This window comes from Mytilus trossulus, chromosome 6 (genome assembly GCF_036588685.1).
Source record: "Mytilus trossulus isolate FHL-02 chromosome 6, PNRI_Mtr1.1.1.hap1, whole genome shotgun sequence".
Classification (NCBI taxonomy): Eukaryota; Metazoa; Mollusca; class Bivalvia; order Mytilida; family Mytilidae; genus Mytilus; species Mytilus trossulus.
In genome coordinates this window covers 50,980,603-51,052,691 of record NC_086378.1, presented here as the reverse complement: position 1 = coordinate 51,052,691, position 72,089 = coordinate 50,980,603, and the positions used below count along the sequence as shown (strand labels likewise).

General features: G+C 32.6%; 5 protein-coding genes across 11 annotated transcripts; 3 read left to right on the top strand and 2 right to left on the bottom strand.

Annotated features, from left to right (window-relative positions):
• Positions 1–13,541: 13,541 nt before the first annotated feature.
• On the bottom strand, positions 13,542–15,227 carry LOC134722781 (uncharacterized). The gene has a single exon (XM_063586408.1). It carries the CDS (start codon positions 15,225–15,227, stop codon positions 13,542–13,544), a length of 1,686 nt encoding a protein of 561 aa, XP_063442478.1.
• A 4,748-nt stretch (positions 15,228–19,975) lies between these two features.
• On the top strand, positions 19,976–26,687 carry LOC134721487 (uncharacterized). The gene is made up of 2 exons (XM_063584540.1): positions 19,976–20,052; positions 24,437–26,687. Exon 2 carries the CDS (start codon positions 24,459–24,461, stop codon positions 26,148–26,150), a length of 1,692 nt encoding a protein of 563 aa, XP_063440610.1. The 5' UTR covers positions 19,976–20,052; positions 24,437–24,458; the 3' UTR covers positions 26,151–26,687.
• Positions 26,688–38,842: 12,155 nt separating this feature from the next.
• On the top strand, positions 38,843–45,741 carry LOC134721488 (histone deacetylase 6-like). 6 transcript variants are annotated; one of them, XM_063584545.1, is made up of 5 exons: positions 38,843–38,918; positions 40,171–40,297; positions 41,841–41,999; positions 42,415–42,543; positions 43,532–45,741. In XM_063584545.1, exons 2-5 carry the CDS (start codon positions 40,199–40,201, stop codon positions 43,589–43,591), a joined length of 447 nt encoding a protein of 148 aa, XP_063440615.1. In that variant the 5' UTR covers positions 38,843–38,918; positions 40,171–40,198; the 3' UTR covers positions 43,592–45,741. The 6 variants fall into 6 exon arrangements, with proteins under 6 accessions (XP_063440615.1, XP_063440613.1, XP_063440616.1 ...); XM_063584543.1 differs by having other exon boundaries at positions 38,893–38,918; positions 40,165–40,297; XM_063584546.1 differs by having other exon boundaries at positions 38,908–39,053.
• A 2,973-nt stretch (positions 45,742–48,714) lies between these two features.
• On the top strand, positions 48,715–61,122 carry LOC134721486 (uncharacterized). Its single transcript, XM_063584539.1, has 4 exons — positions 48,715–48,820; positions 54,551–54,625; positions 58,134–58,277; positions 60,582–61,122. The coding sequence occupies exons 2-4, from the start codon at positions 54,565–54,567 to the stop codon at positions 60,698–60,700; spliced, it is 324 nt and encodes a 107-aa protein (XP_063440609.1). The 5' UTR covers positions 48,715–48,820; positions 54,551–54,564; the 3' UTR covers positions 60,701–61,122.
• A 645-nt stretch (positions 61,123–61,767) lies between these two features.
• On the bottom strand, positions 61,768–66,243 carry LOC134723521 (uncharacterized). Of its 2 annotated transcripts, none has more exons than XM_063587110.1 (4): positions 65,843–66,243; positions 64,340–64,406; positions 63,495–63,686; positions 61,768–62,237 (listed from the first exon to the last, which is right to left on the bottom strand). In XM_063587110.1, exons 1-4 carry the CDS (start codon positions 65,843–65,845, stop codon positions 62,125–62,127), a joined length of 375 nt encoding a protein of 124 aa, XP_063443180.1. In that variant the 5' UTR covers positions 65,846–66,243; the 3' UTR covers positions 61,768–62,124. The 2 variants fall into 2 exon arrangements, with proteins under 2 accessions (XP_063443180.1, XP_063443181.1); XM_063587111.1 differs by lacking the exon at positions 65,843–66,243 and adding an exon at positions 65,542–65,780.
• Between the last annotated feature and the right edge of the window lie 5,846 nt (positions 66,244–72,089).

Below are 72,089 nucleotides of genomic sequence, written 5' to 3'. Positions count from 1 at the left end.
AATTCACAATAACAGGTGCACAGTTTCAACATATATATAGATATCTGTAGATGTGGTATAAGTTCCAATGAGACAACCAAGTTATAAAAGTAAACCATTTAACTGTCTTCCATTGCTAATATCATACTAACAAAAACATTTATTTAAACATACAATAACTGTAGTAGTAGGAATAAAGAAAAATCTTGTGTGTAACTTCAACTTGTTGAAAACATATTAAACGTTTCTCGAGCCTCGTTAGTCGTTACCTTTTTATCGTATCATGCGATTTCTTTTCATATTATTTTCATGGGGAAATCGTTTGCCAGGATAAAGTAGCCGAAGGAATCGCATAGAATTGATTCAATAACACTTAACGAGTGTTTAAATGTGAAAAATTATAAAAAGAAACATACGAAAAAGTCGTATTTTACTGTACCGAAAATCGAAAAGTCCTTGGAAATTAAAACTAGAGGCTCTAAGAGCCGATGTCGCTCACCTTGGTCTATGTGAATATTCAACTAAGGACAACACGATGGATTCAAGACAAATTTGTGTTTTTGGTGATGGTGATGTGTTTATAGAGCTTACTTTACTTAACATTCTTGGTGCTTACAATTATCTCTATCTTTAATGATTGGCCCAGTATTTCAGTGGAAAATGTTAGTAAAAATTTATCAATTTTATGAAAAATGTTCAAATTTGAATATAAAGGGCAATGACTCCTTACGGGGTCAATTGACCATTTTGGTCATGTTGATTTATTTTTAGGTCTTACTCTGCTGTAAATTATTGCTGTTTACAGTTTATCTCTATCTATAAAAATATTCAAGATAATAACAAAAACAAAACGGCAAAATTTCCTTAAAATTAACGAATCAGCGACAGCAGCCTAACAACGAGTTGTCCAATTCATCTGCAAATTTTAGAGCAGATAGATGTTGACCTGATAAACAATTTCACCCACTGTCAGATTTGCTCTAAATGTTTTGGTTTTTAATGTTATAAGCCAAAACCTGCATTTTACCCCTATGTTCTATTTTTCGCCGAAGCGGTCATCTTGGTTAGTTTGCTAGGTCACCGGACACAAATTTTAAACTAAATTCACCAATGATGATTAAGGCTAAGTTTGGTTTAATTTGACCCTGTAGTTTCAGAGGAGAAGATTTTTGTAAAAGGTAACTAAGATTTACGAAAAATGGTTAAAAATTTACTATAAAGGGCAATAACTCCTAAATGGGTCAACTGACCATTCTGGACCTGTTGACTTATTTGTAAATCTTACAATGTTGAACATTTTTGCTATTTACAGTTTATCTCTATCTATAATAATATTAAAGATAATAATAAAAAAAAAAGCAAAAATTTCCTTAAAATTACCAATTCAGGGGCAGCAACCTAACAACGGGTTGTTTGATTCATCTTAAAATTACAGGGCAGATAGATCTTGACCAGATAAACAATTTTACCCATTGTCAGATTTGCTCTAAATGCTTTGGTTTTTGAGTAATAACCAAAAACTGCATTTAACCTCCATGTTCTATTCTTAGCCGTGGCGGCCATCTTGGTTGGTTGGCCGGGTCAAAAAACACAATATTCAAACTAGATACATCAATTATGATTGTGGCCATGTTTGGATTAATTTGGCTCAGTAGTTTCAGATGAGAAGATTTTTGTAAAAGATCATGGAGATTTACGAAAAAAGGTTAAAAATTGACTATAAAGGGCAATAACTCCTAAAGGGGTCAACTGACCATTTTGGTCATGTTGACTTATTTGTAAATCTTACTTTGCTGAACATAATGGCTGTTTACAGTTTACATGTATCTCAATCTATAATAATATTCAGGATAATAACCAAAAACAGTAAAATTTCCTTAAAATTACCAATTCAGGGGCAGCAACCCAACAACAGGTTTTCTGATTCATCTAAAAATTTCAGGGCAGATAGATTTTGACCTGATAAACAATTTTACCCATGTCAGATTTGCTCCAAATGCTTTGGTTTTTGAGTTATAAGCCAAAAACTGCATTTTACCCCCATGTTCTCTTTTTTGCCGTGGCGGCCATCTTGGTTGGTTGGCCGGGTCAAAAAACATAATTTTTAAACTAGATACATCAATGATGATTGTGGCCAAGTTTGGATTAATTTGGCCCAGTAGTTTCAGAGGAGAAGATTTTTGTAAAAGTTAACGCCGGACGACGGACGACAGACGACGGACGACGACGGACGACGGACGCCAAGTGATGGGAAAAGCTCACTTGGCCCTTCGGGCCAGGTGAGCTAATAAAAAAGGACGAACTATTCAATTCCCTTTCGAAAAAAATCATCAGTAAGGAAAGGACCATTTGACCTGGAGATTTTTTAAAACATTGATGAAAGCGAATAAAATTATCATTTTCACAGAAGCCAAAACTGTTGGGGAGAAAATTAAACTTCCTGAACAAATGTGTTGGTGAGCATAACCAAAAAAAATATGTTTTCGTTAACCCTACATCAAAAGGGGGGAACGACCATTTGACAGATGTTTTTTCCTAAGATCACGGCAAAATTACTTTATTATATTAAAACTTATTCAAAATCGCCTATTTATGACCTACCTGTATAAATTTTTGGTATTACTAGTACTCCGACAGCTATTGCAAATCTCAAAAGAAATGAACACTTTTGTATGAGTAATCTGTGTATATGTATATATTGAAATACGACTTTTGTTTCTTATTTTTCAGGTCAAAGGTTGTGCTTCCTTCATGAAATAACAAAGACATTTTTGTTCAATTCACATCAATATACTGTGACAGGAAATTCATAATGATAATGATAACGTAGTCAGTTGGTAGAAATTGGATATGTGTTCATTGTATTTGACTAGGTACCCAAAACGATAAAAAGAAAATACTAACAATGCCAGCTCGCCATTTTCACAAACAAACACTGACAGTCTACTTCCTTATCTTGGCAAACTACCATTTTGTTAGAGGTTGATTGAATGAGTATTGTGGTCTTATTCCCAAAACACAGCCGATTTAATCATTACCACTCAAAATTTATATACGATAGGAATGAGCTCTCAAAGTGAGAAGCGCACTTTATTTTTTTAATCATTCATACAATGCACTCGACAACTTCAAGCCATACCATATCAACATATTTTGGTTTATGTACATCTATCTCAGAAAGATGTATATCATGTATCATTTATACCTAATGACATACAAGTTAGATGGTTAGCTAGCTATACAACCAGGTTTAATAAGGAATATGACAGAGGTTGTCCATTCGTTTGATATGTTTGAGCTCAAGATTTTGCCATTTAATTAAGAACTTTCCGTTTTGAATTTTCCTCGGAGTTTAGTATTTTTGTGATTCTGTTTTCTTCTCTTACAATACGATCTTGTATACGATGAAGAGTAAAATAACAAAAAATGCCGAACTCCAAAGAGACTTCAAAACAGAAAGTCTCTTAACAAATGGCAAAATCAAAAGCTCAAATACAGCAAAGGAATGGAAAACAATATGTCTGACCTGATTAAAGGTGTTTCCTGATTTAAAGAGGCGAAAGATATCAAAGAAATTAGTCGAAAATAAAATGGCAATATCATGGCAAAAAATTAAAGCGACGAAGTGACAAACAGTACGGAAGTAATATAGGTCACCGTACGGCCTTCAACAGTGAACAAAATGTGTACAATATTTAAGTTTCCATGACTTGAAAAAGTAGGAAAAATGACGGTCATGCGATTCCATAGTGCCAGGTGCACAATTTCAACATATGTGCAATCTTCCTGTGAAGTTTCAGTGATCTGGCTTGAAAAGTGAAGGAGATGATTACAGAGTTATGTAACAGGCTTTCGTCGCTTATCTGCTCATCATCCAGACATCGACACTTCCAAGTATAGATTTGAGGAGAAGTGGTGCGATTTTCCAATGAGACAATTACACAGTAAAGTTCAAATGAAGTGGATGTAATTATAGGCAACCGTATGACCTACAACAATGCAAAAAAAAGGTACCATTTATACGCAGTCGACTTAAAAATTGTAATAATTCAAACAAAAACAAAAATAACGTTCTTATCTATAACAAAACAAATATGAAAATACTGACTCAATGATTTACCAGTTATACACAAATGCAACGTTCATTGAAATCGAAAAATCAACTAAAAAAACGGACAATGGAACATCCCCATCAAAAATGGAAAATAAAAAATCTGGAACGATAATCGACTCTTTAGTCATAAATTTTTGTAAAGCATTCAGTTGAATACCTGAAATGTTTAAATATGTAAAATGACAATTTTTGCTGTCTTTAAAGCAAGATCCTTCAGGTTAATCTCCGCACTACATGTCTCATGTGCAAATATTCGATTATTCAAAGCAAACATGTCATCAAGGTAACGGTAAATGTCTGTTCTGTGTTCTTTTGGAATTTCAACCAAAGATGAAGTACTGGATCTGCCTGTTATACTGTACTGGATACCTATACTACATTAGTTTCCTTAAATACGTTGTATTGCTACTTCAAATAGCTCCACGAAACGTCTTTCTAAATCATTAATATCAATTTTATCAGCAAAGTCAAAGCCGGGCTTCAAATTTGTTGTAAAATTATTTCAGAATTGGAGTGAATAAGGTCAAGGTTACTAAAACAATTCAAAGATGTGTTAGTGTACACATAATTTTCTAAAGACTCTTTCATCTGGCAATTGTATAAAACAACACTTGACTGTTCTACACTACACAAGTATTCTTCACTTTAAACTCAAAGACAAATTGAACTAGAGGCTTTAGGGAGCCTGTTTCGCTTAGTAAAAGACATTTTTATTTACATTTATGCATGACATAATGCAACCGTTATACTTTTGCTCTAGTTTCAGAGCTGAGATAAAAGTAAAAAACTGCGTTTTCCCACTATGTTATATTTTTAGCCATGTCTGCCATGTTGGTTGGCAGGAAGGGTCATCCGACACATTTTAAAAAACTAAATACCCTAATTCTTATTACTGGCCAGGTTTGGTTAATTATGTTTCTGTAGTTTTAGGAGATGACTTTTGTAAAAGATTACCAAAAAATACGAAAAAAAATGTTAAATTTGACTATAAAGGGCAATAACTCCTTGTTGACTTATTTGTAGATCTAACTTTGCTGACCATTATTGCTGTTTACAAATTATCTACATCTATATTAATATTCAAAACAACCAAAAACAGCAACCTAACAACAGTTTGTCTGATTCGCCTGAAAATTTCAAGACAAATATATCTTAGCCTGATAAACATTTGTATTTTGTCAAATTTGCTCTAAGTGCTTTAGTTTCAGATATATGAGCTGCCTTAGTTTCAGAGATAAAAACTGCATTTTACCCCTATGCTCTATTTTAAGCTATGTCGGCCATGTTAGTTGACAGGTGGGTTCATCGGACACATATTTTAAACTATATACTCTAATTATGATTTTGACCAAGTTTGGTTAAATTGTCTCTGCAGTTTCAGAGGAGAAGATTTTTTGTACAATTACGAAAATTTACAATTTTTTGTTTAAATTTACTATAAAGGACAATAACTCATTTAGGGATCAATTTACCATTATGGTCATGTTGACTTATTTGAAGATCCTACTTTGCTGAACATTATTGCTGTTTACAGTTTATCTCTTTCTATAATAATATTCAAGATAATAACTGCAAAATTTCCTTAAAATGACCACTTCAGTGGCAGCAACCCAACAATGGGTTGTCCGATTCGTCTGAAAATTGCAGGACAGATAGATCTTGACCTTATCCCGTCAGATTCACGACGGACTCCAATTGATGAGAAAACCTTACTTGGCCCTGTGGGACATGTGAGCTAAAAAAAAAATGGTCATGCTTTGTTATCTAAAAATAATGGCTTGCGTACATATAACTTTCTTGTCTTAGGAGGGATAAATCGTACTTTGAAAAACATTACTCCGATTTCAACAAAAAATTCTGATACTGAAATCACCAAAATGTTTGATTGACAACATATGTGTTACGTTTGTAGGATGTGTTTTAAAAAAACCATTGGCATTTTCATGGGAACCACCTGTGCCCCTCTTCTTGTCGACTTGTTTCTTTATTTATATGAGGCTGACTTCATACAGTTACTTCTTAAGAAGAATTAACAGAAGTAAGCAGTATCCTTCTACTTTACTTTCCGCTTAAGAGATGATTTTTTTCTGACAGTTTTTTTCAAATTTTGGTGACTATGTTGCAGGTATCTATCCCTTCAAACTCTTTGGGGTCTCGGTGGCCGAAGTGGTTACTACTGTAATCACTATCCAGTCAACACTGAGGTTGTGATATCGAATCCCGCTCGTACGGGTGCACTCGACTCCAATCTTAACTGACTAGGATTGTCAGTTTTCCTATCGAAGGTCGGTGGTTTTCTCCGTGCACTCCGGCTTCCTTCACCAATAAAAACTGGCCGCCACGAGATAGCCTAAATGCAGTGCTTAAAAGTGTCGTTAAAATACAAAAAAAAATATCAAATCCCTTCAAACTTGAGATACATGTTACAACAGATACAGCTTAGACTAGTCTCGACATTGACAACGAGGGTCAGTTGATAACTAAACTTTATGCCAAAAGAGATGATTTCAACCTCACAATTTTAAACTTTCCATTTCTATCTAGCAACATTCCAGCCGCTCCTGCATATGGAGTATTTACTAGTATATCCATGTTGATACGATATTCCCGAGCTTGTGTTTACTATCATGATTTCCTTGATAGAAGGTTGCTGCTCATAAGTACGCTATTTAACCAAGAGTCCAAGTGGTAACGTTGAAATCTTCCCCTTGAAAATTTTAAAGACGCCATAAAGAGTTGGTTGACCGTTATGGAATATCTGTTTCAAAAGTGACGACGGATGTGATAAAAATTTCGTAACCACAATCCCGTCCCCTATACAACGAATGTGACAACCGAACTAGACATATCACCCAGTGTGTACTGACATGAGCAACACGATGGGTGTCACATGTGGAGCAGGATCTACTCACCCTTATGGATCAGCTGAGATCACCCCGCTTTTGGTGTTGCTGTCTTTAATTTTTGGTGTTGTTTTTCTGTTTGTCTTTTTTTGTCTTTTCCTTGTTTAGCCATGGCAAAGTCAGTTTATTTTCGACATGTGAGTTTGAATATCCCTCTGGTTTCATTTTACTCTCTTTTAGAAGCTATACGTTTGTCGAATATTTACATGTTTCTCATTTGAATATGTTTTTCTACATCTGATGTTTTGAAGAAATGGGATAACCGCTTGTCTGGCTAAACAGGCGTTGGACGTCATAGTAATCTCGGACTACTTTGACGTATGCTATACAGGAAAGATTGGTGGGTGAAAGGTTTTTTATTTCTGGAATCTTTTGTTGTTGCCATTTATTCTATTCTTTATAATTTAGCACCTCATTATTTTCTATTCCTTATTTTATTGCCGACGTTTCTCTATAACTCATAATCTTTTTGCCATTTAGTCTGCAATTTTTGCCTACTATTCTCTAGGTTGGATTTTATTTGTATACTCAAGACAGGTAAAGGAAGTCAACTTTGAAACATTATGAGTTGATGTACGGATGGGTATAATATAAAAAAGTATAATATTTGCCAGTGCCCACTATACGTTCTCAAAGACGTAATTTGTCCATATTATGTATAACAATATTATATATTGCTACTTCTATTCAAAGCAAGGCTATATGGATTGTTTTAATATATGTTAATTCAGATTATCATTATCATAAAATTGATTCGAAAATATTAAGCTAATTATCTTGAAAAAAATGTATAATAAAATCATCATCAACTTGTTATATGGACAATCAGAAATAACATGGGCTGATAATTTGTTTTCATATATCACACTGACAGACTGGCATGACTGGTCGCCTTAAAATAGGTTTCACATCTCCAAGAAGAACATTGACATGAGTGTTAATTGCATACATTTGTAACACAAAAGGCCTCCTTTGATTTATATGAGATGTTGTTGGGAGAATTTATCTCATTACGGGAAAAAGCTCAAGTCAATCCATTTTAAGTCTTTTTTTCTAATTTGAGTTTGACCATAGAAGTTTTACATCAACAGTTGATCAATACATGTATAATACTTCCATCGTTTGACAAACATAAGGCCAAACAAAAAAGTATATGTGTTTACTGTCATGTGCTGAAAAAATAGGATAGGTACATGTAGCTAGGGATTTTTTTTGTTTTTAATATTGCATCTATCATGTCTATGGGAGCAACTTTGCGACTTTAACAGTGATTAGTCAAAAATGGTAAAAAAAACTTTAGGGTAGGGGATAAAAATAAGGGTAGGTAGGTACAGTTAATTCACATACTCTTTTGTTTGGCCTTACGAAGTGGTTTCGTGCATAACGTAAATGAAATATATCTATAACCTATTCATTTTAATTGCTAGCTGGCTCTTTCTAAATTAAAACAAGGATTCTTTTTTCTTTACTCAGTCTTACAAATCTGCATATACGTGTATATATATATATTTATTGATACCCTTAAAGGGCAATTGCAAAACATTGATTATGATACAGATCTAGAGATACAAAATTGTACAATATAATTATCAATAATAAGAAATAAATAAATAGCTTACAACATGCATAATATATATCAGTCAAGGGTCTAACTTAAATAAGTTATTAGAGAAAAATAACATACATGTTGTTATTGTGAGCTGAAATATCAACTAGAGGCTCTTTTATGTGTCGCTCACCTTGGTCTATGTGCATATTAAACAAAGGACACAAATGGATTCATGACAAAATTGTATTTTGGTGATGGTGATGTGTTTGAAGTTCTTACTTTACTGAACGTTCTTGATTCTTACAATTATATCTATAATGAACCTTGCCCATTAGTAACAGAGAAAAATATTTGGTAAAAATTAACATAAATTTACCAAATTAATGAAAATTGTTAAAAATTGACTATAAAGGGCAATAACTCCTTAAGGGGTCAATTGACCATTTAGGTCATGTTGACTTTTTTGTAGATCTTACTTTGCTGAACATTATTGCTGTTTACAGTTTATCTCTATCTATAATAGTATTCAAGATAATAACCAAAAACGGCAAAATTTCTTTAAAAATTACCAATTGGAGGGCAGCAAGCCAACAACCGATTGTCCAATTCATCTGAAAATTTCAGGGCAGATAGATATTGACCTGATAAACATTTTTATCCCATGTCAAATTTCCTCAAAATGCTTTGTTTTTTGAGTTATAAGCCAAAAACTGCATTTTACCCCTATGTTCTATTTTTAGCCGTGGCGGCCATCTTGGTTGGTTGACCGGGTCACGCCACACATTTTTTAAACTAGATACCCCAAAGATGATTGTGGCGAAGTTTGGATTAATTTGGCTCAGTAGTTTCAGAGGAGAAGATTTTTGTAAAAGATTACTTAGATTTATGAAAAATGGTTAAAAATTGACTATAAAGGGCAATAACTCCTAAAGGGGTCAACTGACCATTTCGGTCATGTTGACTTATTTGTAAATCTAACTTTGCTGAACATTATTACAGTTTACAGTTTATCTCTATCTATAATAATATTCAAGATAATAACCAAAAACAGCAAAATTTCCTCAAAATTACCAATTCAGGGGCAGCAACCCAACAACAGGTTAACCGATTCATCTGAAAATTTCAGGGCAGATAGATCTTGACCTGATAAACATTTTTACCCCATGTCAGATTTCCTCTAAATGCTTTGGTTTTTGAGTAATAAGCCAAAAAATGCATTTTACCCCTATGTTCTATTTTTAGCCGTGGCGGCCATCTTGGTTGGTTGACCGGGTCACGCCACATATTTATAAACTAGATACCCCAAAGATGATTGTGGCGAAGTTTGGATTAATTTGGCTCAGTAGTTTCAGAGGAGAAGATTTTTGTAAAAGATTACTTAGATTTATGAAAAATGGTTAAAAATTGACTATAAAGGGCAATAACTCCTAAAGGGGTCAACTGACCATTTCGGTCATGTTGACTTATTTGTAAATCTAACTTTGCTGAACATTATTACTGTTTACAGTTTATCTCTATCTATAATAATATTCAAGATAATAACCAAAAACAGCAAAATTTCCTCAAAATTACCAATTCAGGGGCAGCAACCCAACAACAGGTTAACCGATTCATCTGAAAATTTCAGGGCAGATAGATCTTGACCTGATAAACATTTTTACCCCTGTCAGATTTCCTCTAAATGCTTTGGTTTTTGAGTAATAAGCCAAAAACTGCATTTTACCCCTATGTTCTATTTTTAGCCATGGCGGCCATCTTGGTTGGATGACCGGGTCACGCCACACATTTTTTAAACTAGATACCCCAATGATGATTGTGGCCAAGTTTGGTTTGATTTGGCCCAGTAGTTTCAGAGGAGAAGATTTTTGTAAAAGCTAACGCCGTACGACGACGGACGACGGACGCCAAGTGATGAGAAAAGCTCACTTGGCCCTTTGGGCCAGGTGAGCTAAAAAACTGTAATAACATATGTATGTTACATGTTTCAAAGGGAATATATACAACCTTTATTTTGTTAAATTTTTCTCAAGTTCTATTGATATTATAATTTTCTTTATGTATACTAATCTTTGCAAATATATAACAGCTCATAGCTTACCAATCATGCATAATACACCTATGTTATTACAGAAAATACATTCCTGCAATAACCAATGGGTGTTATTACAGCTTCTCTATATCTCTTTAAAGGCTTTGCTCTGACTTGCAAATTCTATACATAGTATATAAAGAATATTTAAAATTGAGAATGGAAATGGGGAATGTGTCAAAGAGACAACAATCCAACCAAAGAGCAGAAAACAGCCGAAGGCCACCAACAGGTCTTCAAAGTAGCAATAAAAATCCTGCACCTGGAGGATTATTTTCACAAATATTCTGAGCCTCAATTTGATGAAGAATAAAAATAACGTAGTGACCCAGGGCTCGACATTACCGTTTGTCCGATTGTCCGGGACAAGTGGAAATAGGTGTCGGGCAAGTAGATTTATCATACTACTTGTCCGATGGGACAAGTGAAAAAATCGATGTCAGATGTTAATAGATCAAATTCAAGACTTATACATTCTTAAAAATATGAACGATTGTTTTATTGATCATACAAAATGAAATAAATATTCATTGATTGACCCAGAGACATATAAACTTGTATATTATGTCTCTGATTGAACGTTTTTGAACATGCTGGTAGCCATTGCAAAGGGCAAAATAAGTAAGGGGAAGGAAACCAAATGTAAATGTTTCTTCTTAGTAGAAGCCTCTTGAATTAGGAGCACCTCCATATGCATTATATGGAGTTTTACCTTAACTTAAAAAATTTAAATTAAAGTTTGTATCATTTGATTTTGCTTTTAGGCATAACATTAAATTAAAACTAGAGGCTCCCTAGAGGCTCCAAAGAGCCTGTGTCGCTCACCTTGGTCTATGTGAATATCAAACAAAGGAAGCAGATGGATTCATGACAAAATTGTGTTTTGGTGATGGTGATGTGTTTGTAAATCTTACTTTACTAAACAGTCTTGCTGCTTACATTTATCTCTATCTATAATGAAATTGGCCCAGTAATTTCAGTTGAAAATGTTAATAAAAATTTACAAATTTTATGAAAATTGTTAAAAATTGACTATAAAGGACAATAACTCCTTAGGGGGTCAATTGACCATTTCGGTCATGTTGACTTATTTGTAAATCTTACTTTGCTGAACATAATTGCTGTTTACAGTTTATCTCTATCTATAATAATATTCAAGATAATAACCAAAACAGCAAAATTTCCTTAAAATTACCAATTCAGGGGCAGCAACCCAACAATGGGTTGTCAGATTCATCTGAAAATTACAGGGCAGATAGATCTTGATCTCATAAACAATTTTACCACCTGTCAGATTTGCTCTAAATGCTTTGGTTTTTGAGGTATAAGCCAAAAACTGCCTTTTACCCCTATGTTCTATTTTAGCTGTGGCGGCCATCTTGATTTGATGGTCGGGTCACCGGACACATTTTTAAAACTAGATACCCCAAAGATGATTGTGGCCAAGTTTGGATTAATTTGGCCCAGTAAGAAGATTTTTGTAAAAGATAACTAAGATTTACGAAAAATGGTTAAAAATTGACTATAAAGGGCAATAACTCCTAAAGGGGTCAACTGACCATTTCGGTCATGTTGACTTATTTGTAAATCTTACTTTGCTAAACATTATTGCTGTTTACAGTTTATCTCTATCTATAATAATATTCAAGATAATAACCAAAAACAGCAAAATTTCCACAAAATTACCAATTCAGGGGCAGCAACCCAACAACGGGTTGATCGATTCATCTGAAAATTTCAGGGCAGATAGATCTTGACCTGATAAACATTTTTACCCCATGTCAGATTTCCTCTAAATGCTTTGGTTTTTGAGTTATAAGCCAAAAACTGCATTTTACCCCTATGTTCTATTTTTAGCCATGGCGGCCATCTTGGTTGGTTGACCGGGTCACGCCACACATTTTTTAAACTAGATACCCCAATGATTATTGTGGCCAAGTTTGATTCAATTTGGGCCAGTAGTTTCAGAGGAGAAGATTTTTGTAAAAGTTAACAACGACGACGGACGACGGACGACGGACGACGACGGACGCCGGACGCAAAGTGATGGGAAAAGCTCACTTGGCCCTTCGGGCCAGGTGAGCTAAAAAGGTATTATTCAATAAGATCTATATGTTAAAATAATAAGTTAAGATGGAAAAATTAGATAAAATCTAAAAAGGCAGATTGTTTACTAAAATGTTTTCTGTACTTTGTGATCATATATCAATGTATGTAAAAATCAAGACAAATTGTAAAATCTTGTTTGGCACCATCAATAAATTAAAAAGGTTTATTTGCAAACAAGGTGCCAGGTATATTTGAACCATACCACTACTTCAGAATGAATATAGGTCCATGAATAGGAGAACCCAGTGGTATGGGAAGAGATATGCTTTAATGAATGACACATGATAGTGACAATGTGTTAGAGAGCTCAGTCTTGCAAATAAGCCTTCAGTCTGAAATAATAAAATGAATTTTGATGTAGTAATCATATAACATAACAAAATGCTCCCTTTATTGATCTTTATTAGGTACAATCAAAGGGCAAGTGTTATTATTGCATATAACATGTATAATCAATATGGTGAATTTTCAATTACAAATTCGGACAAGTGAGTTATGAGTTCGGACAAGTTGATTTTCTTTCAACTTGTCCGAAGGGACAAGTGAGAAAAAATGATAATGTAGAGGCCTGTAGTCAAGCAGATGCCAAAAAAATATTCTGAATCCAGTTTTTCCTCATAACCTAAAGTCATGAAAGTGTCAAATATTGAAAAAAATAATTTGATTGATAGCATCAAAAAACTTTTTTTTTATCTGACTCAGACAAGAAACTGGCATAACCCGGCCCTCCCTTCAAGTTAATTGTTGCTTGCCTATGGTTTTCCATCATGCTATGTTTTCATGATGTATCATCTACATTCATGACATTGTAACATTGTAAACTTGAATAGGATCATAGGATGTGTAATATACAAATAACTTGTTTCTGAACTTGTCAAAGCAAATACCACTGGGTTTCTGTAGAACATCTCCTTCCCTCAACAAAACCTGTGCAGAACTATCCTTTTGTTTCAAGACATGAATATTGTTTGATTTCTTACCACAAATGTAAACATTTCCTTCTGTGTCAAGAACAATTCCAGAGACATCTTTCAAATCTTGAGTTTGGTATAGAAAAACTTCCTCACCATAATCCTTCATACAATATAAACAATCCGCAATTGCATAATACACTTCATCATCCCTACCAACACTTAAAGCTTGAATCTGACCACCGGACATTTGAAGGGTCTTCAAATACTGGACAGCATGACCATTGATATCCATTACAATAATTTCACTTTTATAAGCCATATATAATTTACTCCATGAGGCAGTTATAAGGTTACAACCTTTTGCCATCTTCATGATATTTTTGCAATGAAGTGTACCGGTACCGTCTTTTTCCAGGAATAGAAGTTTTTTATTGTCCACTAATACAACAGCTTTGTTTCCACCAGGAACTGCAGTGCTATCTGTTGGTGAGCCTGGAATTTTAATATCACTTATATGACCTCTAGCATCATTAAATAAAAACACCTTTGAGGATGAAAAAAGGTTCAACTCAACAACAAGAAGATGACCAGCGTCCATTATTGATACACTGGATACAAATTTTTCAGTCTTAATTGACTCGCCAGGTGTTGCACAAATAGCTGATATTTTCATCCCTTGCACCATGTTCACATTGTATGGTGTTGACTCCATATTTACTTTTCCAAATAGTAATTCCATTTTAGAACACAATTCAACTGGATCAGTGAGTTCCATTTTCAACGAATATGCCTGCATGTTGTAAGACATTTCTTTCACTTGTAGGTCCCTTACGTTCTTGAAAGCTTTCAATCTTTGCAGTAACATAAATGCTTGTTTATCTGATCCAATACTCAGTATGGAAGACATTTCGTCTAAGAACCAAGCAGCTTCTTTTCGTCCATCTTCTGCAACTGTTTTGTCTTTCATCAATTGATCGAGAACTTTTTTTTCTTGACTTTCAACATCCTTCAATAATGTTTTATCAATCATTTCCTCAAGGTATCTAACCAGTTCTAGTCTTATTTCATCAATTTTCTTTTTTGCTGAAGAAACCTCGTTAGAAAATATCTGTTCAACTGTCTGCTTATTTGCAAGAATAGCACTGAAACTTTGTAAAATATTTGTAATTTCTGTTTGAATACTGTGGAAATTTTGTGAGTTTTTTGTCCCATTGGAAGCAAGGTCGATAGGAACTATATCACTATTACATGACGGATGTAAACCAAGGCAAGCATCACATAACATAATATCATGTTTCTTGCAATAAAACTGTATTTCAACTGATGGGTGATTTATGCATGTTTCAGGTGTGTTTAGGATTGTTCCCTTGTTTTCTGTAGCATATGAAGAAGAAGCATCATTTCTTATTTCTGTTAAATAATGATTTCTTGTGAGTTTTAAAGATTGATGATGTTGGACACACCCTGGACACAACTGTTCTTCACAAATAGTACACCATTTCACAGATGGATTCTTATTACCTCCTTCTAAGCAAGGACCACATATAGCTGGCATGGCATGTCCCGCCATAATTTATATAGTTTGTTTTACCTGAAAAATATAACTAATTCTAGTTTATCACACAAAAGGCAAAAAATAAAATATTTTTTAATAAAAGAATAATTGATTGGTTGTAGAGTGTCCATAATTTGGCTAATTAAGTCTAATACTGTAAACCAACTTATTTTCCTAGACACTTTATTTCGCTTTAGTTATTCGTAATCTATTTCATGGCCATTTTACATTTCAATATTGTAAAAGTGTCTCAATGAAGGAAAAAAATCAAAGTTTTACATATTTGCTGTGATTTATATTCGCTTTATATTTTCTGCTTGGAAAGTTACGCTGTAAAAATCGCTCGAAAAATCAGTTGGTTTACAGTACTATATATATACGTATATATATATACCATCATGACCATTATAAACTTTGCTGACATTTAAACCATTAACAAACGAACAATGTCAAAGTCAATGAACCTAGACTATCAGTAATTTAAAGCTTATCGGGGCCTTTTATAGCTGACTATGCGGTATGGGCTTTGCTCATTGTTGAAGGCTGTACAGTGACCTATATTTGTTAATGTTTGTGTCATATTGGTCTTTTGTGGATAGTTGTCTCATTGGCAATCATACCATATCTTCTTTTTTATATAATATATATATATCATCTATATATATGTTCCAGACTGTATGAGTATTAACTACTTTTTGGACCGTACGCCTACGGTCTGGACCGTAGGCGTACTTTTTCAAAATATGCGTATGGTCTGACTAATATTAAAAAAGATGGTCAGGTTAATTAGATAGAAATGCATATAGCAGATCAACATAACTTAACTATCAAATTAATATAAAAAAGTTCAATTGTAATTGAAACAAAAACTTAATATTTTAACTTTTTTTTAAATTCACGCAAATTAAATCTGTTAATCTCTTGTATCTAGCATGTCTATCAGTAATACATTAATTGAATTATAACCACTGAAATTGAAGATATCGGAAGGAAATATCATGTGGTTTTGGAATATTTAGCAACTTTACCACAAAATGCAAATGCAAAGGAACATGCATGAACTGCAAACATGAAAATGTAAAAAAATATTTCGTTACTTGAATTGTATTTAGATGGACCCTACACGTACACAGTCCAGACTGTACGTGTACTGTTTAAATACTCATATGGTCTGGAATATATACAAGCAATTTAATCTGAGCAAATGTAATTAGCAAATCCACTATTAATGACTATGGACATGATGGAAGAAATAGTTCTCAAAATATTTATACAATGAACAATATTGATATCACTAAAGATGAACAAATAAAGGATCTTGGAATTATTTTTCAAAATGACATTAATAACACATTTCAAGTAAAATAAATATAGCCAATAGTATACTTGGACTGATTAAGCAGACTTTAAGCTTTAGTGTTTAAGACTATACATTGCATTGGTAAGACCGCATGTGGAATACATGTATATGAAAACACAATATGATATATTATGAATTCATGATAAATATCTTATGAAAGATATTTTGCTGTCCTCAGGACAAATACCCATGGGCATTATTGGAATTTAGCGAAACCAAGAATAGCCTAGCTACATGCTAGTCCAAATAATTTGGACTAGCTACATGCAAGACTTCTTTTCGTTTAAGACATTTTTCACTTCTTATTTATTAATGATTGTAATAACCTTCCAGTTGAAGGTATTTCTTCAACAACTGTGGAAGCTTTTAAAATTAATATTGACGGTCATTGGGAGTCAGTCATGGTAATGTAACTGATGAGGACACAAATAGTTTTTCTATAACTTTTTAATTGTGTGAAATATTGCACCAAACCATGCATTATTGATGATTGTATCAGTTTTGAAAGTGTACCAAAAAAAGATGGGATAAAAAGGATAGGATTCTTCCATATGAGCCCCACAAAGAGCTTACAGGTACAAAATGTATCTTGATACAGGTATGGCAGTAAGCCAACGGCAACGCCCCTTTTCTTCAAATTCCTTGATCCGCATCTATATTCCAAATGAGCCTCAATATGTTTTGATAAAATAAGTGTGATACTAAGTGATTATTATTTTAGTTTCTCACATTCAAATCATGATAATTTTTCACATAATTCTGTTCCTCTGTCATTGATTACATTATAAAGGGAATGTATGTAAGGGGAAGAAAACAAAGGTAATATGTTGGGAAGATGCTGTTCGAACCTCTCGGTGTTTAACCTTAATTTAGGAGAAAAAAATACATTACGAATATTTATTTACCGACAAGCTCAAACGAGACACTATATCATGTATATATCATGATGTCTCTGCTCAAACGAATATAATAGAGACCCATACACACACACATATTGTGGTTGTAGCGCTTAGACCAGACGCCCGTGAAACAATCTGTTTGAAAAATAATCTGAAAAATGTGTAACAGATCCTCAGTGACACGAGTCGAAACTGTATATATATGAAATGACCGTAATTACGCGGGGAATTTTGAATATCTCAGTGGAATATAATTTTATGAGAATATTGCATATTATTCCATTTTTTTCTCTCTCAAAACTTACAGGGGTGCTCGGCAAACTCCTACTTTTCAGAAGCGCTTCCTTCGCATTAACTTGAAATCCCAAATCTTCACCTGCAAAGCCTGCAATGAAAATGTTTATCAAAATGACGCATATATTATATATATACAATTGCATTTATATACTGAACTAGTATTTCGATATCCGAACTATCAGTTTTATTAACCGATACTCGTCTAATTTTTAGACGAATTGTGTTCAGTTTTCCGACTAGTTGATAAGTGGTTTTTTTTAATTTAACTTTTTTCGATTGGTTCGATTAAGATGTATAAATCCCAGATTTCTACTTTTTTTATCGGGATGCTGGAACTTAATTTGATTATGTCATGACGTCTAAGATCTTAGAAAACTGTATAGTTTTCACTTAAAACCATACCAGGCTTGATTTTGAATAATTTCTTTCAAAAGGAATAAATAAATTGATAATTTAGGCATAACATTGAAATAAATGCTCTTCTGTAGAGTAATGTTTCATCATCTTTTTTGTTTATTGCAAGAGAAAAATATTTGTTTTTCTGTGGAAAACTTTTAATACTTCTTCGGTAGCAAAAGATTACGCGAAGAAGATGGGATCGAATTGTAACCCTTACCTAGCTAAGAGTTTTTGAATTTTGAATCAAGTGGAATGTTCCATTTTTTTAGTTAGATTAACATGTTGCGATGCTATAGGATCAGTTATAAGAAGCTCTTAATTATAGAACGTATACTAAGTTACGCCATTCATTCAGTTTCCAAATCAAAATCCGTCCCTCTTCTGAACACTCTTTGGATGAACATGGCACCGATTATAATCGCAGTAATAACATTGAAGGGGGACCCTTAATACAAGGCGTGTATGCCTATATACCGCTCGAATTATCTTAGTGTTGTCACGAATAAGCAAGTACTATATCGATTGTAACAAGAACATAATAAGGTTCAGGAAAGATTTATATTGACCTGATAAACAATTTGGTCTATTTCAGATTACCGTTAATGCTTTGTGCATTTTAATGTGCGTATGGTTATGCGTTTACTTTTCTACATTGGCTAGAGGTATAGGGGAGGGTTGAGATCTCATAAACATGTTTAACCCCGCCGCAATTTTGTGCCTGTTCCAAGTCAGGAGCCTCTGGCCTTTATAAGCCTTGTATGATTTTAGTTTCTTGTGAAAATTCGGAGTTTAGAATGACGTCCATCCTCACTGTACTGCATGTAGTATATATATACATATTTTTAAAGGGTCAGCCATGCGCGTAACTACGTTTACGTCAAAACGCCCGGGCGTACACTTGAATTTGGCAAAACAATATTTTCATCTAAATAGAATTAAAAGAACAAAATAGCAGTACTGTCAGCTGAAGGAAAAACAGAAGATTTTAAAGAATAAAGTATTGAAATGATAAGCAGGATATAACACGATGAGACTATGTTTTTAAAATATTTTATTAGGTTATGCGTTAGCCTGACATACTGACCCTATCATGTCGTTTATACGATTCAATAAGGTCTGTTCGACTTTTCTTTTTAAAAAAAAATGTCAATAAGATAGTAATAAAATTGAGAAAGTAAAATGGGGACTGTGTCAAAGCGAAAACAACCCGACCATAGAGCATACAACAGCCGAAGACCACCAACAACACAAAAATAAATCTACATGTGGCCTAAAAAGATTGACATTGGCCTCGACTCTGTAGATAAGTTGTGAAGTAATAGTCTCAATAATCCAGACGCTCCATATGCATATGCATATTGTTGAGGGGGTCATAACTTAAGTAAATCTTCACCGATTTGACATCCCTATTTAGTTATTTCATATAACTAAAGTTTCGATGACAGGATCCACATTTTCTCTGTTTATTTTTTCAAACAAATGGTTTGGCGTCTGTGCTTACCACTACAACAGTCAGCAATCTGTGTGTATGTCAAGGATTTCAATTTTGTATAGTGAGATACAAATCCTTGGTGTATTTGCAGGCATGTTTATATCTTTGTAAAACTATTTATTAAATAATTTATATTCGTTTGAGCAGAGGTAATTTTTTATAAATACGTCTCTGGTTTGAGCTTGTCGAATTAAAACTGTAAAAAATCCCAGGCTACCAAAAAACACGAACTTTTTTTCTTTCTATAAATTTGTATAGATACACACCGAGAGGTTCGAATGACATTTTCCTAGCATATTATCTTAGTATTCTTTCCCTTACATACTTTCCCCTTATAATGTTATGAACATGATCAATGACAGAACAGAATTATGTAAAACATATGATTTGAATGTAAGAAACTAAATAATAATTACTAAGTATCACAGTTTTTTTTATTAAAACATAGTCAGGCCATTTGGAATACAGATACGGATCAAGGAATTTGTAGAAAAGGGGCGTTGCCGTTGCCATAACTGTATGATATCTGTGAGATCGTTATGGAGCTCATATGGAAGAATCCTATCCCTTTAGACCTCTTTATTTTAGTACACTTTCAAAACTGATACAATCAACAATCCTGCATGGTTTTGGGCAATATTTCACACAAAGTTATTTATAGAAAAACTATTTGTGAGTGTCCTCATCAATTTAATTGAATTACTTATTACTTAACTTATACATACATGTAACTGACTTCCAATGACAGTCAATACTAATGTTAACAGCTTCTACAATTTTTGAAGAAATAACTTCCAATCATTAATGATACTTAATAACTTTGTGAAAATGTCTTAAATGAAAAGAATTGTTATATATATTACATGTACATGTCCATTGTTCACTAATTTCCAATTATGTCCACATGTTCCTTGATGACTAGCTGTGGAACTGTAGCTCTTAGGTCCTTATGTTATTTTTTTTACTATTTGCAACCATAGAGAGCAACAACATTTTCTGAAGCATGACAGGAGCAGGCCCCCGTTACATAGATATAGGAAGATGTGGTGTGAGTGCCAATGAGACAACTCTCCATCCAAATAACAATTTAAAAAGTAAACCATTATAGGTTAAAGTACGGCCTTCAACACGGAGCCTTGGCTCACACCGAACAACAAGCTATTAAGGGCCCCAAAATTACTAGTTTAAAACCATTCAAACGGGAAAACCAACGGTCTAATCTATATAAACAAAACGAGAAACACGTATATATTACATAAACAAATGACAACTACTGTACATCAGATTCCTGACTTAGGACAGGTGCAAACATTTGCAGCGGGATTAAACGTTTTAATGGATCCAAACCTTCTCCCTTTTTCTAAAACAATAGCATAATATGCCTTATGTCAGTCAGCAGCCTAAACCTGTCCGTCTATGAAACATCACCAGGCGCTGTTAATTATGTGTATTGGTATACTATGTTTTTACACTTCAATATGTTCTTGGATTAATTTGCACTTCTCATAAGTGCAAATTGGAATCACACTTTTTTTATTTGTAGAATCACTAAATTTGGCAATAATGTACCTCTGGGGATAAATTATACATTATTGTTTAGTGACCATAAAGTGGCCCGCCTCCATGTGCCAAAATTTTCTTTCTGCATAGTGGACTCATTATTTTGAACTCATCAGGGTTCCTGTACTCAACCGACTTGTTATTTAACTGAGACATGACTGTGACACATCTCAACAAAAACTGTGAATAAAATCAGAAGCAATTTTAAAACAACACATGGTGTTGGGGCTAAGAATATCACCAGCTCCTCATTGAAAGTAATGACAAGACGGAAACATGTGTCCAACAGATTTATCCAATACACTACAATTACTTTAACAAACTTTGAAAATCGTACATAAGTGTTTTTGATTTTTATTAAGTATAGCTTGCTTTCCGTCAAGATATTTTTATGGTAGAGATACCTGAATAGATTTGACAGTTACCATACTTCTTCGATTGTGTCCTCAATGTGCATGTAGTATTTGCAACTGAACATTTACATTTACTTACAACAATAAATTCTAACAAAATTTGATAAAAACTGAAATTTTATGGAACTAAAAACTAGATGTTCTAAAGACAGTATTGTTAACCTAGGTCTATGTGCATCTCTGACCTGACAACAGACACATCAACACATTAGGCTAGAATATCATTCGTAACTAAAACTTTAAAAAAAATAATCATTATTGCTGATAATTTCAGAGATTTAAAAGTACAAATCATTTTGCTTTTGTTTTATTTCTCTTCCGATAAACTTTTTCGTGTGCATGGCTTGATGGGCGCAAACTCTTAAGTTAGAATATGGTCATGATGGTCAGCTTGTTAAAAAGTTTATGTATTAAAAAGTTTTTATCCAAAAAATGGTATAGAAATGTCGACAATAACAAACTGAGATATTCTATTCTAAAAATAGATATAAATATAATCAGTGGTATGAGTGCTAATATTACAGTTGGTTTGGCATTGGAGGAAACAGTGTTCCTATCCATCGAAAATTTTAAAACTTTACACACTCTGTGTTCTCTTTGATTTTTTTTTTTATATAAACCTATTTTAATTTCCAAATTGTGGTCCCTTACGCAGAATTTAGTTAAAATAAGATTAATAAGTCAAAGAACAGCCTTCAACATGGAGCCTTGGGTATATAAAGCCTCAAAATGACATGTGAACAACCGTTCAAACAAGAAAACAAACGGTATAATCTATAAACGAACCAAGAATCACTTATTAACTATACATTAGCAAACGACAACCACTGGACAACAGATATCTGACAGGACAGGTACAAGCAAATACAGTATAAGTGTATATGTTTAAAAGCCTTTTAAAATATACGAATAATTCAAAAGACTTAAGTTACAATGTTCCTAATGTTACCAGAACCGTATGTGTTAATAAAGAGCCAAATATATGATATTTCTGAAACAACTTTTCATCCTAAATATGCATGAAATACTTGCCACTGGACATTAAGCAAGCAATCAACCCAGAGGTACATTATTGCCAAATTTGATGATTCTACTACAAAAAAAAGTGTGGTTCCAACTTGCACTTATGAGAAGTGCAAATTAATCCAAGAAGATGTTTAGTGAAAAAATCCTTGTACTATGTACATTTGTACATCATATGCATAATGTACATGTTGTATCTGTAGCGATATACATATGATTTTATTTATTTACACCTCAAAATATTATCAATATCTACCATTGTCTATTGTATAAAATGATTGGATGATTCATTGCATGGTAAACTTTTAAATGTTTTATTTATTGTAAACGTGGTAAATTCATGATCAATATATCAAGTATTGTAACTGTAAAAGATCATAGAAATAGGTCTGCACATGTAATGATAGTCCTTCATTAGTGGTCATTTCACCATTCTGTTTGAAAAGGGGTACTTTCCCAATATTTTAAAGGACCTAAATGAGAAGTCTTTATGATCAGGGGAAATATCCATGGAACAGCTACATGTACCAAATAAAAAAGAAACAAAGTAGACATCTTATATCTTACACCATAGGGCCATCTGCTATGCTGTTTAAATTTCTAGGTTCATATACTTTCATTTGGTATTGTTCCTTTGTTAATGTATTGTTTGCATAAGATAAAGGCAAAGTGTATGATGGTAGTATTAGACTTAGCCAAATTATGGACTGCAATAATTTAGCTATACTCTGTAACCAATCAATTTTTAGCTCACCTGGCCTGAAGGGCCAAGTGAGCTTTTCTCATCACTTTGCATCTGTGGTCGTCCGGCGTTGTTAACTTTTACAAAAATCTTCTCCTCTGAAACTACTAATTAAACCAAACTTGACCACAATCATCATTGAGGTATCCAGTTTAAAAAATGTGTGGCTTGACCCAGCCAACCAACCAAGATGGCCGCCATGGCTAAAAATAGAACATAGGGGTTAAATGTAGATTTTGGCTTATAACTCTGAAACCAAAGCATTTAGAGCAAATCTGACATGGGGAAATTGTTTATCAATGAAAAATCTATCTGCTTTAAAATTTTCAAATAAATCGGACAACCGGTTGTGGGTTACTGCCCCTGAATTGGTAATTTTAAGGAAATTTTGCTGTTTTTGGTTATTACCTTGAATATTATTATAGACAGAGATAAACTGTAAACAGCAATAATGTTCAGCAAAGTAAAATCTACAAATAAGTCAACATGACCCAAATGTTCACTTGACCCCTGAAGGAGTTATTGCCCTTTATAGTCATTTTTTACCAAATTTTTGTAATCTTTTACAAAACTCTTCTCCTCTGAAACTTATGGGCCAAACTTAACTAAACTTAGCGACAATCATTATTAGGGTATCTAAGTTAAAAAATGTGTCCGGTGACACAGCCAACCAACCAAGATGGCCACCATTGCTATAAATAGAACATAGGGGGAAAATGTAGATTTTGGCTTATAACTTTGAAACCAAAGCAATTGGAGCAAATCTAACAAGGTGTTGAATTATTTATCAAGTCAATATCTATCTGCCCTGAAATTTTTCAGATGCATTTGACAACTGGTTGTTGTGTTGCACCAAACACATCACCATCACCAAAACACAATTTTTTCATGAATCCATCCGATGATCTGTTTTCTTTGTTTGATGTGCATATAGACCAAGGTGAGCGACACAGGCTCTTAAGAGCGTCTAGTTTTTTAAATTTGCATTTTATTTTTGTGCCTTCTTTGTGATAAACTAGATTTTTTTTATATTTTTCAGGTAAAAACAAACTATATAAATCATGGCGGGACATGCCATGCCAGCAATATGTGGACCTTGCTTAGAAGGAGGTAATAAGAATCCATCTGTGAAATGGTGTACTATTTGTGAAGAACAGTTGTGTCCAGGGTGTGTCCAACATCATCAATCTTTAAAACTCACAAGAAATCATTATTTAACAGAAATAAGAAATGATGCTTCTTCTTCATATGCTACAGAAAACAAAGGAACAACCCTCAACACACCTGAAACATGCATAAGTCACCCATCAGTTGAAATACAGTTTTATTGCAAGAAACATGATATTATGTTATGTGATGCTTGTCTGGGTTCACACCATTCATGTAATACATGTAGTGATATAGTTCCTATCGACCTTGCTTCCAATGGGACAAAAAATTCACAAAATTTCCACAGTATTCAAACAGAAATTACAAATATTTTACAAAGTTTCAGTGCTATTCTTGCAAATAAGCAGACAGTTGAACAGATATTTTCTAACGAGGTTTCTTCAGCAAAAAAGAAAATTGATGAAATAAGACTAGAACTAGTTAGGTATCTTGAGGAAATGATTGATAAAACATTATTGAAGGATGTTGAAAGTCAAGAAAAAGAAGTTCTCAATCAATTGATGAAAGACAAAACAGTTGCAGAAGATGGACGAAAAGAAGCAGCTTGGTTCTTAGACGAAATGTCTTCCATACTGAATACCGGATCAGATAAACAAGCATTTATGTTACTGCAAAGATTGAAAGCTTTCAAGAACGTAAGGGACCTACAAGTGAAAGAAATGTCTTACAACATGCAGGCATATTCGTTGAAAATGGAACTGACTGATCCTGTTGAATTGTGTTCTAAAATGGAATTACTTTTTGGAAAAGTAAATATGGAGTCAACACCATACAATGTGAACATGATGCAAGGTATGAAAATATCAGCTATTTGTGCAACACCTGGAGAGTCAATAAAGACTGAAAAATTTGTATACAGTGTATCAATAACGGACGCTGGTCATCTTCTTGTTGTTGAATTGAACCTTTTTTCATCCTCAAAGGTGTTTTTATTTAATGATGCTGGAGGTCATATAAGTGATATTAAAATTCCAGGCACACCAACAGATAGCACTGCAGTTCCTGGTGGAAGTAAAGCTATTGTATTAGTTGACAATAAAAAACTTCTATTCCTGGAAAAAGATGGTACCAGTACACTTCATTGCAAAAACATCATGAAGATGGCAAAAGGTTGTAATCTTATAACTGCCTCATGGAATAAATTATATATCGCTTATAAAAGTGAAATTATTGTAATGGATATCAATGGTCATGATGTTCAATATTTGAAGACCCTTAAAATGCACGACTTACAGATTCAAGCTTTTAGTGTTGGTAGGGATGATGAAGTGTATTATGCAATTGCAGATCGTTTATATTGTATGAAGGATTATGGTGAGGAGGTTTGTCTATACCAAACACAAGATTTGAAAGAGGTTTCTGGAATTGTTCTTGACACAGAAGGAAATGTTTACATTTGTGGTAAGAAATCAAACAATATTCATGTCTTGAAACAAAAGGATAGTTCTGCACAGGTTTTGTTGAGGGAAGGAGATGGTCTACAAAGACCCAATGGTATTTGCTTTGACAAGTTCAGAAACAAGTTATTTGTATATTATGAATCTTCTTATGATCCTATTCAAGTTTACAATGTTACAATGTAGATGATACATCTGACATGAAAACATAACATGAAGGAAACCCATAAGGGAGCAACAATTTAACTTCAACAGAGGGGTAATGCCAGTTTCTTGTCCGAGTCCAGAAAAAAATGCGCAAAGTACAAACACTTTTTTTTTTTAGTTTTTTCGATGCTATTAATCAAATTATTTTTTTGAAAATTTAAAACTTTTATGGGGAAAAACTGGTTTTAGAATAAAAAAATTTCATCTGCTTGACAACATTTTTTGAATCAGAATATTTGAGATAATAAGCCTCCAGGACAAGGTGCAGGATTTTCTTGCTGTATTGAAGACCCATTGGTGGCATTAGGCTGTTTTCTGCTCTTTGGGTCGGTTGTTGTCTCTTTGAAACATTCTCCATTTCCATTCTCAATTTTAAATATACTTTATATAACATGTATACAATGTATTTGTTTTATTAACCATTGTTAGTTTTATAGGTATTTATATATAGTATGCATGTTATAAGCTATTTATTTATGTATTGTTATTGATAAATAAATTGTATCTCTAGATCTGTATCAATGTTTTGCAATTGCCTTTTGCGAGGTATCAATAAATCAATAAATACATATATACTGTACATGTATATTATATATGCACATTTGTAATACTTGTGAAGACTGAATAAGGGCAAAAAAATTCCTTGTTTCAATTTAGAAAGAATCTAGCAATAAGGGATGACATCAAAAGATCGATGTAGGATGAAAAAAAAAATCAAATAGTTTGGGGGTGGGGGCGGGGGGTTAAAATTCTATAAGTTTTGAATATCAAAAATCGATTTTTACATATATCACTTTCATGACTATTGGTAATCAATTTTTCCCAAATTAAGTTAAGAAGGGGAAGGGGGGAGGGTCAGTGAAAAAACTATTTGAATTAAGTTTTTTATCCTACATTGAACTTTTAATGTCGTCCCTAACAATGAAAAAGTTATAGATATACTTCATTTATATACATGTATTGCACTATTATATACATGATATATTTATATATATGTTATGCACAAAACAGCTTCCTTACGTTTGTCAAACAATGGAAGTATTATACATGTATTAATGGTCAAACAAAAAAAAAGAAGATTAAAATGGATTGATTTTTTTTGTAAAGAGATAAATTCTCCCCTCAACATTTCATATAAATTTTTCAAGATAAATTGCTAGATATCTTCAAATCAATTTTATGATAATGATAATCTGGATTTCTAGTTATCTGGTTATATATTAAACCAATCCATATGCATATACTAGTAGCCTTGTTTGAACCAGAAGTAGCAATATATATAACATTGTATTATAGTATATATCATATTGACTAATTACGTCTTTGCAAACATATAGATGGCACTGGCAAATATCATACTTTTTTTATGTTATACCCATCCATACATCATGTACATCAGCTTATAACGTTTCAAAGTTGGAATTCCTTTACCTGTCTTGAGTATACAAAAATTCCAACCTAGAGAATAGTAGGCAAAAATTGCAGATTATATGGCAAAAAGATTACGAATTATAGAGAAACATCTATAGGCAATAAAATATTATAAGGAATAGAAAATAATGAGATGCTAAATTATGCAGAATAGAATGACTGGCAAAAACATAAAAGATTCCAGAATTAAAAAAACTTTCACCCACCAACCCTAACTGTACAGCATATGTCAAGGAAACATCAACATAACCATGATAACAATACAAAGAACCCTGCCTTCTGTTGTTTTAATAATCAAACTATTACATTTCGTATGTCAACACGTTGTATGGTTATCACATTCACGTTTGTCCTAATTTTTGCCTCCAGTTTATTTCTTCAAAACATCAGATGAAAAAAAACATTTCAAGGAAGATAAAGAGAAATTTGTAAATATTCGACACTAGTATAGCTGCTTATTAGTTATCAAAGGTACCAGGATTATAAAAGAGGGGCAAAATATACCAATGGGATATTCAAACTCGCATTTCGATACTAAACTGACATTGCCATGGCTAAAAGAGATGAAGACAAACAGAAAAACAACATTGAAAACAAAAGACAGCAACACGAACACCGTCAAAAGTGGGGTGATCTCAGGTGGTCAGGAAGGGTAGGCAGATCCTGATCCACATGTGGCACCCATCGCGTTGCTCATATAAGTGCAAACCTAGTGATATGTCTAATTCGACAGTCACATTCGGGGTAAAGGTGACGAGATTGTAGTTACATGTACGACAATTTGTACACATCCGTCGGCACCTGTGACACAGGTATTTCAATAACGGACAGCCGACTCGTTATGGATTACTTTTGAGCAGCAGCCTTCTATCAAGGGGTGGGGGCCGCTATCAAGGAAATCATGATAGTGCCCTTATCAAAATAGAAGTAATCATGTCCTAGGCCTTATTAGATCAAAATGTCCACACAATGAGCTTTAATTATTATGCCGCTTAATGCTTATAAAAAGTCCAAAAGACTAAAAAACAAATAGACAAACAAACAAACAAACAAACAATAGTACACAAAACAATACATATAAACTAAAGGCTAAAAACACGAACCCCACCAAAAACTGTGGAAGCATAGGGTGTTTTATCTGGTTTCCAGTATATACTGTTTGTTTATGAGGGATTTTTTCAAAATTATAAAATAACTTGGAGCAGGATCTGCTTACCACCTGAGATCAGCCTTAGTTTTTGGTGGGGTTTGTGTTGTTTATTCTTTAGTTTTCTATGTTGTGTCATGTGTACTATTGTTTTTCTGTTTGTCTTTTTTATTTTTTAGCCATGGCGTTGTCAGTTTGTTTTAGATTTATGAGTTTGACTGTACTGGCTTTGGTATTTTTCGTCCCTCTTTTGATAATATTTAATGTGTCCTAATCGAGGGTTTTGTCGCAATCATTGTTGACAGCACATAGTTGCAACTGCGATATTTACGAATAGCATTGATTGTATTATAAAAATTTAGCCGGTTACGCATAATGTTGGAGCATATTTCTAGTATTTTAACGGAAAAGCATAATGTCTGCTGTTGTTCATTCATCAGGTAACTTGTATTGATGATTGTCAATAATGATATGGTATCTGCTTGTTTATTTTATATTTATAAGACATTCTATGGCTTATTTCTCTTGGCCTTCACACTTTTGATACATTAAGTCCATATTCAATTTTTTGGGGAAAGACGGCTATGAAAGGCCGTTCATGTCAAAAACCCGATAAAGTAACGCGTTGATATTTAACGCGATAAAATCACATTTAACGCGATAAATGTTGTTTAAACGCGTTAAAATCATTTTTAACGCGTTAGTTGATAATTTAACGCGTTAAGCAATTCACTACAAAAAATGACAGAAAAACTTTCTGCTTTCGCCTTAACTAAGTTTTAAGACGTCAGATTTTACTCGAAACATGATAAATGAAATGGCCGGATGTGTCATATCTTCGTCAATTAACGCGATAATGTTGAGATTAGCAGCACATAACGTAGAAGCTTTTTTAACGCGTTAAATGCAACTTTAACGCGTAAAAAGAAACTTTAACGCGTTATAAGCATCTTTAACGCGTTAAAAGCAACTTTAACGCGTTAAATTATAGTATATATATCCCGGCGAGGGAAGAACCAAAAATTTGCGAAAGCAAATTTACAGATCTAACATTGTTGGGTTGATGTTTAGACGAGTTGTATATACATAGCCATGTATCACCATCATTGATGGCGATCCGATCACAGGCGCTTGGGTCTATGATACATTTTTTTTTTTTTTTTTTTTTTTTAAATTTTCAATTTTTCTATATTTATAATACATATCTATCACTTCTGTGCATGTCTCACCTAGTTTCGAGTGATTTAAACGACCCAGAGAAAATACCAAATTTTACTATCCATACTAAGAAACAAAAAGGCAACTAACTCGACGCCATTTTTCTGCTATCTATAAATAAATAGATTGACCTACCTGGATTCCCCAACGATTTCTCTGGGAAAACGTGCCTTCCTTGTCGTCAGATCGCACACATCATTGATATTTATCAAATTGGTATTGTTCGTAACATTTTTAGTCCATCTCCAGCATATAATAAAAAGATTTTAACTATTTTGACTATTTTCAAATTTACGTGCCCGGAAGTTGATTGTTTTTCCCGAACTTTTGTCAAAGGGAAGTAATATTTTCCCGGACTTTTTCGGAACATCTCTCCAAGTACGTAGGAAAATAATAAAGTGATACGATGATATCCGAACTTTTACCAAAAAGGCGCAAATTTCCAATTGCCGGAAAAGAATCTAATATTCAGTCTGAAATGATGGCAATTCAACCAAAGGAAGTTACTCATAAGAACATTGATTCATGATAATTTATGAATATACAGATTATCACACAAAATTTACTTATGAGAGGAATTAAAAAAAATTAAACCATTGACCATTTGATCTGATATTTTTATTTGTTTGGTGTAAAGGGGGGGGGGGGGGGGGAGGACATTTACCATTATTTTCTTTCCATGTTATTGACTTTGTTTTAATTATTACAAAACATGGGTCATGTAAAAAAAAAGGGGGGACAATATTTCCAAATTTTGTAGTTCCCCTTTCTAACATAAAATCAAAATTGTGTGATTTTTGAAAATTAAAAGATTATGACCACTAACAATCAAGTTAGGGGCTTGATTTTATTCGTTGTTCATCATATCTGTTTGTTTACATATAGTATTAGTTCGGAAGTCATCGTATCACTTTATTATTTTCCTAAGTACTTGGAGAGATGTTCCGAAAAAGTCCGGGAAAAATATTACTTCCCTTTGACAAAAGTTCGGGAAAAACAATCAACTTCCGGGCACGTAAATTTGAAAATAGCCAAAATAGTTAAAATCTTTTTATTATATGCTGGAGATGGACTTAAAATGTTACGAACAATACCAATTTGATGAATATCAATGATGTGTGCGATCTGACGACAAGGAAGGCACGTTTTCTCAGAGAAATCGTTGGGGAATCCAGGTAGGTCAATCTATTTATTTATAGATAGCAGAAAAATGGCGTCGAGTTAGTTGCCTTTTTGTTTCTTAGTATGGATAGTAAAATTTGGTATTTTCTCTGGGTCGTTTAAATCACTCGAAACTAGGTGAGACATGCACAGAAGTGATAGATATGTATTATAAATATAGAAAAATTTAAAATTTAAAAAAAAAAAAAAAAAAAAAAAAATGTATCATAGACCCAAGCGCCTGTGGATCCGATGGATACATCTGTTGTAGGGTTGTCACTGACTCAGACGTACATATTATATATATATACATATACATATACTAAATAAATAAATGATTTGGAAAATACGTTGAAGGTATAAATAGTCATGAGAATTCCGAATGCAATAAGGTTCTATCGGGGCACTCTGGTTCTAAACCCTGGTTCCATCTGGGTTGTTTGGTTCTGAACCTTGATTCTTTGGTTCGAAACTATGGTAACTGGTTCAACATCCGGGTTGTTTGGTTATAGTTTGGGTTCTTTTCTAGATTATTCTAATGTTCCCGTTGAACTTGAAGAATATAACCACAAGTATCCGAATAAAAAGGTTAAGTAGGTCAAAGACGCTAAAATTGTTTTATAACATTAAACATTTCAGGATCGACGGTAAAAGAAGCTCATTGTAATGATTAGGAAACTAGATAAAAATAAAGCATCGTTTAGATTTTAAAAATAAATCGAAATTGTTCATTATATCGAACATTATTTTATTTAATTCAGTCGTTCTGTTTTATTTATTCCCGTTAATATTTCTAGACGTTTTAAAACAACAAAATTTGGAGACCTGTCGTTCAATTGGCCAATGATATATGCATCTAGCCACTTCACCAGTTGACGACTTGCATATATATTTAAATGCACATTTAAAGTTCGAATGCATTTTATTTAGTAGCTGCTTTGTAATAATGTCAGATTTGATAGACATACGTGTGAAGTATATATGTCACAAATCGTTTTGTTCAAAACGGAATCTTAAAAGACAAATAAAAAGAAAGTGTTGATCAATTTAAGTTTAATTGAAAAATATGTTATAAAATATAACAGAAATGTTGGTACTAATACTAATGATACAAATATCAACACGTAGACTAAAGATAGGAAATATGCTTAATCTGTTGTTTCTGTTCTTTAACTTTAGTTTGACTAAACCAAATGTTTTGAAACTTATACACAATGATTATGGTCACTTAACAGTCAAAATTACGTGAATCCTGTTTCTATATGTGGAGTTTACTTGTGCTTTCTTTTCACAAGCAGGGGCATCTGTGGCCCATAGACATATTGTACATTTATTTCAGTAAACGGTTTAATAACTTCCTTTGGATTCTACTCCAATTAGAATTAACTTGCATATTTCTTTTAGGATTGCGGTGCAGTTTGATAACAGACAGTGACCAGCATAAAAAAGTGTTTCACTAGATTGAGCTCTTTGTCTAAGTGTACTTTAAAGGTTCTTCGCACTGAGTTCAGTTTATTGATATGCGTATACCTTCATGTGATTTTTAAGATGCTTAAACAGACTATCCATATCCATCAAATTAAATCCAAGGTAAAATGATTGAACCATTTTGAATTATCAATCCAACACAACTTGCAGTACATGGTGCTACTAGAGCAGTAACTACTCTTTCTAATTTTCACGGCAATTAAAAGATTTAGTTTTCATTTGATCAAAACATTCTTCATATCAAAAATTGAGAATGGAAATGTGAAATGTGTTTAAGAGACAGTAAAATGACAAAAAAGCAAAAAGCAGTCAAAGGTCACCAATGGTTTTTTAACATAGTGAGAAAATCCCTCGCCCGGCGGCGGACTTCAGATGGCCCCTTTAATAACAAAATGTGTACTAGTTCAAACTCCAATACATAAAACCGATCTTTCAATTAAAAATATACAAATATATCTAAATATTTAATATAGATATAAAAATATTGGATATGAGTGCAATCAGACGATTCTCCATATACTTCAAACAAAATATATACACTCACACCACATCTTCCTATATCTAAGTAACAGTTGTACAATGACGAAAAATGTCAAGATCATATAAAGTTTCTCGTGCCACAAGACTCACCATCTTATGACAATACATCTTCATGCTACATATTCAGAAGCACGGTCAATTTAGAATTATACTTTTATGTCAGGGTATTAAACAAAGGAACACACTTATATAAAGTATTGAGCGACAATTGTTAAAGTTCTGGTGGTCGTGAAAGACATTTAATCGAGAAGACATATAAAAGGTCAATACATATTCTAATAAAATTAATTACACAGACAAATTTACGACAAAATAAAACTGTCTTTCAAAATGGTTCAACATTATGATCAGTATTTCAGAATATCCAGTTTTTAAAGTACATAGTTATTACAAAACAACAAAAGGCAGATTGCTTCTCGACATTTCAATGACATAGAAAATGTAAACAAACATGATTTTTTTCACAAATTCGACTAGAAACCTACTTTAATAAAAATAAGGGCATTCTGTTTAAATTAATCAAATGGTTCTTATAGTTATTTTGTATAAACATAATATGAAACTTGGTAAATGAAGAACTAATTACACAAAAATGGATTTTTTGGATCGTGAAAGATCATGTACCACATTTTTGAAGATCATGAAAAGGATCGTGAAAGATCTGAAGCTACGAAGACGTTCAAATTTTTCTTCAATTATATCATAGTTAATATTTGTTATTGGTATTGAGAAAAGCTATATAGGTCAACATCCTCAATAGGTTTAAGCTTTTCAAAGTATAAATATTTTCAGAAAATGAAATGTAAAATAGTTGGATGATTGTAGGATGAAGTTTTTTTATTGTCATGTAAAGTACTCACTTATCACGAGTTATAGGATATCCACATTTGGTATATTGGATCCTATAAACTGCATGTCCGTCAGACAGGATTCACCTGACTCCGAACTTGCCTTATTTCATGGATGAAGATTCATTTTTGTTGTCAAGTCAGTTTCGCGGATTTGTTAAGCTTTAGGATAAGTGTCTGTTGTTATAATTGTGAGGTGTACATTTTCGACTTCTGCAAGGTTTCAACGGACATTAAACCCATTGTCATGCAACATTCGGCAATGCTCGTTTTATGTTGTCTAGCCTTTGGATATATACCTGTATGCTATAGCGCCATGGCATTTCGTGTATGGTGTCTGTTTGCATGTTTCATAAATGACCATAATGACGTCAATTGTATTTGATATATTGAATGATAGAAAGATGTCTATGTCTGGCTGTCGGTCAGGGTTCATATACTTTTGACCTTATGTTTCGAATTAATTGGCAAGCATAACTTTTATATTTGTCAGTTTCTAAGGCACTGTAAGGATCGGAACACATTTATTTGGTCTACGGGATATTCATAGATATCTGTATGTCATGGTTCATTTGACCTTGCACTCTTTTTATTAACCATTGACTATCATGATTTAAAAAAAAATGTGGTATGATTGCCAAAGAGACAATTATTCACAAGAGACCAAAGTGACACAGACATTAACAACTATAGGTCACCGTACGGCCTTCAACAATGAGCAAAGCCCATACCGCATAGTCAGCTATAACAGGCACCCATATTGACAATGTAAAACAATTAAAACGAGAAAACTAACGTCCTTATTTGTTTTAAAAAAATGAACAAATACCAAATATGTAATACATAAAAAAAACAACAACCACTGAATTACAGGCTCCTGACTTTGGACAGGCACATACATTAATAATGCGGCGGGGTTAGACACGTTATTGGGATCCCAACCCTCCCCGAGTCTGGGACAGTGATACAACTGTACAACATAAGAACGAACTATAAAATTCAATTGAAAAGGCTTAATTCATCAGATAGACAAAAATACATTAAGCGCATTAAGCGCATTTGACACTTCTAGTAAAACCCTTGATATTATAGACGTTCCATAACATTAACTATCATAAGTAAGGCATACGAGACATTACAGCATTTGAGATTTGGTATTCTATAGTCTGTAGTATATAGTTAAATCAATCCACATCTGCGTTGTATATACAGAACTTAAGAAAGTACTGTTGCACAAAATGTTGGTTATCGTTCAATCTCAAATTACTCATGAAAGATGCTGTTTTGAGTGTATTTTTTTGTTTGATGGATATCATTTTGATTTAAACGTTGCATATCCATACTATTGGCTATAAGTAAATAGTGTCAGTCTGCATGAATTGCACTTCACCGATTATCAGAGCTGAATCTTTTAAACTTATCTAGAGATGTTTTAGTTGTTGTTTTTTAACTCTCGAGGTAAAGCGTTGAATAAAAAAAAAGCTTTAATGTTCATCCTTATCCAAAATAGTTACAGGCTTCAACCAGTTTCAGGTTTATTAAATGGTAAAAGAAATACTGATTTCTGATTACTAGTAATAAGTCTGGTCACGCATTATCTTTCACGATCAAAATAATGCGTTGCCTGATCTTTCACGATTAAGTTTGATAGATATTCAACAAATTAAAGGTTTTCATATACAAATTAATGCTTTTAAGAGGAGAACATTCCTTAATTTTACTGAACTATCAGATACACCAAAGATTACATTTCAAATATATCACGATGAACTGAAACATGACCATTATAGTAACAAAAAGCGTGTTATTTGTAATTAATTGCATATACATGCATTGCGCATTTTGTGTTTTTTCATAAAGTACTGCATATTTTCTCTTTCTTATTTCACAGTTATGTTGGGGAAGTTAAACCATTTTGATAGACATATCTTTTTATTCGGATTTGTTCCGCGTTTTGAAAATTAAGCAATATTTTTAAAGAATCTGACCTAGAATTCCCATTAAATGTCTTTCACGATCCGTTACCAGAGATTTCACGATCGTCGCTCAATACTTGACCGCCGTTATATATTCTTTCATGCTCATTCCTCTCGATAAACCGAATGACACCCGTGGAGTCAATTATAAAGCTTTATTAAACATATTTTTATGAACACTCCTAGTTTTCCTACGGTAACACCAGCCTAGCAGTCCTGTGTTGACTTATATAGTCTGTATAAAATCAAAATGAATGATGTGAGGGAGTGTCACTCTGGTCAATCCCATAGGGGATTGACGGCTTGAAGCCGTGGCATACCACCATCTTGCATTGTACTTTTGCAGTGACCAATCAGTCTAGTTATTACCCAAATCTCCGAATGTGTACACAGATGTTCAGTTTTATTGAATATACTGTTTATTTTTATGAAGAAACTTCCAGATTTATCGCATTATATCTCTTAGAAATATTTAACAAGTTCCAAACATATGTGCTTTAGAATACATTTTGTTCAACTAAGCCGGTTAAGGCGAGATAACTCTTTTAGTAAACCCATGGATAATTCATGATTGGTTTATCAGTGGATTCATTTTGATTTTATACAGATTATAGTGTGGAAAACCCCCCAACAAATCTTACTTAGATTGAAGAGAAGGAGACCCAGAAATGAATAGTTTGACTTTAAACACTTTTTTACACATTTTTCTTCTGTTTCTCACACAATTATCGTATCTTGAACTCTCCTTTACACTATTAACGCTTATTTTACAATCCGGAAAAATTAGTATGACGAGATATTCTAAATATATCCAACCTACATTGCATTTTATAGTGACGTCATTCTTGGAAGAAGCAGGGATATCCTTCACCAGTTCACTGGTTTAATATTTCAATCATTCTTAGAGATCATGCACTAATTACAAATATGTATTTGTTAAATCTAAACATAATATTGTTTACTGTAGATGATTTAAACATCAACATACAATACTTTAATTTGTAGGTCAACAACTTTCAAAATTAACAAAGATCGTGGGGTTACATGAGACAGGGGAAAGAAAAGATTTTATTACTTTTTTCGAGTCCTACTAATCAGAGACAAGAAGCGTCAAAAAGCGACAAGAAGCGTCAAGAAGACTATTTAGCGACAAGAAAAAAAATATTCTTCTTGTCGCTTCTTGTCGCTAAAATTCTTCTTGTCGCTAATTAGTGAGACCACTTTTTCTGTAAAAATTCTGAGAATCTTCCTCCAATTCAGGAGCACCTCAATTGATGAGTAATTATCCACTAAAATAAAAGTTAATGTATTTAAACACTTCAAATGTAACATTTCATTGGATTAGTAGTCTTCTATTAAAACTAAATTTTTGTGTACCTACATAATCATTGTAATGGTAAAAAAAAAAATAATAAAAATTTGCATTTTGTAGTTTAAACATATTTATTATTTACAAATTACATTTTTTATTAGTACCTGATTCCCTGTGATGAGAGTTATAACTCCGAACTTCATGAAATTCATTGGAAATTTAAAACTGAATAGATTTTTCAGTCCACACTTTCTAAAGAAAAAACCTAAAAATCCAAGAGAACTGTCACAAAAAATGGAAAATGGCCCGAGCCTGCAGTTCAGTAGTACACAATCAAGATTTAAGAAAATATTGTAGTTGTTGTGAAATGACAGAATTCAGTTGAGTTTTATAATTAGCTATCAACTTTAATCAAATGTTTAGATTTAGAAGATGCAGATCTCTTTCATTGGTCCAAATTGAATCCTCAACTAAGGAAATGAAATTACATAAACAACAATTGATTTCAATATTGTCAACCTTTCTACATGTTCTAGCTGTTCTCTTTTTCATTCTTCATATGAAAACTATCAAAAGATACCCCCCTTTCCAAAAACATAATTAAATAGAAACAAGGGCCGTCTTTCCCCTCAGAGCTATTCAGCTCTTTGATTCTCTCTCGTCCTACTTAATTCATTATGTCTATATCCATTTTGGATTAAACGGTTTATTTAGTGGTACATATTTAGTTGATGTCTTCTAAGTTGTTACTATTATATATATTGAACATGTTAAATTGTTCATTCGATGTTTCCGCTCTGTTATGTTCACTAAGTTTTTCTGCTGGTTTTGTTTAGTGGTGGTATACTTTGACATCGCGAGTTCTTATTCATTAAAAACAAACTCCTATTATTGGGTATACGGGGATGTGCCAAAAATATTGGTCATAATTTTGCGAGATTTTATATAAAAATGACCCACCTTTTTAATGACATCCTATATTGAAATGCATTTACGTTTGATAACTGTATATAGATTTGGGGTATGATCTACATATCATGCATATGCTATTGAGAATATATAACGATAAAATATATGTGCACCAAACGATGTCAATTCATATATAAAAATTTAAGAGTAGCTGGTATATTTATGAGTGATGATGAGTTAGTGCTTACATTTGTATATCTCTACATAAGCATGGGTCATATTTTAAATATTTTATGTAGGTCATTCTTTCTTAAAATTAATATTTATATAACTATAGGAACCGAATTTCAGTGAATGTTTTACAAAATGGGTACTTTTTTTAGGGCAAAAATGGGTACTTTTTTTAGGCAAAAATGGCACACCCCTACCAAAAAAATAAAGATGTTAACCCCCCCCCCCGTGTTGGAGTTAACACGTCCGTAAACTGGCGTATACAAATCATAACAGTTTCAAAGGGAATTTTCAGTGCAAATTGAGTGCTTTTTACCTTTTCTAAATCCCGTACCCAATTCGATTGAATAAAAATAATTAGCGGTTGAGTTGTCCCATTGAAGTTGATCGAATTTTATTTATAGCACATCATAAGCACTATATTTAGAATTGGAAATAGTAATATTTATTTTTAGAAACAATACAGTTGTATCGACGTTTCTTTCGGTAGGTTGTGTTCATACTTATTTCCAAACTATTACATATATACAGCATACATTTTGCTATAAAAGAAAATTCAGTCAATCTTTTAAAATTATATTGATAAACTGGTGTCTGTGAGTCAGAAACGTTTACAATACGGTAAGAACCTTGTTTAATCGTACAAAAATTAAGTGTTTTTAAATGAGATTGATTTTTTAAAATTAAATTAATGAACTTGATGTATATCTGTATTTTTTTCCGATTTATTTTTTTAATTCCGATTTTTAAGATTTTCCCGGAAGTATTGTCCGATTTTGTTTTGATATCAGTTGCTAGTCCTTATTATTAACCTCATATTCCAAAAACAACTATATTAATTTAACTGTTTCCTTTAAGTAAGTTCTTTTTTATGATAAACATTGATTTTAACATCCGTTGTGTCTGTACGATAATCAATTCAATTTATTCGTATGACTACCATGACTGTCCGTGTATTGTCACTTCGTTTTGAAGTGTTTTGATCTATTTTAATCTAAGACTTGTATTAATTTACAATGTATTTTTATTTACATACATAAATAGTATCACAGGGGCTTGTTTAGTGGGTCAGATAAAAAAACATATATAGGATAGCGATCGCCATTGACAGTAAAACCTCGTCTGACCCACTAAACAAATTATATAGCTATAGCCCCTGTGGTAGTATAGATATAGAAGTATATATACTGCTTAGTCTTAGACAACATTTACTGATCTGAGAACTGTTGATTGAAAGCATGAAAGTAGTATATTTTTTACATTTGTAATCTAAATGCCAATTTGTATTTAAAATGCAGACGGGCTGAATTAAAGGGGGAGGGATTTCACCGGTTGATTATTCATGAAATCACTGCAGCATGACTGGAGCATTCCCTCCCCCTTAAGCCAGTCAGTGGGTCCCCATTAATAATTTCTGGATCTGCCATTGAAATTGCAGACATCGTTTTAGGGTCATGAATTATTATAAAATTTTCATGATAAGTTTCCCTTTCTTGTTCCTTGCAAGATGCTTGGAAAAGGTTATTCATTATACACGTTATAATTTTACTTCCTTAATTGAATTTTAGTGATTCATTGAAAAAAAATATTGTATGGTTATAACCATGATAACTGAATACACACACATGCAGATGTATTGATTTATTGGTGTACACTTGCTTATAGATACACGTAGATATATCTATTTGTACAATATATAATTAATACTTAGAGAAAGGAAATAACTCTTTAGTTTCAGTTGTAACTGAAAAAATACTTCCAACAAAATGGCAGACTCAGGCAAAAGCAATAATCAACAAGGAGCCAGTGGTTCAGAGGAACGACCAAATACCAAAATGGAAGTAATCCAGTACTTGGAAGGACAGGTACGTCAGAACTCAGTAATATATGTCACCAATGTAGATTACTATAGCCACCTAGACTTCTCAGCTCCATTGGTTAAAACCAATAATCATGGCATGCATAAAAACGTTTTACATTTAGCTGTTGGATGTATCTGACTTGGGCTGGCTGGTTAAGTCTGCCGTATGAAATGTAATCTGATGCCTTGGGTAGGAAGCTTCATATGATCAGAACTTTAAGGAATTTCTGCCATAATTCTTCCAAGGGGTTGATCAGTAGCTTGATGTAATCCTCTTTTTCTATGGCAGTTTACCTCCCCATTCTTCCTCCCTGCTTCTCCACACCTACCATTGAACTCATTTGGCCCTGAAATTGTGAATGTGGAAGGCCTTTAGGTATGACTTTGCCTGTCTGTCCATAGTTTCATGTACAGAATGCAATCAAAACCTTACGGGACTAAATTATCTTCCAAGGCTTATCACTACCTTTTTGGTACACAAAATAAAGTGCATTGATCTTATCATTCTATACATCATGTACATCCTTTCCGTGAACATATGCTTAAATATTTAAGGCACAAAATTATATTATACTTGTCAAGAAAATTACATATATTTGGCTAGGTGCAGGAATCTAATATCTGTTTCAAAATCTTGTTAAAATCATCTTTAAAATTTGGAGTTATCTTCCTTTGTCTACAATTGCTATTAAATCAACTACAACAAACATACTTTCCACAGTTTAATTAAATCAATTTTTACTCCAAAAGCCAAAGAAATTTTGCACACCTATTCTACATAACATATAAATGTGTTTAATATGATTCAGCAAAATTTTAAAGCTTGGCTAATTAATTTGGGTAAAATCTTCGTTTATATATATAGAGTATAGATAGGAGGCCAATACCATTTGCACAGTATTTCTGCATATTTTATAGATGTGCATCATATATTTGGATGGATTTTTACTATTTCCAATTCTCTGTGTCAATATTATTGGTTGTTCAGTGACCACCATTTACGAAAATGCCCACCAAATTACATAGTGTTAGGATTTTAACACAACTAATATTAACAAAGGACACGTCCTGAAGTATTTGCTGGTATCAAATCTACGAAAATTAACAACCTATGAGTATTTGCTGTGTATGCATCAGTCTCTTCGCAACACATACACATGTGTAGGCGGGGCCCTTACTGACATGTCTCTTGTTGTTAATTAGTTCTCAACAAGACGTTAGGCAAATATTCAATCGATTATTTTATAAGTCTGACATAGAAATCTTTCATCTGAAAAAAATGTTTCAAACTTAAATTTGGGAAGCAAAATGCGTACCACTTTTGGAAGCATAACTACAAGTTGAAGAATGTTATACCTGATAGCCAGGTAAACGAAAGATCTGGAACCATAGTTTAGATTTTTTAAGATGATACATTTATATATAGTTGAAAGGTATCATTCAAATCATGATACTTAAGCTACATGATAATGAAGCCTATTCAATGGACAGTGCTATGGAGACTGACAACTCAACCATAATTGTCAAGATATTTTCGGATTTTTTAGGGGGTGACTGAGATGTATGCTGTGAATCCGCTGACATGGTGTCCTCATTTAGAGACAGTGGCGCCACTTCCGGCTGATACAACAGTCCTTGATACAAAAGCACCATGTGAAAAGTGTGGTAACACAACAGAAAACTGGATCTGTTTAGTGTGCCACAGGGTGAGTTACTCTTGTTGTTTGTATTGAAATACAACAATTGAGAATGGAAATTAGATTTTTAAGTGTTTAGTGTTTTTGTTTAATGTACCATATAATGGAAATGGGGAATGTGTCAAAGAGACAACAACCCGACCAAATGACAGACAACAACCGAAGGCTACCAATGAGTCTTGAATACAGTGAGAAACTCCTGCACCCGGATGAGTTCGTCAGCTGGCCCCTAAATAAATTTGATACTAGTGATAATAGACCTCAAACTAAACTCAGAATTATACACATGAAATTAAAATAAAAAATCATACCTTTTACTGCTACATGATATGCAAAGCGTTCAACACAATCGGATTCCATACTTATCTCTTTTGTCAATTTATGCATATTTATATTTATAGACATTTAATTTATTTTCATGAAGGTATTCTGTAGCAGATTCGTGAATGAACACATGGTAATGCATGGTGTGGAAGATGGACATTTGATGTGTCTGAGCTACTCTGACCTGTCAGTCTGGTGTTATGGCTGTGACAATTACCTAGATCACCAGGTGAGTCAATGTCCAATGTGTGTGAGTTATTCAGATCTGTCTGCCTGATGTTATGGCTGTGATAATTACCAAGATCACGAGGTTAGTCCATGTTCAATGTGTCTGAGTTACTCAGATCTGTAGGTCTGGTGTTAAAGAGGATTGCCAACAGTCAGAGGCTACGCGTGGGTCTCCTCAACATAGATATATACCGATTCACTGTTATTAAAGTTTTGAATACAAACATGTTAAACACAAGACAAGACAATATGTACAGGACAAGACATACACATATAATTTGACTATACACCCAATAAAACGATATGAACATAATTCTGACTTTGTACAAGTCTTGACACGTACGCGTAGGTCCGTATTTTTTACCATCCAGTTCACTAGCTTTCATGTCACTCCGCCCCCCTCCCCCGGATCTACTTTAGGCCAGATCAGTTTGGGGACGTAACGACCGGATACCATAAAACTAGTTCACGATGATAAATATTGCAAAGGCACATTACTCTAACTCCGAGCAGACAAATCTTTGCTCTTACTTGGAATCTCCTGAGTTATAATGTAAGAGTGCTTTTGGATCCGACTGTTCGGAGATCGGCAAAACGCGACATCGCATATCTTCTTGCTTAGAAATAGGAGTTATCTCCATTTGTCCATAGCTGTTATTTAACAAACTACAAATATGGACAACGGATGATGGCTTCAATTTTAATTATTGCATTCCAATGCGATTAACTCCCTTTCGTAGGGTAAATAGTTGTAGATAATATTTTGCCCATCAGTGCTCATCAGCACTAAACATGCACTTTAAAAAATTATAACTTTGGTTTGCTTGATGCACTTTGTATGTCTGGGATACTGATTTTCTGCCATGTCTGCTCTGTATGAATGTAATGTTGCACGTTTAATTGTGTAAAAAAAATATTCAATTTTAGTTGGTAAGCATATTTTAAAGATGAACTTTAATGTATCATCAATATTTTCTTCTTTTTTTTAGCTTCTCAAGCCAGCCAAAAATGCTGCACATCTTCACAAGTTTGGAGAAGGATTGCAGTGACAACTTTAAACATGTAAACAATAGAATCACATGAACACCTTGATTGTCATAGTTCTACTTGTATTGCACATAAAGTGTCTTGTGAGCTACTACTGTACTTTTTGTGATCATCTGTAAAATATTTGTTCTCTCTTATGTTTAGTAAATCGATGGGTCTATTAAGTATAAACATTGATAGGATGGTCATTGGACATTCCGTTCAGTATTATATCCCGGCAGTCCCATACAACAGTCAAACTAGTTTCACAAACCTCTGATTGGCAAAACACTTGTAAGCAAAAATTGTAATGACGCAAAATTTGTTCCTGGTGCAACTGATATATTTGTTGTAAAAAAAGTACAGTGCAGACCAATCAATCTCCCAAGATGACCACAAATGTAGAACTATATTGTAATATAAATCATAAAAGGTAAATATAAGTAGGTACGTGTTGGAAACCGTGATACAGATTCGATAAACTTTAGCGATTTTGACTACTTGGATATTTCAGTTTATTTTTCACCAATCTCATTTAAATACAGAGCCCATGTCCAACCTTCACGTACAAGGATCTTACAAAATTGATTTCTGCTTTCTGTTCTAGAGATCTGACTTTCGGAATCCGCTGTTTTGTCAAAACAGTAGAATGGGGTGATGTCAGATATTTGTATAAAGCAAACATTACCACAAGACATTGACCAAATAATTCTTTAAGGAAATCAACAATTACTCATTTTTTTTCTTTGTATACAATTAATATATGCAATGTGCAATGTATTGTTATTTACTTCAAACGGTTAATGTATGTAAAGCTATTTTTGTGACTGTCAATATACATAGTGTTGTGTCTATAATAACTAATGCATTTTCGAACTAACGTCTTATTTCTAAGTAGTAATTAAAATCACCACCCCAGTAGCCAGTACTACGATACGGGCATGAAAATACGGATTTTTTGTGTTATTAAATTAGCTGTTACAAAAGGATAGAAATTATTATAAATTAAGGAATGTATCTCCCTTATGCAAAGCTCTGATTCCTTTCACGGATTTGGCTATACTTTTTGGACCATTTGGATTATAGCTCTTCATTTTTGTTGAGCCTTCGACTTTAGTCGAAAAAGCGAGACTAAGCGATCCTTCATTCCGTCGTCGGCGTCGTCGTCGGCGGCGTCCACAAATATTCACATGTGGTTAAAGTTTTTAAAATTTTGATAACTTTCTTAAACTATACTGGATTTCTACCAAACTTGGCCAGAAGCTTGTTTATGATCACAAGATAGTATCCAGAAGTAAATTTTGTAAAGATAAAATTCCATTTTTTCCGTATGCTACTTATAAATGGACGGGGAAACATAACATTCATTCTGTGGTTAAAGTTTTTAGAATTTTAATTACTTTCTTAAACTATCCTGGGTTTGTACCAAACTTGGACAGAAGCTTGTTTAGTATCATAAGATAGTATCCAGAAGTAAATTTTGTAAAAAATTGAATTCATTTTTTCTGTATTTTACTTTTAAATGGACTTAGTTTTTCATGCGGGGAAACATTAAGATGGACAGAAGGTTCTTACAATCATAAGATAGTATCAAGAGGAATATTTTTATTGATTTCTTTCCTCATTGTTGTTGAGCCTGTGATTTACAGCAAAAGTAGGCGAGACACTGGGTTCCACGGAACCCTTACAAATTTTTTATATAAGCTTTGGATTTCAAATATTTTGGCCACGAGCATCACTGAAGAGACATGAATGTCGAAATGCGCATCTGGTGCAAGAAAATTGGTACCGTTAATTTTATTAAACATAACATCATCGAAAGCCTTTTATGTAAATAAAAAGAGATAATTTAGGTATACATCACTTAGACTCTAACGGGTGATGCATTGTTAGCCTTGTCGACGCATTTGATCCCGTTCCGTTCACTAGTCTAAGAATATAGTTAAACCGAATAATGCAGACGTTATATTCTGCTATTCCGCAAAGGCTTCATAAATTGGTTGAATGAATTGTACCGCAAGTAGGGGAGCTTGATTTTCAGGAGGACTTGTATTATATTGATATCGTGAAAGTATATAATGCTGTTTTGACTGTTTTCATCTCCTTTATTATTATTTACGTAGACAGCAACAAGTAAAACAATTTATGAAAGAAAAATAAAAATAAAAAAATGTCTCTTTATTTTTCAATTCTGGCTGTTTTGTAATCAATCAAGTTGAACGTTTGTCGGAAAATATAAAGATGAATTATTGTTGTGGGTTGAACATCTTGCGTCAAATATTTCATACATATTCAGGACACGTTAACTTATAAATACAATAGTCAGGATCTATAGAGCTATTTTCACGAAGAATAGGAATTTTTAGTAATTGTGTGCATGTTTTATCGTTTGTTTTTATACGACCGCAAATTTTGAAAAAATTTTCGTCGTATATTGCTATCACGTTGGCGTCGTCGTCGTCGTCGTCGTCGTCGTCCGAATACTTTTAGTTTTCGCACTCTAACTTTAGTATAAGTGAATAGAAATCTATGAAATTTTAACACAAGGTTTATGACCATAAAAGGAAGGCTGGTATTGATTTTGGGAGTTTTGGTCCCAACATTTTAGGAATTAGGGGCCAAAAAGGGTCCAAATAAGCATTTTCTTGGTTTTCGCACTATAACTTTAGTTTAAGTTAATACTAATCTATGAAATTTTGACACAAGGTTTATGACAACAAAAGGAAGGTTGGGATTGATTTTGGGAGTTTTGGTTTCAACAGTTTAGGAATTAGGGGCCAAAAAAGGGCCCAAATAAGCATTATTCTTGGTTTTCGCACAATAACTTTAGTTAAAGTAAACAGAAATCAATGAAATTTAAACAAAATGTTTATGACCACAAAAGGAAGGTTGGTATTGATTTTGGGAGTTTCGGTCCCAACAGTTTAGGAATTAGGGGCCAAAAAGGGACCCAAATAAGCATTTTTCTTGGTTTTCGCACCATAGTGTTGTTAGTATAAGTAAATAGAAATCTATGAAATTTAAACACAAGGTTTATGACTATAAAAGGAAGGTTGGTATTGATTTTGGGAGTTTTGGTCCCAACAGTTAAGGAAAAAGGGGCCCAAAGGGTCCAAAATTAAACTTTGTTTGATTTCATCAAAATTGAATAATTGGGGTTCTTTAATATGCCGAATCTAACTGTGTATACTAGATAGATTCTTAATTTTTGGTCCCGTTTTCAAATTGGTCTACATTAAGGTCCAAAGGGTCCAAAATTAAACTTAGTTTGATTTTAACAAAAATTGAAACCTTGGGGTTCTTTGATATGCTGAATCTAAAAATGTACTTAGATTTTTGATTTTTGGCCCAGTTTTCAAGTTGGCCCAAATCGAGGTCCAAAATTAAACATTGTTTGATTTCATAAAAAATTGAATAATTGGGGTTCTTTGATATGCCGAATCTAACTGTGTATGTAGATTCTTAATTTTTGGTCCAGTTTTAAAATTGGTCTAAATTAAAGTGCAAAGGGTCCAAAATTAAACTAAGTTTGATTTTAACAAAAATTAAATTCTTGGGCCTCTTTGATATGCTGAATCTAAACATGTACTTAGATTTTTGATTATGGGCCCAGTTTTCAAGTTGGTCCAAATCAGGATCTTAAATTATTATATTAAGTATTGTGCAATAGCAAGTCTTTTCAATTGCACAGTATTGTGCAATGGCAAGAAATATCTAATTTCACAATATTGTGAAATAGCAAATTTTTTTTAATTAAGAGTTATCTTTCTTTGTCCAGTATAGTAAGCAAGAAATATCTGCAATAATTTTTTTTAATTGGAGTTATCTTTCTTTGTCCAGAATCAACTTAAATCTTTGTTATATACAATATACAATGTATATTCACTTTTTCTACCAACTGATAAATTTAAATAATCTTTACCATTCAGTGATAACAAGCAGTTGTTTTACATCTTAATATTTTATGATGTATTTAAATGAGTAGTAATTGTTGCAAACTTCATTAGAATATTTTAATTGAAATTAGTTTTGGAATAAGGGAAAGGGGGATGTGAATAAAAAATTGGGTTCAATTTTTCTCATTTGAAATTTCATAAATAAAAAGAAAATTTCTTCAAACATTTTTTTGAGAGGATTAATATTCAACAGCATAGTGAATTGCTCTAAAGAGAAAACAAAAATTTTAAGTTCATTTGAATACATTCATTCTGTGTCAGAAACCTATGCTGTGTCAACTATTTAATCACAATCCAAATTTAGAGCGGAATCCAGCTTGAATGTTGTGTCCATACTTGCCCCAACCGTTCAGGGTTCAACCTCTGCGGTCGTATAAAGCTACGCCCTGCGGAGCATCTGGTTCTATGTTGTGATGTTATGCTATTGTTTCAGAAAAAGGGAGAAGGTTTGGATCCATTAAAACGTTTAATCCCGCTGCAAATGTTTGCACATGTCCTAAGCCAGAAATCTGATGTACAGTTAATTGTCGTTTGTTTATGTAATATATACGTGTTTCTCGTTTCTCGTTTTGTTTATATAGATTAGACCGTTGGTTTTCCCGTTTGAATGGTTTTACACTAGTAATTTTGGGACCCTTTATAGCTTGTTGTTCGGTGTGAGACAAGGCTCCGTGTTGAAGGCCGTACTTTAACCTATAATGGTTTACTTTTTAAATTGTTATTTGGATGGAGAGTTGTCTCATTGGCACTCACACCACATCTTCCTATATCTATGTAGGATATGCGCATACATCTTGCCTTGCGGCCATGCACATATTTAACGTTCTCATCAAGACCGTACCGAAATATGGTTTGATTACCAGATTGAAGCAGTCCAAGGATATACGAATATATATATCAATGTCCCTGTCAACCCTTTGGATTGAAATCATGTTAAAACTGGCTTGTACCAACACTGTTATCAAAATTATTCCATCCAAGACATGTCCTTATGTTTTATTGATTGATAGGTTGTCCGTGTGCCTTTATCTAGACTACACCAACTAATTTGTGCATTCTTGTGTCAAGACAAAGTAAAGTGCAAAGAACACGAATTGCATCAAATGTAAGATTAATTATAAGAATCTGTGTAAACAAATGTTAATTATTGAAATATATGCAACAATAAATATATCAAGTTTGATATATCAATGTGGTGTTGTTAATATATTTAAGGTATATACTATTATATGAATGTTGAGATTTGTTTTGTTTTTTCTCTTAAACTCTACAATTTGGAAGGCTAGATTAACAAAGGTAAATTTTATAATTATATTAAATATTGGATTTTGATTGTAATAAAGGCACCATTTAAAGTACAAATTTTATAAAATAAAGAAAGAGATGAAAGGTACTAAAGAGAACATTTGAATCTCGTACATCACAGAGAAACGGAAAACGTCATGACTAACATCGAAAGAGACAAAAGACAAAATAATTCCATGAAACACTTCATAGAAAACTTTTGAACAAAACAAACCCGAAATAGAACTGAAAGGAGCTGATTAAATGTGCTTAAACATGCTAAATATGATTAACATATTCATTGGTGGCACCCGTAAAAATTCGGTGATGTCTTTATGGGGGATTAGAAGTCAGGATTTTTGATACCGACAATTAAATAAGTTGAAACATTTCATAATTAATGTTGGGGTCTGTAAAACTATTAAAGAGATGACTTCAACTTCCCAATTAGAATCCTTGTCGCAGCAGCTTCTGTGCAAGCAGCAACCTTCTTTCAAGGAAATTAATCATGATAAGAAATCCAAATTCTTGAATGTCTTATCAATTAGAAAATAGATAATGGCGCTGCTGCAATATTGCTTCAAAAATGTAAACATTTGGAAACTGAAATCGCCATTTTGTCTGAAAGTTTTGTTCCGACTCTCATTTTCAATTCCTAGACGCAAGTCAGAATATGAGGTAAACTTATCTGAATCTGCTTGTGGTATAATGTTAAAAAAAAAAACTCTTTCAAGGGGATAGGTGAGTTAAACACAGTCACCGATCTTTACATTGTTGAGGGAGATGACACCAATAAAGCGGAATATGAGGTTCAAGGTAATACTAGCTTCTTTTCATTTTTTCCTAAAAACTATAAGATTTACTTTTATAAAATGTAACTTGGATGGAGAGTTGTTTCAATGAAATGCACTCATACCACATCTTCCTTTATCTATCTTTACAACTACCAGGAAAATAAAGACAAATTGCATCAAGAGTTGGATGTTTTTTTCCGGAATATCTATTCATGTCCATCTGTTGCTACAAGCTTGTTTTTCTTCTCTCGAAATAGATTGATTCCTGCATGTTGTGTACCAAAATATTTATGTTCATCCTGAGTTATAGAAGGTTATTTATTTTTTAAATCTTACCACGCCAGGATATGCATTAAAACTCATTGTCACCAGAAATTCAAATAACAGTAGCTATCATTAAAACCAGGTTTAGTCATGTACCATTTTCTACATGAGGATAAATGCCTTTATATGCCAAATCGGAAATATCACAGTTATTTTCATTTTGTTTAATGTGTGTTTGAGCTTTTTGAATTTTCCTTGGAGTTCGTTTTTTTTTTTTATTTCATGCGATACATATCTTAGAAATGAAAAATAGTACAACACATCTTACAAATAGCAATAACACTGACATGGTTGAACCACAGACAACTGCTTTTTAAAGAAGTTTCCTAAGAAATGTAAACCTTCTAACTTTCAATTATAAGACAATCAAAAATACAAAAGTTATAAAAACAATTTTACAAAAAATTGCACGTGGGCGTATGTAACCATTACTAAATTCTCTATATCTTAAAACCCGTGCAATCAAACTATATACAGACTGCTTAACCGCGAATCGAATCAATTCTCAAAACACCCTATTAAAAAGCTATAACTAAATCATTACGTTAATATTCAAAATCTTTCCGCACAACGCACATAAACCCATGTACATGTAAATACATACAATTTATAACATGCTGAATATGAATGTATAAATAAAACATCATGATTAGTGGTTGTCTTGTGTCACATCTAAATAGTTTTATTTTGGTGATATTACAATTTTGTTTTAAGACTTTGACAGTTTCTTATGGATACCGGATGCGGCCAATTCGCGTTTTCGTAATTTCGGGTTGTTTCTTTTGTATTTTGAAGGTGAAATCGCGTAATCGAAAATGTGGTTCATGAAATCGGAAAAGTCAATGCGCAGAAGCGAAAACGCAAATGTTTTTAAATTAACAAAAGAAAAACCGCGAGCACTTTTCAACTGATTTGTATAGATTGTTATTATGTTGTCTTAGCTGTTACACTAGTGCCATAGACAAGTGAAAGGGTTGGGAAATCAAATACAGGAGTGTGCTTCTAACGCAGAAACTGCTCCAACAAAGTTATGAGGAGGACAGATTAAAAATGACATTACGTAAATTTTATGAACACCATCACGAATTGGTTGATCCATACGATGTGTCTTTGTCCAGGCTAACGAATGGCATTTTTACCACGTGTTAGATTGAAGTTTGTCATTTCGTCTAATCTTTGTTTTACCGAACGTGTCTTATTCCCGATTGTGACTGGTTTGCTGAGTGTGCATTCGCATTGCTATAAGACGTGTCACGCTACTTTTCCATCCCAAATTTATGTATTTAGTTTATTCTCATCGGATTTTGTCAAATGTCTTAACGTTTGTAGTTGTAAATCTGATTTTTTTCTGTTGCATTCGTATTTTGGTAAAGATAATGAATCATCCAGTTCATTTATAAGGTTTTAGTTTGGATCAACGAAATTTATACGATATATTTGGTTTACTGTTTGATTCAGAAGAAACACTGACATAGGTAGATAATACAATTAACTATCTAATTAGTACACCAATTTGATATTAATTAGGATTTTAATTTTCATTGTTATTAATAAATGTTATATCAGTCTTACAAATCTAATCTTGATGTCTATCCTATTTCTATCTCATCTTTAGGAAATCGTTTTCGAAATTCAAATGTGACGTCACTTTGTGCGTTGAACTCACTTTGACTAACTCGGCTGTGTATTTTTATGTGCTGGTTTTTAGGTTGTTTTACGTCATGTATCCGTTTTTTTCTGTAGTTAGTCACCATTTCAGGTTTATCATGTATATCTATCATATAGTAATTTTATAAAATATACTGTTTGCAAAGGTATGAATTATTCTAAATGATAAGGATGTTTTTATCCCAGGCAGAAAACCCTAGCCGATATTTTCTCCTATTATTTGTATTATAGTCCTGTCATGTAATATTGTCATTTGAATGTTATATTTAACATTGCTATTAAAAGCGAGAGTTTGGCATGCCACAAAACCAAGTGGAACCCACCATTTATTTCTTAAAATGTCCTGCACCAAGTCAGGAATAAGGCCATTGTTATATTGTAGTTCTTTTCTGTGTGTGTTACATTTTAATATTGTGTTTCTGTTGTGTCGTAGTTCTTTTATATTTGATGCGTTTCCCTCTATTTTAGTTTGTAACCCGGATTTGTTTTTTTTTCTCAATCGATTTGTGAATTTCGAACAGCGGTATACTACTGTTGTCTTTATATTACCCTGTTACATGTTTAACCCCGTTGCATTCCGAGGAAAATTCAAAACGGAAAGTCCCTAATCAAATTGGAATGGCAAAATCAAAAGCTCAAACATATCAAATAAATGGATAACAACTGTCATAAAATTATATTCCCGACTTGGTACAGGCATTTCGTATGTAGAAAATGGTTTATTAAACCTGGTTTTATAGCTAAGTTACCCTTACTTGTATGACAATCGCATCATTTTCTATTATATTGACAACGATGTATGAACACCACAAACAGACATTATAGGTAAAAATGTCAAAAATAGGGATAAATCAGTCAGCATTGTCTACTAACCTTAATAGAAAACATAACTGACTATTACGCAATGACGAGGTGTATAAGTACAGAGTTACGTCAAATGGATATCACCAAAAACAGACTAAGTTGTTAATGTCTGTGTCATTTTGGTCTTTTGTGGATAGTTGTCTCATTGGCAAACATTCCAAATCTATAAACGGTGAAAATAATATTGAATTTAATAAAGATAAACAAAAGATGATAAACAATGTCAGCACCCAGACTATACCTCACGACAATCCAATCGTGTACCATTTGTGAAGTTGATAAGGAATATATATTAACAAGGTATTGGTACCCTTTCTGTTCAGACACTGGTGACGTTTTATACAGTCTGAGTAGGAACTGCAAGTTCTTGAATACCAAATAAGTTGGGGAATGTATATACCATATGCAAGTAAAGTTGGTATATTGCTACTGTGGTGTGAGAAATTGATAATTTCAAAATTAAAATCGTCTCGCTTGTCAAAGATTCTTGTACTGAGATGACAATGCATGTCAAATTCGGGGTAAATCAGTGGTTGTCGTTTAGTGCCGTGTTACATATTTGTCGGATTTATTTCATACATGTGAAACGGACCAATATTTCTCAAATTTACATTATCATCATAGCTACATGTGAGAATGTTAAGGTTATACAAAAGAGTTGGTTTCACTTTCGATCTTTTATATCTGGGCGTCACTGGTGAGTCTTGTGTGGACAAGGCGCGTTTTTGGCGTATTGAATTTTAAACCTGATGCTTTTTGTTATCTATTAATCATGTTTTTCTTTGTCTAATATGTTCTCCTATTTATTTGTATTGTAGTCCTGTAATATTATGTTGTCATTTCAATATTATATTTAACTTTGCCATTTGAGTGCGAGGTTTGGCATGCCATAAAACCAGGTTTAACCCACCACTTTTATTCCCCTTTAAAAGTGTCCTGTACCAAGTCAGGAAGATGGTCATTGTTATATTATTGTTCGTTTCTCTGTGTGTTGCATTTTAACGTTGAGTCGTTTGTGTTTTCTCTTATTTTTGATATATTGAGATAAGACGTGGCACGGTACTTGTCTATCCCAAATTCATGTATTTGGTTTTCATGTTATATTTGTTATTCTCGTGGTGTTTTGTCTGATGATTGGTCAGTTTCTGTGTGTGTTGCGTTTCGGTGTTGTGTCGTTGTTCTCCTCTTATATTTAATGCGTTTCGCTCGGTTTTGGTTTGTTACCCCGATTTTGTTTTTTGTCCATGGATTTATGAGTTTTGAACAGCGGTATACTACTGTTGCCTTTATTTATGATACCTATTTTTTTTTTTTTTTTTAATATTTTCTCTAATAAAACTTTATTCATTCTTAATGGTCAGAGTCATCTTTCGAAGCCACTTAATATCCTAACATATGTATTTTATGAGTTATTTGGCATTTCTACGTATATAATACCACAATACCCCAAAAAATAACTTTCATTGCATTTTAAGAAATAATGTAAAATTTTCTAAAACTGTATTCATTCAAAAACATGATTTTGTAGACCATCCGCCTTTTGTTAGGGTTGTTGTCTCTTTGACACATTTCCCATTTCCATCTGAATTTTATTTATATTTAAATTTCAGTGAAATTTTTCATCTTGTAGATTTTTACATTGTAATTGATACTTATTCATGTGAAATTGGTTCTACCAATGAATAATTTTAGTATAAAGGTAGAAATGTGTAAAGAAACAAATATTCTTTATTATTAACCGAAGTCATTTCCTACAACAAAATTAAACAAAGTTTAAAAATCAAGAAACAAATAAAAACTCTAAAACAAATTTACTAGAAAGTACTAGTTTATAGTTATAATGTTCTTGTTGATATAATCTACCTTATATTATATCTACACGTCAACATAAACATAAAGGTATTAGCCATGGATTATATTTTTTTTCTATCACATGTTGTGTTGAATGTGATTTTTATACACCTTTAAATCTTCAACATTTTCTTGTTTTCTACTTCATTTGTTAAACGCATCATTACTTAATGCACTTTTCTATTGTTATGGTAATACTATATATTAAATAGTCGTCACTAATCTAGATATTTCTCTGCAGACACAGACTCGAGAATGGCGGCTAAAACAGTGTCTGGACTGGTTCTTTTGATTGCTGTAACTGTAGTCTGTCAAGGTATGTATTGAACTTCATAACTAACTTGACAAATTAAAAAAATAATAAATATGTGATTAAATTGGTTAAAATCTAATTGAAAAATACCGAAATTTTGGCGTTTTATTTGAGGATTTCGAAATGAGGTAATTTTCCCTTAAGTTGATCACTCATAGGATCATTGTGACACTCAGAACGTTGCTAAAACGTACTAGATTGTGAATATAGAAAATTTTACATTTTTTAAACACCATACGCACATACATAGAATAAAAATGTTTTTCTCTGTTGCGTCATGTTTTGAATCAATTAAATGTTTAGAATCTGCAGTCAAGCAGTATGCACACATGATCTGATTATTAAAATTTACATTTCAAACTTATACTTTTGAAAACGCTGAAGTAAGATAAGCATTGCTATATGAAAATTCTACAGAAATGCATCATGCTACATTAGGTAACTACCATTTTGTTTTCTAGTGGGGGATGGTGGTTTTAGAATTAAAATTAATAAAAGAAATAAAAAAAAAAAACATGAGTAGCATTATATGAAAAATTAAAGTTTTGTTCATTAGTTGGTATTTTTATCGACAGTTAAAATTTGAACTCAGTTAGACCCATGTTACAGTTTTAAAAATGGTTAAATCATATTATTTTCGAATTATTGCAATGTCATCTATATCATTGCATTTGTTTCTCCAGCTTATTTTTTTTGCCAAAAACTAGAGACATAATTGCCACTGCAAGTTAAGCATACACCAATCAATCGTTTGATTTAAATGCCCGTATATCATACTGAGAAGTACATTTCGTGGATTTAATATCTTTATTTTTTGGCTCATTGTGATGTTTTTAAATTGTTAACTTAAAAATATTTTATCCATGTAAATATTGATGGTTTGAAATTCAGCAGCAAATTTCTTTCAAATATCTTGAAAGGTAAAATAACATGTAAGTAGATATTCCATCACGGATTTCTTCAGATTTCTTATTAAAAAAAATATTTCGACCTTTTTTTCTGTTTTAATATATCATATTTTATATTTGACAATGATTCGCACAATTTACAAGGAAATACACCCTCTTAAATATAAAGAGCTTTATATATATATATATATATAAACGAGAAAATAGTGTTTTAATTTTCTCGTTTATCTTTTTTTTTTAAAAGAGAGCTCAAATGACGTTGCATCATGACTGACTATATGTCACTATACGGAATTCAACAACGAACCTCATAGTCCGATACAAAGGGGAGATATGACAAAATGTGACATAGTTTAAACGAAAAAAAAAGACTGACACCAACCGATTATATCAACAAATGATTTTTTTTAAAAAGCTCCTGACTGTGGACAGGCGCATTTAAATGAGTTTGGCTAAACATATCTGTGAGCGGTTATGCTGGGATATTGTTGTAGCAGCACTCCATTAAAAAAACTGTAAATATGAGTTAGACATGGTTTGACTTATGAAATTGACATGAAGACAATTTGTACAGTTTATCTTTATTTTGTGTTTTCTCGAGTTGATTAAATGTAACATATTCTTTGCTTTACGATGACATAATGTTATATATTTTTGTTTACGTGAAAATCATTCTGTAAATGCAAATGCTAATCCAGGTGCATATAATGTTATACTTATATTATGTATTTAATACCGTTTGATCGTTTCATGGCAAATGAGATCCTGTTATTTACTTGAATTAAAAAAATATAATCCTGAAAAAGGAATGTGTCAAATTTGTCCTAACATCTTTTGTTATAGGAGCTTAAATTCAGCCGGCAATAATAAAGTCAGAACAGGATGTTTCAGTTTATCGAACGAGTAAATGTATATATTACATTTTAACGAAAATCCAAATTATTAAATAAGTATTACGAAGTACAACTCAAGTTTCGCTTTTTTAAAATTAATTTGACATATGCATTGTCCCATCATGGTAGCAAGCTATGTCGAAAAGAAGATCGAAATCGAACTATCGTTGTAATGGGACTGCAACACAAATTGAAGGTGACTGAAGGGTTTAGCACTCACAAACATTTTTTTTAACCCCGCCACATTTGATATGTCCCTGTCACAAGTCAAGATCCTGTAGTTTTGTGATTTTCGTATGTTTATATCTGTCATATTTGTTTTTCGTAAATTGTTTTGTTATCAATTAGCATGATTGGTTCCCTATTATTATAATTGCATATCCGTTATTAGAATAAAGGGAAGCGACCATTAACAATAATTGTTTTATGATCATCCGACTAAAAGATATGAAAAATTGAAGAATGATGCAAATGTCATTTCATATAAAAATATAAAATGTCCATTTTGGTTCTAAATGAAACAACATTTGAGATTTTTGTCGGTCGACTGATATGGATATAGAGAGGAAAAAATCTCAAATGCTGTTTGTCAGTAATTTCGACATATACTACAAGTAAAAACAATTAAAATAAACGTTTAATTATAAATAAATTAAAATTAAACTACATGGGGGTCATTCGGGATATTCCCACTCAGAGGCACCCATAGGGTATCCTGTCCACAAGTACCTGTGGTAGAATGAAGAGATCTTACTTCGGTCCGTTTACATCTAAATTGATCAACAACTGACCTACACTTGGAGTCATTGCCCTTAAAAAACGACTTTTATTAAATTTTTTGATTATTAGCTTGAAAACTGTTATATACAACGAGAGGATACTTTAAATCGCCCAAACAATTATCAAGACAAGTGCAAAGATTTTACAGTAAGATCTAACTATATATAAATCCTTGACAAAAAAAAATTCTAGGAGTTACGCCCCTTTGAACTTATTTGATTCAATATACAACTGCAACAGGTTTTTTTTGTCATCGCAACTCTTCTCAAACCACACAATAAAATTTCATGAAACCTTTTTAGATAATAAGGACAAATACAATTGAGAATGAAAAAGGGGAATGTGTCAAAGAGTAAAAAAAAACAACAGCACAAGGGAATGTCACCATCTAAAAATAAATAATTAACGATAGGAAATGAAAAATCATCTCCTTTATCATTAATATTAGTATTTAGCTTTCCGTTAGTGATATAGATATCAAGATCGAGGAAAAGGCATTGGTCATTGTTCATGTTGTTATTATTAGCTTTATTTAAAGTAAGTTCAACAGGATAAATTTCTTTAGTACTGAAGTCGTCATTATACAGTCATACTATGTAGATGTGCATATCGAAAGGAAATTACGATCGATTTTTATTAGGAGTTACGCTCCTTTAGACCTATATAGCTATGTGCTCCTGTATACTACTGCAACAGTTTGTCATCGCAACTCCTCTCAAACCACACAACAGAATTTCATGAAACCTTTTTAGATAATAAATACAAACTAATATGGAGATATGCATATCGACAGGAAATTATGATTTAATTTTTTTTTCTTATACATTTTTTTTCTTACAGTTATTTTTTTCTCCAGTGACAATGCGGGGACGTTGGGTATGTGAGCGCGCTTACTAAACGGTTCTTTAATTGTTTTTTTTTTATTTTCAGTAACAGAACAAACATGCGAGACTGGCCAGTGTAGAAGTGTGAAAGGAGGCTGTTATGATAATGAAGAGGAATGGATGGAGGGATGTGCAAAGAAAACGTGTATAGTAGGAGAACATGGTTGGAGAACAGAGATAGTCAAGATACGTACGTACATGTAAATTTAATGGACATTAAAAATTTCGAGATATAAACTGTTGAATATTTGGTGGAAAATGATTTTGTCTTAATGTTTCGTTATAAACTTAATATGAACACGTCTTTTCTTACAAAATGAAAGAAAAAAATAGAAAAATAAGAACTTACGTAGTAAGATTTTTAAATATGGCTTTTTAAACTGCATGCAATAAAATTATGAAATGTAATGTAGGGATTAGAGAGTATTTTTTGTAATTGTATTACATGGATAAAACCAGATGATTTCAATATCTGACAAAAAAATTAAAAAAAAAATTAAAATGAGCGAACATCCTTAAGTTTATTTGATGTAAAACTAACGTACTATATCATTTAAATTTAAATTTTATATCCAAGAAACTCTTTTCGAATGGATTATGACTGTGAGGTCGTTGATACAAATCAGAATCAAGAAACTGAATTCAATATCAATGCCCATGCTACGTCAATCATTAAAGACATAAATGTTGCAAAACACTTATCCTACCTCCATGACAAATATGTTATTGTCCCCGCAGATAAAACCCAAAACAACATCGTTTTTGTGTGCAAAACTTATTACATTAACTGCTTGATAAACGAATTAGGTGTTGACAATTCACTTGGAAACTCAATATATACACTCACGACACTCCAAAGACGAAATCCTGGATGACCATATGTCTGTTCTATGTTCCTTTAGAATTTCAACCAAAGATGAAGAACTGGAAACCTAAACTACAACAAACGGTATATTTCTGGGTCTAACAAGTGCTCCACGAAACCTCTTTCTAAATTGCTGACATCTATTTTATCAGCAAGCAAAGCCGGGCTTCAAAGTTATTGTGAAACTGCCTATTCTAGAGGTGACGTAAATCAGACGTGGTATTTCTTTGTTTCGTACAAAAGAATGACCAACGTAGATACAAGTATCTTGTCTTAGGGATTGATAAATCGTACTTTGTAAAGGATCACTCTGATTCAAACAAAAAATTGTCTGGAACTGACATTATCAAGATGCTTTATTTCTTGATTGACATCATAGTTGTTATGTTCGGAGGACGTGTTTTTCAACAAACTGTCGGCATTCCGATGGGAAACAATTATGTCTCTCTTCTTGTCGACTTGTTTCTTTATTATTATGAGGCTGACTTCATACAGGAACTTCTTAGGAAAAAAATAAGAAGTTAGCAATATCCTTTAACTTTACTTTCCGCTATATACTAGTAGATGATGTTCTATCACTAAATAATTCAAAATGTGGTGACTAGGTAGAACGCATTTATCCCATCGAACTAAAGATAAAGGATACAACAGATACAGTTACGGCGGCCTCATATCTTGACTAACATCTAGAATTTGACAATGAGGGTCGGTTCAAAACAAAAATTTACGACAAAAGAGATGATTTCAGCTTTCCAATTGTGAACTTTCCATTTCCAAGTAGCAACATTACAGCAGCTCCTGCATATGGGGTATATATCTCCTAATTGATACGATATTCCTGTGCTTGTATTTCCTATCATGATTTTCTTGATTTGTTATCACATGAGCAACACGACGGGCGCCACATGTGGAGCAGGATCTGCTAACGTTTCCGGAGCACCTGAGATCACCCAAATATCTCCCAATTGATACCATATTCCCATGCATGCATTTTCTATCATGATTTTCTTGATAGAGGGTTGCTGCACACAGGAAAGCTATTAAACCAAGATCTAGTGTTCCAAATGGTGAAGTTGAAATCATCCCTTCGTAAATTTTACGGACACCATCACGAGTTGGTTGACCGTTATGGAATAACCGTTTTACAAACGATATCGGATATGTTCCTTACGTCGTAACTACAATCCCCTTCCCTTTCATGACTGTGACCTACCGAATTAGACTATTTACCGGATTTGTAATCACATAAGCAACACATGTGGAGCAGGATGCTTACCCTTCCGGAGCACCTAAGATCACCCCTAGTTTTTGGTTGGGTTCGTGTTGTTTATTCTTTAGTTTTCTATGTTGTGTCATGTGTACTATTGTTTTTCTGTTTGTCTTTTTCATTTTTAGCCATGGCGTTGTCAGTTTGTTTTAGATTTATGAGTTTGACTGTCCCTTTGGTATCTTTCGTCCCTCTTTTACTCCACTCAAGCACAATTAGAAAATCCTCTCATGGTTTTCATTGAAGAACCAAATGTTCTGCGTGTGTATAATACCAGCCGTGAAAAGTATTTGATAATTGTATATATAGAATTTAAAATCACGAATGTGACTCTGTTTGTAATGTTCATCATTTTTTTCCAGAATGCAAAGACAAAGATGGTACCTGTGTTGATGATCAACAACAAATGCCTGCATACGGCGATTGTGTCTGTCATGTTACGGCGAACGGTTGGAGTATGTCGTGTCGGCGCGCTGGTTAAACGATCATACTTTTTAAAATAAATTAAAGCATCCAGATAACTTTTATAAGAACAGTCTTGTTTTTGTATAACATAATTTCTATGTCTTACAGTCTTTTTGTTTAAGGATTTTGCTCCATTTGTCTCTATTCGCTATTTTGTTTGCACATTCTTCTGTATTTTTTTACCCATTATTCCCTATCGTGTTAACCACATCCAGATCATCTTATTTTTTAAATTGATTTAATTTTCTCTGTGTTTTAATGCCATTTTTTTGCTATTTCGTGGCGGCCAGTTTATATTTGTAAGAGGAAGCCGGAGTCCCCTCTTATCATTCAATCGTTTCAAAAGACAATTTGTGTCTGTCAGGCAATATAAATTTTGTAAGAAATTGAATTGCACGGTTTAAAAGTAAAACAAGAACAAATAAAAATAAAATAGTGTCACTGTGCATGTATGATTGTTTACCTTAATCGTTGTGCTTCTACTAAAAGGGAAGACTACTAAAGTTTTTAAAATTTCTAGTAACCAGTGGCATTTCACTCAATTGTCACATAGGATAGTCATAATGCAATGCTTATAGAAAGTAAAGTCATGTCTCTTGAAAAAATTTGACAACAATAATACATATTATTACTTTTAAAGGGTTGATATAGGCTACGAAATAACTCTCGAAAAATACTGGAACTGTCCTTAACAAACATTCTGCTGGTACAGAGTTTTCCCACTTGAGCAAGTTATATCCCCTTTACGAAACATGCAATACTACAGAAACCTACGGGTGGAGTTTTATCATGTACAATAACGTTGATAAAAGAGGGACGAAAGATACCAAAGGGACAGTCAAACTCGTAAATCTAAAACAAACTGACAACGCCATGGCTAAAAATGGAAAGACAAACAGAAAAACAATAGTACACATGACACAACATAGAAAACTAAAGAATAAACAACACGAACCCCATAAATTGACAGATAATAATGCTTGTCGAGTATAAACAATGTTGTATTAAGTTCAGAAATTTATAATACACATAATAATATCATAATATATCAGCACAACAATTTTAAATCTACGTTTTCCGTGCTATTGGGAGAGCGAGGTACCTCCTTCTGCACTGTACCAAGCGCTCTAGACCACTCGGGAACCTGAATTGAACTTAAAATTAAACTTTATGTGGCCTAGTGTTATCAGTCCTCGTCAGTTTAATCTAGAGTTACAACACAGTACATGACATATGAGGCATGAAGACGGAATTGATTGCAGATAAGCTAAGTAATCTGTCCTTAAAGATCGTACGATGCAGTTACAGAAAAAAAATGTTTGATTAAATATGTAGTTTTCACTTGGTTACGAGTACTTATGTATAAACTATTTAGATGAGATAACAAGAATGATATATACAGAAAAAGTTCACATAAAAGCAATAAGCTGTTCAAATTATTTATTTCCCAATACATGTCCATTTGAATGATGTTCCCATCACCTGACATGTGCAACGGCCGCTATAGTCAGTGCCACCGCTGTCCACACACCTACCGTACGAATCTCGACACTCTGTTAAAACAAAAAGATAAGCATTACGTACGTAAATGAATGTTCATCAAAACGTCCATCTATAAATTGTTTACACTACCCTGCAAACATGTGCTTGATATTTATTTTTTAGTTGATTTTTTCCATTTTACACAAGATTTTTAGGATGGAAAAAGTTTATCATTCATTATGATTAACATTTGCAATACACGTCATCAGACGTTATAAGCAATAGTGAACGAACAAACGGTAGACTTTTTTGAAGAAAATCAATCAATACCATTTTCTTATTTTTAATAAGACCTATTTCTGAGTCCGAAATTTTCATTTTATTTACCAGTTTTCCTGTCCTTTGGAAGGACAATCTATTAGTCGATTAAGTAAAAGTAAGGAAAAGAAGTAAAATCCAGATTTCAAACGATACAGTGTTTTTGAGATAAATTACATAGTAACCGATTTATGTTTTCTATACACGACAATCTCATCTGAGAATAGATAACTTCCGACTAAATTTCACTGGTTATGTATTTGATTTTTCTTCATTTGGTCGCTCTTATTAGAGTACAATGATGTTCAACCGCAAACAGGTAACCTGTCATGCCTACCTTGAAAGGAGATTAGAAGAAATACATAAAGAACGAAAGCAAAACCACAAACAAAACAAAACAATTATAACTGTACATCACATCTTATTAGAGTAATGACTCATAAACTGTGTTACCATAATCTATGAAAATCAGGAAAATTGGTGTAATTTAGAAAAAGCTATTGTGTCAGAACTAAAAAAATTGAAAGACATAATTAAAGCAAAATCAAACAGACGCAAGATGTTTTTTTTCTTAACAAGGTATACACTTGGTTGTTTTTACATGTAACGAGAAAGCGATAGGTTAAATATTCATCGAATTGAGTTCACGATATGGACCAGGAAATTGTTGACAAAATTCGTATATTATGAATTTCAAGTATGTTTTTGAAGTTATCAACGGATTATGAAACATTTCCAAATGTCAAACTTTAAATTGCATTATTTGTACATTTTAATACATAAATATAATTCCGTAATGATCGCTAAAATGAATAAAAGGACATTCTTCAGTATTTTTAAATAACTGTGAAATCTATATTATTATCATTGACCTTTTGATATTAAATTTGTTAGCAAGTTTACAACTTTAGAATTTTGACCCTGCGAAGGGGAAAAAAGGGTTGGGGAAATTAATCCGTCCTCTAAGAGTTAATCTTAAATAATAAAGGCTAAAACAGTTAATAACGTACGAGTTTTGACTGGGACTGACTGTCGAATTGATAGACGACCAAGAGTTCTAACATTGCATTGTAATGTCCAACAACCTTGTTTCCACTGTTGATCGGCTGAGTGACATACTCCGTTTATACTGCATCCGGAACAACTGTTTCCACTAGGAACGTTCACAGAGGATGTTTTATAATAGCTCCATGAAGCTTTATCTAAAATATAGATAATACAAACATACAAAGTTTCATTCTTTTATTCAGTTTTACAACCACATATATACTACTGTAAATTCATTATCATTATTTGTTAGATTCTCAATTTTGTGGTTTTCGAGGATACAGGTAAATCAGTAATTTAAATGATTACCTAACTCCAAATTATCTATTAGGTCATATGCAGACTCCCACGAAAGTAAAATGAATTCACAGTATATAATATCATTTCATGTATTACACATGTATCTTTTTTTTCGAAACTGAAATCTGTGTAGGAATATTTTTCTAAAGGCTACCGGAAGTTCGCAATTAACTTAAAGTAATATAGCTAAAGATTCATATTTTTCCTGCTATACAACTGATGATCCATATAACATGTTATATGCATTCTGAATACTTTTTAGACGTACATGGAAAAATGTAATGTTAATACAATAGAACAATCGATTAGTTTTGAGTTTTTATTGGTAGATTAAATTGAATTTTAGTTCTACATGGAGGTTCTTTTCACTTTAGTGTACGAATTTCTTAACGGACATTATTTATCTTTTACTACAATACTGTGAAGCAAAGAAAATCAAACTTTTCAGTTTTTACTTTATCTCATCACATTTACATCTTTAGAAATAGAAAACGAAATAAGTACTTACAATAACCGCCTGCCTCTACAGATACATTAACCATTGTCAGTAGAAAGAGGATAACAAACACCCTCATCTAAAACGGAATAAAGCGATTGAAAATAAACTCATCATAGATAACATGATTGAAATTTTTTTCTTGAATTTAGAAAAGATAATGCATGTTTTTAAAGATAAACATATTCTTAAAACTGTAATGAAACTTACAGAAGAGTGACATCTCGAATTTTTTTTTGCATAGCTGTATCTGATTTAAATACTTATCGTGTGTCTAAACAAGTGCTTACAAGGATCTGAAAACGCTTGATTACTTTCTTTTGTCAAAAACCTGTTTTGATCCTCTGGTTTTGTCGGATACATACATTCAAAAATTGAATTCTAAAATTCCATTGGGTGATTACCACAGAACAGAAAGTAAAACAGAGTGTTGTCAGATCCTTGAATGCAAAATGTTAACACATGATCCTTATTTGAATCATCTTTGGTTTTAAAATTGAAGGCATTATCATAATAAATATTCACACGAAATCAGTACAGTGTTAGTATCTCAATTAAAGGGACAAAACAACATGTTTAATAACTAACATGCAAATTATGCATTATATATGTTATTTAAAACTATATAGTTAAAAGGACATCCTGATGAAGTAAGCATTCCATGAGAGGAGAGCTGAAAAATTCATTAAAAGACATGTAAACCCATGTGCAACCCACGTAGAAAATAGTTATCAAAGAAAAGTTGCACACTCGTGCACATCTGAAGCCTGATTAGCTGTAAAAATAACATGAAGAGCAATATTGAATTATATCAGCTGTAAATTATACTAGTATCTTACATGCACATTTTAACACTAAATTGCAAACATTTCGAAAATAATCGGTCAAAAGTTTCCCATATATACCTTTTATTTGTTGAATATTATGTTTTTGACAACAAAAAATAGACAGTAGAAAGCAAACGAATGATAGAATATGCTAGGTCAAAATGTTAAAGAAAACAGAAAATATCATGTAAAAATACGAAAATACGACGAAAACACAAATTACAGTTTACAAAAATACTGCATAGCATCTAAAGACTGAGCAACATAAACACCACTATAACTGGGAGCGAGAAGCGAAGAACAGAAACTGCTCATCATGTGGCTACCTTCGTTTTGATGGTTATTGCAAATTTGAGGATATAAAGTGGTTCTAAAAATTTTACTCACATTCCAGGAATTAAAATTTCAATCATACAGAGTTAGCTCTTCCTGCTACAGATGCTTCTTACATTCTCTAGAAATTTGTGGCTATTACGTGTTTTTGTGAAACCTGCGTTATATTTACCGAAATTAAGTAAAACTGTTTAACATTTGGGAAACGGCAAAGACAACTCGTTGTATAGTCCCATCCAACAAGTTAAAAAAATATATCACATGATTATTGACAACATACTAGTACTTGCATACGGTTATATGACGTACATTTAATTTTCTCCACCAATAGTATATATTTTAAAATAGTACATACCATTTTGATATGATTATCACGCAGTTTTCACAAGTGTTTTCAAAATATTCAATGTAAATATAAAAACAAAGCAAGTCTTTTATGTTACATTTTTTTTTTCTATTACAGAGGGCCACTCATGTCCCACATGAGTCCACACAGAATGCAACAGCTTAGAGGCCCTATAGTATATACATGGCACATGATTAATGAAAATAGACACAACGGAGGTCACTTTTCTTTAATACCAGATTGTGTTTGTATCTCCACAGAATACATCATTTATAAATTCTAAAAGTTAAAAATGTTTATCCCTTAAGTTCTTCTCGATATAAATTAGGCACTGCTAATGCCTTAAACAAAGTCACAGTTTTTGTGTTTTCTGTGAGCGTTTACAGGTCGAATAGATTATTTATCACGATATTTTAGCAAATTGTTTGCATCATTCAAAATTTCTCGATAAAAGTTTGGCACTGCTGTTGCATTAAACATGGCCACAGCTTTTGTTTATATTGAAGCATTTGTACTTTGACGTAATTGATATTATTTTTATTGATTTCGGGAAATATAAAGCCTGTGGTTAAATTAACGTTACACTATGATAAATATCACATGACTGAAGGCAAATTAAAGATATGGTTTGATAAATATGCATTTTTGTTCTAAAAAAAAAAAGTGGTAAATACTTTTCCTAACGGGTAATTAACAGATTGTTTGAAAATACTGTTATTGTATTTTATATGATTTCGTTTTAGAAAATACAAATTGGCAAATTATCATAAGTATTGTATTTATTCTTATAAATATGCAAACACCCCGACCATCTCCTTATTGAGCCGATATTTTTCTTTTAAAAAATATTTATAATAGTTTACAATTTCACAACGGTATATGCTAAAATAATTTATAACTTTAAAGTACATTTTTAATCAGTTAAAATATTTATAAATACGTTAAACTATGAATTATTCCACAATTAACTTTCAATAAAAAAGTATCCTTCTACACACTGCATGTATATACACATTCTTATCAATAAAAAAGGAAACTGTTGTTTAGTAATTATCTTACATCTGAAAGAATTCGGAAATCGGTCAAAAGTGGTTTTAATTTTCTCATGTTTCACTCAACTTTTCTAACATTCTTAATGGTACATATCTTTAGCATCATCATTTTATTTATCAACATTTACATTATACATATTAGTATGTAAATATAAACCGTAAAGAAGGACAACATAGTAACACGTAATAGCTTTCTAAAAAGCTTTCATTTGTAAAGATGATGATGTTGAAAATAGTTTTTTTTTATTTGTAGTCTCATTCATTCAGAATATTCCTCTGTATATAAGTTGTATTGGAGTTGTTAAAAAAAATAAACAATAAAAAGTTTGATATATAATTAAAAGTTATAATATCTTTTTCCGTGTGGTGTTCATATAAACCTATGGAAAAGCTTAAATTTCTAAGACATTTCCGTTTGTGTCATTACTAATTTTGGTTTACCTTTTTTACTAATAAAGTTTTCAGCAGATGTCATCTATTTACTCTCGTTGTTTTAGGTTTATGTTTAAAAAAGTGTGAATTATATCTATATTAATCTTTCTGGATGATTAAACTCACAAACATTATAGATCACACTGAATATGTATTATACAGGAACAAATTGTCCCTTTATCATACTTGATGAGCAGGTTCCAGTCTTCATAGTTCCTCATGATCAATCAATTTTAAGTCGGTTCTTTATGATGTTTGCTCCTGTGTTCCAAAACAACATATTTTTTTTCCAAAATACTGTTATAAATTGATAGTATATAAATAAAGGAATTAAAATAGCACTTGTACTTATTTTCGATATATAAGCCATCGAAAATATGTGATGAAATAAATTATCTCTAGACTTTTTATACATTCACATTGGCAACCTCTTTCTTTAAACCAAAAAAATAAAAAAATATAACAAGGATTTTATAGAATTTTCAAAAATGGCATTTTAAACTAAGTGTAATAAAATTATGAATAGAAAATAAGGGTTAGTGGGGAAATTTTATAATTTAAAATACATTGATTAAACAAGAGAGTTTCGAATAAAAATTAGAAAAACAAGAAGAGCGAAAATCCCTAAAATGTCGACAAATTGGTTTGTTATGAAGTAAAGTGAATACTCTTTTATCGCTACTTTCTGTCTTTTAACATGTTTACTATAACAAACCAATAGGTCTATATATGAATTAAAGTACCTTCTTCTTATGTTTAGAATAGAATTTTAGTATTCGACATGTCATCTGATAACGTCATGCTGATAATAAGATCTACATTTTTTTTTGCTTTCAAGATCTTTCTAAAAAGCGTAAAATCACAAAAACTGAACTCCGAGGAAAATTCAAAATGAAAATCCCCTTATCAAATGAAAAAAATCAAAAGCCCAAACACATCAAGCGATTGGACACCAACTTTCATAATCCTAACTTGGTACAGACATTTTCGTATGACTGTAGAAAATGGTGTTTTAAATCTGGTTATATAGTTAGCTAAACCTCTAAACCCCGATAATTTCTTTATGTGCCTGTCCCAAGCCAGGAGCCTGTTGTATAGGGGTTGTCGTTTGTTCATGTCTGCCATATTGGAACATCGTTAATTGTTTTGTTATAAATTATGTCGTTTGTTTTCTCACTTGAATTGTTTCATATTTTTCAAGTCGTTGGCTTTTATGGACAATTATACAGTATAACTTTTTTTTATTGTTGAATGCCGTACTGTTCTATATCTGCTCACATTCACTTTATTTGGGCTTTGGTGTTTAATATTATTGGAAATCATACTTCATCTTGTTATTTGTGTGGATATAGTCCATATGTCTTTGTACGCAATCAAACTGTTCCTGTGATTAATGTTGCAGGCGATAAATTGCATGAGGTGTACCGTTTACTGATTATGCGACGGTCAATACAATGGAGAAAGTATCTCCAACAACAACGGAACTGTGACATAGTGAATGTAGAAACATTAAAGAACAAATACAAATTCGAAAAAAACGAAAACAATTAAAAGGTTCATCATAATGCAATTTCAAGGAGACATGTTGCATATGACCGATTCATAAGATGCATAAGGCGGCAAGTCCCAAAATTTTTCAGGCTTTCGGTTTTTAGTCTGATTTAGATAAACAGAAAACCCTAATACTAAAATATATGATTCAGTTTTCGCTATGTAATAAAAAAATTACCAATATAATGCAGACGTTCTTATTCATTAAATGTAGTTTGACTTTGTCCTCTGAACTGCAAAACATTAATGTTGAGTGAGCTAGCATTGGCTGCATACCGCGTGTTCTGGGGTTGTAACTCCCCTTGTTTATCAATTTTGTTTTACGGTTGTTCTGTTGAAACTCCCTTTCAGAAAATGCTGGATCCGCGCCTGTGTCGCAATGTTTAAAAAATATTACTGTTTGGAGTAAATCATTTATAAATAGTTTTTTTTCTTTTTTGAGGTTGTTCCTAATTTGCATGTCTCAGTTACAGACTCTCGACTCCCAATTGTCAATAATAATAATTTATGTAACGTGTCCAATATACAAAGTACTGTGTTGCAACTATACGTTCTACTGTCGACGAAAGTTAACATTTAGTCACCAAAAGCCTTATTTTGAGTTCAATGTAGGTGACCGAGTGGTTTTGGGCACAGTGCAGGCGTTTTTGTCTCGGTATGCTAATAGCATTTGTTCAAATCCCGGCGGGGGTATAACAAAAAATGTCTCCACAATTTGGCAGATTTTATATTGGTGTGCTGATATGTAGAGTTATTATGAATATTAAATGTTTTCTTCTGTGTATCACCACCTTCACCGGTGATCCAATCAATGGATCTGTCGTAGGGTTTTCACTTGTTCAGACTGCAATTGATAATGTCTGCGACTGCATCTTATAATTCTTTAAGGACAGATAATATGGCCAATTTATATATGCAGTCAATTTTTCATTTTTTTCACCACTGAGTCGATACCTCTGCTGGTGGACTTTTAGTCCACGAGGGTATCATCAGCTCAGTGGTCAGAACTTTGGTACTGACATGATTATCAAACTATTTCAAAATTATCCATTATAAATATTGAAATTATCAAGTTACTCAGGTTTCAACTCCCTTAGGCAGAGTTGGATTTAGATGGAATTGGCTATATATTTTAGGTATTTTTGACATAAAGCTCTTCAACGGGTTCGGTTCTTATACATCTTCGGATTTCAAATGTTTGGCTTTCAGCGTCTCTGATGAAAGTAAATCCAGAAAAGCGCTTCGAAAGCAAAAAAATAATAAATGTGTTGTTTTCATTTTTTTTTATCTTCGTTGCCTATCTTATATATCATGAACTATGCTACAACTCTAAAGTTAACACTAGGTCACCAAAAAACTGAAATAGGATTAGAATAGGTTTGGGCGCTCGCAAACATTTAAACACCGAAGTCGATGTGTGTCTGTGCCTAAATTGGATTTCATTGGTTGGAGTTTTTTTATATGTTACAGTATTATATTGTGTTTTTCGTTAATCATTATTTTGTGCATAATGCAATGATATACTTGTTGGTTTTGTCGTTAGATTGTTTTAAATTTGTCATGTCAGATCATTCTATAGCTTTCAATTCGGTTTTAGTTTTTCTCATTGTTAAATGAAGAAGGGAAGGATTAATCTATAACATTTTCATCCTTTTCTCGAATATGACCTACAGAATTTGACTGATTACCAGGTTTGTACTAACATAAGTAACATGACGGGTGCCAGATGTGGAAAAGATTCTGCAAACTTTTCCGGAGCACCCGAGATCACGTCCGGTTTTTGGTGGGGTTCGTGTTGCTCAGTATCAGCTTCCAATGATATGTTTGTGTACTAGTGTTTGTCTTTTCGTCTTTTTTTTTATTTTTTGCCATAACATTGTCGGGATATTTTCGAATTACAAATTTCAATGTGCCTTTGCTATCTTTCGCCTCTCATCTTTGGAATTGTGTCGCTGATGAATATTTAAATCATAAGTTATCATACTACATTTCTTATTTTTAAAGTTATGGACATCTGGTTCACCGATCATGAACCATAGCAAAAAGAGGGGCGAAAGATGTTTCCTAGAACTATGGCTCTGAACATTCGCCAGTACTATTCAATAATGTGGTCATTTATAAATTTCCTGTTTACCAAACTTTAACTTTTTCGAAAAAACTAAGGATTTTAATATCCCAAGCATAGATTACCTAAGCCGTATTTGGCACAACTTTTTGGAACTTTGGATCCTCAATGCTCTTCACTATGTACCTTTTTGGCTTTATAAGTATTTTGATATGAGCGTCACTGATAGGTCTTATGTAGACGAAACGCGCGTCTGGCAAACTAAATTATAATCCTGGTACCTTTGTAACTATATTCACATGCATCTAGCAAGGTTCAATTGTATACTCAGATGTTAGCCCCATATATTAAAATTCTGGATTGGCTTATGTGCATTTTGACTATGTTGATGATTTTTGACAGATAATTAAAATTGCACACGGTTATCCCGCGATAGTATTGTCGCTTCTAGTGTATGGCTTTTTAGATTTTTAAAAGCGACCGGATCAATGAATAAGACTATTTAGATATTAGCGCCTTGTCGTCTAGAGACGAAATATTTTAAGATTCAAAAACGAAGAATATTCTACCTTATTTCAGAGTTATGTAAGGTAATATGTCGTACTGGGAATTGTTCCAAATGTTGGTCTAGCACAAAGCATGATATCATGAAAACTATTTACAAGTTGTCGCTCTGAATATACATGTAAAGTTTGCCGCTAAAAATTACAACAGTTATCTTTCAGTATTAGAACAAATTATCGTGCGTTACAAAACAGGGTTTTGCAGTTATATTTGATCATATAGACCTATGAAACTTTAGAATACCATATAAATAACTAGACCAAAAACTAAATTTCTAGCACAGGGAAACAACTATGTTTTAACCGAGACGTTGACATAATGTAACTTTTTGATTGGAAAAAATGTTGATGATTCACAGGCTGAAAACAAAACAAAAATGTATTGAGTAGAAGAATGCTTTGAATAAAAACAAAGCAAAAACAATCTTTCAAACCAAACATGTGTTAATCTACTTTTGATTAAAATTTTATGTAGTGGGTCAGTAGGATGCCAAATGAGTATATTCACGTTACAGAAAACAAATTTAAAGCAAACAATTATCATGATTATTGTCCTATTAGAATGAGCCAAACACAATAATGATGTATTCCTA

Coding starts and splice junctions, on each gene's coding strand:
- LOC134722781 (XM_063586408.1), bottom strand. CDS start 15,227: ATGGCGGGACATGCCATGCCAGCTATATGTGGTCCTTGCTTAGAAGGA.
- LOC134721487 (XM_063584540.1), top strand. CDS start 24,459: ATGGCGGGACATGCCATGCCAGCAATATGTGGACCTTGCTTAGAAGGA.
- LOC134721488 (XM_063584545.1), top strand. CDS start 40,199: ATGGCAGACTCAGGCAAAAGCAATAATCAACAAGGAGCCAGTGGTTCA. Junction 40,298..41,840: donor TCCAGTACTTGGAAGGACAG/GTACGTCAGAAC, acceptor CGGATTTTTTAG/GGGGTGACTGAGATGTATGC. Junction 42,544..43,531: donor ACAATTACCTAGATCACCAG/GTGAGTCAATGT, acceptor TCTTTTTTTTAG/CTTCTCAAGCCAGCCAAAAA.
- LOC134721486 (XM_063584539.1), top strand. CDS start 54,565: ATGGCGGCTAAAACAGTGTCTGGACTGGTTCTTTTGATTGCTGTAACT. Junction 54,626..58,133: donor TGTAACTGTAGTCTGTCAAG/GTATGTATTGAA, acceptor TTTTATTTTCAG/TAACAGAACAAACATGCGAG. Junction 58,278..60,581: donor AACAGAGATAGTCAAGATAC/GTACGTACATGT, acceptor ATTTTTTTCCAG/AATGCAAAGACAAAGATGGT.
- LOC134723521 (XM_063587110.1), bottom strand. Junction 63,687..64,339: donor TGTAGAGGCAGGCGGTTATT/GTAAGTACTTAT, acceptor TCTATATTTTAG/ATAAAGCTTCATGGAGCTAT. Junction 62,238..63,494: donor GTCAGTCCCAGTCAAAACTC/GTACGTTATTAA, acceptor TTGTTTTAACAG/AGTGTCGAGATTCGTACGGT.